Here is a 72,089-nt window from a genome sequence, read left to right as displayed (position 1 = left end):
TGTACTAAAAACATTACCAGCCATCTATATGTAAGTTTCCTGTTTATGTGTCTTATGCGATCAGTAATTCAGTCACTTAAAAAGCATGTGGAAACTTTGGGACTAAATACCAGCCATACTTCTTGTATTTGGTGCATGTGCATGCTCTAGGGAGAACCAAATGTGTGCACAATACCCCTTTGTCTGTTCTGAAAAAAACCTCCCCAATGCTCTGGTATGAATTATATTGTTTAAATGTGTCCTCACTCGATTTCAGGAGAGTTATTCCCAAGCCAGTTTTGAACTGAACACATGTCACATCTGTTTTGTGTTTGTGAATTCTGAATGCTTGGCACTTTAATTGGGATAGTTTTCTTTGGGATGAAATCATTTCAAATATTCGCTGAATCAAAACATTAGGCCCCTTTTCCAGTTTCCATCATAGATTGTTGGTAGGTTTCCCAGACCTGCTTTCTTGTGCTTCAGGGAGGGGGCCCCTCCCTCTGGTGTGTGGAAGGAAACAGATGGGGAGGCAGGCAGTGTCTATTTGCTTAGTCTTTCCCCATAACCTACTTTTTTAGAGATGTCACCTGACCTACAGGGTGATTTTATTTTATTTTTTATTTTATTTTATTTCATTTTATTTTATTTTATTTTTGTGCTTGCCGATTTTAAACCTTTCAGTTTTATCCTTTTTGATCATTTGAAACATCCTTTAACAAAAATAGTCTTTGTTTTGTTGAGATAGGATCTCCTGTAGTACAGACTGGCTTCAAACTTATTGTCCTGGTCTCATATCACTTGTCATAATAAAATAGAGCAACTCATTTGGGACAGAAAAAAATCATTATAACTTTAGCTTACAGTTGCAGGTTCAGTTCATTCTTTCAGAGGGGTTGAGGCAGCAAGAACTTGAAGCCTCTGGTCACACCCCACCCACAGCATGGAGCAATGAATGTGTGCATTCTTGGACCTTAACACACTTTCTCTACTTTTAAAGAACCCAAGACCCCAACTCAGGCTATGATAGTGCCCCAGGTAGGTTAGGTCTTCTTAGCCCAATGAACCCTTAATGAAAACATCACAGGCATGTCCCGAGGCCAGTCTAATCTGGGTGATCTATCATTAAGAGTCCCCCAGATGATTCTGTGCCCATCACAATTGTTATAGAACCAAGAGGGACCTTTGACTCTGCATGCTGCCTTCACTTGTTGTGTGTCAGCATTGTAGGAGAGCGCTGCACACACAGTACTATATAGTGCTGTGGATTATTGTACTACGGGCTTCCGTGCATGCTGTGCAAGAACTCTCTTGACTGAGTTTCAACCCCAACCATTTTTAAAAACCTGACTGAGAACAGAAAACACTTTCCCCAGCAGTGAAGGTCTATGAAGCCATTGGGAATCTATACCACCCTTCCCTGTCTGGTACAATTAAAAACGCTTGACAGCCTAGATATTGGGAGACAGGGCTAAGAGAAACTTAGAGACAGCAAGGAAACATCAAGCATGCTTCCTGGTGACAATCTGAGATTTTTGGCTAAAAAATACAAATAAAAAGAGGATAATTCCTGACTTTGCTTCCCAGTGGGGATTCTTATGACCTTCAGTTTTTGCCTATTATGAAGAAGCTAGAAAATGTTAGTAATATTACTGTCAATGATATTTCTGTGAACATTAAATTAATCACATTTTTCAGTCCCTGTGTTGTTTAGACATTTTAAACTAAGTACTTAGGAGACTGAGGCAAGATTATCTAGGCAAACATGGACCACACAGAAAGACTCTGACTCAAGAACAACAAGAAAAATAAAAGCTACTTATTAAGACGTGTATGCGCATCTGGAGAGATGCTTCAGCAGTTAGGAGCACTCATCGCTCTTCCAGAGCACCCAGATTTAGTTTTTAGAATTAATAACCTGGTACATTCTGGCCTGCAAGGGTCCCAGGCATGAACTTAGTACACACATATACGTGTAGACAGACATAAAACATAAACATAAAAAGTCTAAAGAATATTTTGAAATATATTCTATTATGCATAGGTAGAAAATAAAAATGCATATAAGAAATAGATCATATTGATGCCCTCTTACATAAGTGTCCTGTTTATCCCTATCCAAGTTGTATGTCTATTTATTTATTCCTCCGTATTCTCTCATGTGTGTTCTTAGAGTGGGACCAAAACTGTAATTGTCAGGTCTCCAGGAAACTCTCTTCCCCCAAATTCTAAAAGGCAGAAGGGAAACTGGATATCTGTGGTGCCTATTGATATACTAAAGTCCATGCTGGTCTCCAGGCCCTCAGTATCACAAGGACCTGATACACATTTTATCAGCGTCCATGCCTACCTCTGACTCACAGGCTTTCTTCCCTGCTGCTACTCATTCTCTTTATAACCCTGCTATTTCTTAATCTCCCTCCCTCCCTCCTTCCCTCCCTCCTTTCCTCCCTCTTTTCCTCTTCCTCCTCTCTCTCTCTCTCTCTCTCTCTCTCTCTCTCTCTCTCTCTCTCTCTCTCTCTCTCTCTGTTCTCCCTTGCTCTGTTTGTCTTCCTCTCTCTGCCCCACTCCATGACCCCCGCATGGCCAGGTCCAGTCTGCTGACCATGTTCAGTCTACTCCTTTCTTTCCACGTTTTATATTCTTTCAGATATCTCTGACTGTATTCTCTTTTATATCTACAATAAAAGTCACCACTTTCCAAGGGTTCCAGTCTCTCCTACCGAAGTCAACCAAGCTCCTGATTCGACTCTCCTAATGTGTGGATCATTTATTTCTTCTGGCTTCTGACACCCACCATACTCAACTCCAAGTCTAGAGTCTTCCCTCCACCTGCCATTCTTCTCCATTGTGAATCGGGACATCTCTTAGTCTCTCTGGCCTCTCAGTACCCATAACACGGAAAGGCTCTGTCTCTCTATTGGTGTTCAGATAAGCGTCATCTTGGAGTTGCCTGCTTTGTCGTTGTCAGCTGCTGTAACCTACTACTGCCTCGTGGCTCAACTCCCTCCTGGAGCCTACTGTTGCTACAAAAGTCAAACCAGCAACCAGATAACTGTTCTCACTCTACAGGGCACCCATACATAGAAAGAGATGCCTCTCTCTTGTGGTCTGGAACATTTGTCTCTGGCAAATGGTCCACTTGAAGATGCTCTAGATTGAAATTCTTGTCACCAGGGCACTGACCCTTTTTGTCCTTGCTCTCTCACTCACATGTTCTCCCAATCAAAATACTCACCTGTGTTTTCTGATCTCTTCCTCCCTGGATTCAGAGATTCCATTATGTCCTGTGGCAAATGGTTTGGTCTCAGTACAGCACAATCACTGGCCAAAGATTGCACAGTAAAAGTTCAGATTCTTGAAGATTATAACAACTTCTATCTCCACATAGGCAAATGATCTCAAAAGTCTTTTATTTCTAAGCCTTTTTATTTTACTTTACATTCTTGAAAATCTATCTCTATGCTTTCTTTCCTCTGTGCTCTCAAAAGATCTTCTAAAACCATTGTTTAGACTCTTTATATCAGGATTTATAAATTTACTGGGTATGGTTAAAAAAAATCTATAAAATCGATAAGAAAAAGTTAGCTTAAAGCTGGAGCCAAAGGTTTTTAGTTTTAAAAAATCTATATATTGGTAATCTTAATTTGGTATAACATATTTGTATGTAACTTGAATTCAACTCTTGTTTAAGAAATAGATTTGCTGGGGTTGGGGATTTAGCTCAGTGGTAGAGCGCTTGCCTAGGAAGCGCAAGGCCCTGGGTTCGATCCCCAGCTCCGAAAAAAAAAAAGAAGAAGAAGAAATAGATTTGCTGTCGCATATTGTATATGTAACTCTTGTTTAGAGAAATAGATGTCAAAAAGAAAAAGGTGAAAAAAAGAGAGTGTGGGCCTGATAGGCTCCTTGGAATAAAAAGTAACCATGTGGTTTGCTGGCATCTTGACTAATCAGGATGGAAACCATCATGTGACTGGCAGCCATATTTACAAAGGGTAAAGAGAGTAATTACCATGTAACTTCACCATCATCTTGATTAGATGACCATGTGGAATAAACCAAGGAAGGTCATAAAATGTTTTATTCCTCCTGGGCCATCTGATTTTCATCATATCTCCATTTAGAGCAAGAAGTCAACAGCATTTTGCCAAGATATTTTGGATTAAGATGGATTTTTGTATGATGACTTTTGTCCTGATATTAACATTTTTACATAAGGAACAATGTATGTTTGATGAATAAAGTTTACAAATTCCTAAGGTCTAGCAGAAATTGACTTGAAAAGATGTGTGTTTAGCTTTTTGTCTTTGCTACCCTTGTTAAACTTTAACTATTTGGATAAACTGAGCCATACAAGAAACTATAATATTGGGGTTGGGGATTTAGCTCAGTGGTAGAGCACTTGCCTAGGGAGTGCAAGGCCCTGGGTTCGGTCCCCAGCTCCGGGAAAAAAAAAAAGAAAGAAACTATAATATTCTGTAATGATATGAAAGAATTAGGAAAATAAGGGTCCCAGTCTATCTGTGGACTGTACTTATGGTTTAAAGTTTTATTTTTGAGACTATAGGATCTTCGATTAAATTGTAAACTGAAATTTTAAGACTCAAACTTAACAGGGATAAACCTGTAAAGCCCTAATCTTAAAAAGGCTACTAATGTGTTATAAACTGTTAAAAAATAATTGAGATATGCAAGTTAATGATCAGCACCTTGTAAATGATTAAATTCTTTAACGTGCTCAGAAATATGCATGTAGTCATGCTAAGTACAAATGTAATTAATTTACACGGACAAGCTTTGTTTAGCGCTCCGCAGATGCTGTCACATCTTGAAGCTTGAAGCAATATCTAAAAACAAGTAAAAATTTGTTTTAAGTCAGGTATATTTAATAGATTAGATGTTAGCCTTCAAGCCCCTCAGAAAGTTGTGCTGAATATGGGATTTAAGGTGGTTAATAAAAAAATCTTTCCAGGATAGACAGAAATGCCAGCATCCCTAAGAGTTCTTCCAAAGAAGATTCACAAGCAGACTTTACAAGGAGTACCCTGACCCCCAGCCAGGACACTGCCCAAACTATGGACAAGCAGGATACTGGCTACTCCTCTTTGCCTGGCCAAGGCAGGTCATCATCCACAGGTCAGTGTCTCCAATCTTCTGGGCCTGGGAGTCTATCTTAGTTAGGATTTTATTGCTATGAAAAGACGCCATGCCTGAAGCAACTCTTATAAAGGAAGACATTTACTGGAGCAGTCTTACCGTTTCAGAGGTTTAGTCCATTTTCATCATGGCAGGAGGCATGACAGTGTCCAGACAGACATGGTGCTGGAGAAGGAGGTGAGAGTTCTACATATCAATCGACAGGCAGCAAAAGGGGACCATGTGTCACCCTGGGCATAACTAGAACATATGATACCCACCGCAACAGTGACACACTTTCTCCAACAAGGCCACACCTTCTAATAATACCACTGCCTATGGGTCAAGCCTCTGAACACATGGGGCCATACCTGTTTAAACCACCCCAGAGACAAAGACTGCTGTTTCTCTGAATCCTCTGTTCCCAGTGAAACAGCTGAGATTGCTATGAAGGAGCCTAATATAACCATCAATGTAGTGGGTAAGTCTCTGCCATTTTCATTGAAACAGAGGCCATTTAGAGTGTACTCTCTGCTCAGATTTATCCTTCTTGTTCCTCGGATAGTATTGCTAACACAATGGTATTCGTTTTAGTAGTAGAAAGCAAACAACTGCTTCCCACAAGGCTACATTTGCCATTTTGTATGGGTAGTCAGGCCTTGGGTTTTCTAGAGCTGCTAGGTCTCCTTCTGAGAAAGCTGACAGGCTTTACACTGAAGCCTGATAAACTCACAAAACGGGGTTCAATATGAAAAGCAAACCCAAGCTCTGCTGTTGCTATTGCTACTTTTTATTACTGCTTTATTTCAAAGAACTTGCTTTACAATTACTTCTCTCAGTAATCAGCCACCTATGTCTCATCATAAACAATTTTATAGAAGTTTATTCAAATTGGGAGGGTGTAAGAAGATGTAAGGTATGGAAAACATGAGAAATGTTTCAGATTTCTTTCCCTTCTGCTATTATTATATTACACTTGTTAACTGCCTTTACTACAATGTGAATGTCATTGCAGATTGTGGATAGTGGTCGTGCCAACATCTGAACGTTTTAATGTCTTTTCATAAACTTCATGCAGCCTTCGGGGAGTTGTGACCTGTCAAGGTCAAATGGGCTCCAGACACGTACTGCTGTCATCCATAGCTTAAGCTTTGCTTGTCTGAGGCTCTTTCCTTGCTCTACCTCCCCAACTACCAGGATTGGAAGCTTCAAGTGTTCACCCAAGATAAAGGTTTTTCCCTAAGCTCCTTAACTTTGCCTTATGTCCACAGTCTATACCTATCCCAGCAGATTTTGAGTCAGTTGACAGACACTATCTAGAAATCAACTGTGACAACTGAACCAAAACATCCATGCCAACCCCAGGTGGTCTTGTGGAATCAGGGAGCCCTGGACTTGATAATATCTGATGTAAACCAATTTAACCAGTGTGATTGCTCCCTGTCTCTTTATGCTTGGTCAGAAAACCAGGTGTTCCCTAACGTTACATAGATCCTCTCCCCTCTCAGCCTTTGACTAGCATTGCACTCATTCTGAGCTCTGACAATGATGCTCTAATTTCAGCTGAGAAGCAGTTCCAGAAGTGATTACATCACCCTTATCATCCACAAAAGGCTGGACTGTCAAGTCAAAGAAAAATCCATTTCCCAAATTCCAAAAGGCCGAAGGGACAACTGGCTGTCTGTGGTACCTATTAACATACCAGTGCATGCTGTCCTCCGGGCTCTTTCAGTATCCTAAGTATCTGTTACTCATTTCATACATCATGCTAGAGTGTCCTGGTGTCCTCCCCTAAATGTCCTCCCTACAACTCACAGGCACCCCCAACCCTTGCCCCAGCTACTCAATCTTCTTATAACCCTGCTATTTGGCTGTTTCTTCTTTTGTTTCTTCCTTACTCCTCCCTCTCTGTCTCTGTCTCTCTCTCTCACTCTCTGTCTCTCTCTCTTTCTCTGTCTCTGTCTGTCTGTCTCTGTCTCTCTCTCTCTCACTCTCTGTCTCTCTGTCTCTCTTTCTCTCTCTGTCTGTCTCTGTCTGTCTGTCTGTCTGTCTCTGTCTTTCTATCCCTCTGCTCTTGCTTCTCTCATAGCCAGGTCTACTCTACTGTCCCTATTCAATCTACTATTTTCAAAACAGAGATTTTGGACTGTTTTAGATCCCTCTGGCTATTTTCTCTCTTTCTACAATAAAATCCATTCCCTTAACCATACCATGGAGTCGTCATGTTTATACATCTTAATGTAGTTTCTTCTGGACCAGACAATATATGTTATTTGTTATATAACCATGGTTTCTCTCTATATATTCTTGTGTCAAGAATATAGACCTACATCATAATTATTTAGTAGTTCATTGAATTAATAAAGTACATTTTCTTTAATTCTTATTGAGAGTGTATGTCTAGATTGTTATTGTTAAGTGGTCATCTTAAAGCTTATATTGTATGAATGATAATGTTTAAAAATCATGCATTAAAAGACATAAAATTGCCAAATCCATGAATCCAACTGTCCCTTTCTTTCCTTTCAAAGGGCACATAGCAATGGGAATCATTGACCAGTTTCATACTTCTGACTGATGAGAGGAAAGAGAAGGTTTTCCTCAGCTGTGTGTTTTCTAAATGGGTCTTTAGCATTTAGCGGAATCACACATAGTAGAAGACTGTCACCATCACAATCTAGATCTTTAAAGTCATTCAGATTCTCATCTGCCAACCTTTTTCCTTCCATAAAAAGATCTACTTGGGCCTTTTGGAGCCACAAGTATTTGGAGGCAATGTTGCTTTGACTACATTGAACCATTGGTTCAAGACTCAAAACTTAGACTAAACTAAAAATCATAAACTAACAGCAAATATCAGACTTTGCTCTCATTAACTAATAAACAGCAAGTTTTCAATTTTGTCCTCAACTATCAGGAGCAGAAGTTCTCTAAAGTTATGGCTGATTCTGGGACAGAAAAAAAAATTAAATTCTCTTGGAATATACACTGTGTAAGAAAGTGATTGAGGCACCCACATTCATGAAAGAAATATTACTACAACCCAAGAACACATTACATTGCACCACACACAATAATAGTGGGAGACTTCAACACACAAATCTCATAAATGGACAGATCATGGAAACAGAAATTAAACAGAGACACAGTGATACTAATAAAAGTTATGAACCAAATGAGTTTAACAGATATCTATAGAACATTTCATCCTAAAACAAAAAATTATACCTTCTTCTCAAGACCTCATGGTACCTTCTCCAAAACTGACTATATAATTGGTCACAAAACAGGCGACAACAGATAAAAGAACACTGAAATAATCCCATGCAACCTATCAGATCAACACAGGACTAAAGCTAGTCTTCAGTAACATCAGAAACAACAGAAAGCTCACATATACATGGAAGTTCAACTCAATGATAAGTTGGTAAAGGAAGACATAAGAAAATGAATTAAGGACTTTTTAAAATTGAATGAAAATGAAGGTACAACTTACCCAAACTTATGGAATACAATGAAAACAGTGCTAAGAGGAAAACTCATAGCTCTGAGTGCCTCCAAAATGAAACTGGAGAGAGCATACATTATCAGCTTGACAGCACACCTGAAAGCTCTAGAACAAAAAGAAGCAAATACACCTAAGAGGAGTAGATGGCAGGAAATAACCAAACTCAGAGCTGAAATCAACCAAGTAGAAACAAAAAGGACTATACAAAGAATCAACAAAACCAGGACCTGGTTCTTTGAGAAAATCAAAAAGATAGACAAACCCTTAGCCCGACTAACCAGAGGACACACAAAGAGTATCCAAATTGACAAAATCAGAAATGAAACGGGAGACATAACAAAAACTGAGGAAATTAAAAACTTATCAGATCCTGCTTTAAAAAAAGCCTATACTCAACAAAACTGTAAAATCTGGATGAAATGGGTAATTTTCTAGACAGATACAAGGCAAAAACGTTAAATTAGGATTAGATAAACCTTCTTAACAGTCCCATAATCATTAAAGAAATAGAGGCAGTCATTAATAGTTTCCCAACCAAAAGAAAGCCTAGGACCAGCTGGGTTTAGTGCAGAATTCTATCAGACATTCAAAGAACTAATACCAATACTCTTAAATATATTCCACAAAATAGAAACAGAAGGAACACTACCCAATTCATTCTATAAAGCCAGAATTACATTCATATCTAAACCACACCAAGGCCCAACAAAGAAAGAGAACTTCAGACCAATTTCCCTTAGGAATATCAATGCAAAAATACTCAATAAAATTATCACAAACCGAATCTAAGAACACATCAAAAACTATCATCCATCATTATCAAGTAGGTTTCATCCCAGGGATGCAGGAATGGTTCAATATGTGGAAATCCATCAACATAATCCACTATATAAACTAACTCAAAGGAAAAAAAAAAACATGATCATCTCATTAGATGCTGAGAAAGCATTTGACAAAATTCAACACCCATTCATGTTAAATGTCCTGGAAAAACCAGGAATTCAAGGCCCATACCTAAACATAGTGGATGCAATATATAGCAAGACAGTAGCCAACATCAAGCAAAATGGAAAGAAACTTGAAGCAATCCCACTAAAATCAGGGACTTGACAAGGTTGCCCACCCTCTCCCTACCTACTCAATAAATATAGTACTGGAAATCCTAGTCCAAGAAATTAGCAACAAAAAGAGGTCAAAATTATACAAATTGCAAAAGAAGAAGTCAAAATATCACTATTTATAGATGACATGATACTATACTTAAGTGACCCCAAAAATTCTACCAGAGAACTCCTAAACCTGATAAACAACTTCAGCAAAGTGGCTGAATTTAAAATTCATTCAAATAAATCAGTAGCCTTCCTTTACTCAAAGGATAAACAAGCTGAGAAAGAAATTAGGGAAATGACACCCTTCACAATAATCACAAATAACATGAAATACCTTGGGGTGACTCTAACCAAGCAAGTGAAAGATCTATATGACAAGAACTTCAAGTGTCTGAAAAATGAAATTGAAGAAGATCTCAGAAAATGGAAAGATCTCCCATGGATTCACAGGATTAATATAGTAAAAATGGCCATCTTGCCGAAAGCAATCTACAGATTCAGTACAATCCTCTTCAAAATTCCAACTTAATTCTTCATAGTGTTAGAAAGAGCAATTTGCAAATACATTTGGAATAACCAAAAGCCCAGGATGACAAAAACAATACTCAACAATAAAAGAACTTCTGGGGGATATCACCTTCCTTGACCTCAAGCAGTATTACAGAGCAACAGTGATACAAACTGTATGGTACTGATACAGAGACAGGTAGGTAGATCAATGGAATAGAATTGAAGACCAAGAAATGAACCACACACCTATGATCTTTGACAAAAGACAGTATTTTTGACAAATGGTGCTGGTTCAACTAGATGTCAGCATGTAGAAGAATGAAAATTGATCCTTTCTTATCTCCTTGTACAAAGCTCAAGTCCAAGTGGATCAAGGACCTACACATACAACCAGATACACTGTAACTAATAGAAAAGAAAATGGGGAAGAGCCTTGAACACATAGTCATAGGGGAAATTTTCCTTAACAAAACACCAATGACTTATGCTCTAAGAACAAGAATCTATAAATGGGGGACCTCATAACATTACAACGCTCCTGTAAGTCAAAGGACACTGCCAATAGGGCAAACAGCAACCAACAGATAGGGAAAATATTTTTTAACCAATCCTACATCTGATAGAAGGCTAATATCCAATATACAAAGAACTCAAGAAGTTAGACTCCAGAGAATCAAGTAACCCTATTAATGGGGTGCGGAGCTAAACAAAGAATTCCTAACTAAGGAATATTGAATACCCAAAAAGCACCTAAAGAAATGTTCAACATCCTTATTCATCAGGGAAGTTCAAATCCAACAAACCTGAGATTTCACCTCACACCAGAGAGAATGGCGAAGAACAAATACTCAGGTGACAGCAGATGCTGGGAAGGATGTGGAGAAAGAGGAACACTCCTCCATTGCTGGTGGGATTGCAAGTTGTTACAACCACTCTGGAAATCAATCTGGTGGTTTCGCAGAAAACTGGACATATTGCTACCTGAGGACCCAGCTACACCACTCCTGGGCATACACCCAAAAGATGCTCCAATATATAACAATGACACATGCTCCACTATGTCCATAGCAACCTTATCTATTGTAGGCAGAAGCTGGAAAAAAACCAGATGTCCTTAAACCAGATGTCCTGGATACAGAAAATGTGGTACATTTACACAATGGAGTACTACTCAGTTATTGAAAACAATGACTACATAAAGTTCTTAAACAAATGGATGGAACTAGAAAATATCATCCTGAGTAAGGTAACCCAGTCACAAAATAACATACATGGTATGCACTCAGTGATAAGTGGATATTAACCCAAAAGCTCGGAATACTCAAGATTCAATTCACAGACCATATGAAGGTCAAGGAGAAGGAAGATCAAAATGTGGATGCTTTAGTCCTTCTTAGAAGAGGGAACAAAATACTCATGGGAGGAAATACAGGGACAAAAAGTGGAGCAGAGACTGAAGAAAAGGCCATCCAGAGACTGCCCCACTTGGAGATCAATCCCATAGGCTCCCATCAAACCCAGCTACTATTGCTGATATCAAGAAATGCTGGCTGACAGGAGCCTGATATGGATGTCTCCTGAGAGGCTCTGCCAGACCCTTACTGATACAGATGAGGATACTTGCAACTAATCATTAGACTGAGCATGAGGACCTCAAATGGAGGTGTTAGAGAAAGGATTGAAGGGGCTGAAGGGGTTTGTAACCCCATAGGAAGAACAATATCAACCAACCAGATCACCCAGAGCTCCCATGGACTAAACAACCAACCAATGAGTACACAAAAAGGGACCCATGGCTTCAGCTGCATATATAGCAGAGGATGGCTTTGTCTGGCATCAATAGGAGGAGATGCCCTTGGTCCTGTGAAGGCTCATTGTCCCAGTGTGGGGGAATGCCAGAGTATTCAGGTGGCAGTGTGTGGGTGCGTGGGAGAGCATTCTCATAGAAGCAGGGGGGACAGGGAATAGGAGAGGGAGTAACTGGGAAAGGGGCTAACATTTGAAATGCAAATATATAAAATATCCAATAAAAACCAACAATGTCCCTCTAGAAAAGAAAGTGCTCAAAGCATGATCAGTTATAACAAAGCATACAGAAATTAATGAGTTCCCATCGACCAAATATGGTATAGTTTAAACATTAGCATAATGGCAGTAGTAGATAAAATGGAAACTTGAGTCCACACTAATGCAGAGTACAAAGGTTGATGAGGAACTGGGTATCTATGTAGTTTCAAAGTCATTCTCCTCAAAACAATGGAAGGATATGAATGATGTATGAATAGGATGCATATTCTTCCTAACACATATGAAGATGTGTTCTTCTGGTTGTGTCTTTAACTATGAAGAGACTTCAGATGTGTTCACACAGAATGATGCTGTGTGAGCGCAGAGTATCAGATAACCTCTGCCTTAGTCGCAGAAGTAACAGAATCCGTTTGTTCAGATTTGCACATTGGGCTTGTTGTACTCCAGAGATAATAACTGAGGGCACTCAGCTCTTCTAGATTCTGGAGTTTCGTCTTCAGTAAAGAGTGCGACAAAACCTTGTCCTTCTGGAACTCCCTCCAGGGTAGCTACTCTGATATTCCTCTAGTAGAAAGAGAAGGTGATGTTTAAAGCTAAACAATGTCATGAAGAAAATAAAGGCAGCACAAGAGGAGCCTTAGAAATCTGTTTTTCAGGGATTGGGGATTTAGGTCAGTAGTAGTGTGCTTGCCTCGCAAGCGCAAGGCCCTGGGTTCGGTCCCCAGCTCAGGAAAAAACAAAACACAGAAATCTGTTTTCCATTACCCACACTCTACAGTGTCTTTAGAATACAGGCTCAGAATTCTGCCGCTCATTACAATAAGAAATGAAATCTGCATTCCCACCCTTAGATTCTGGCAGATTTCTGTGACTCATTCTTCTGTCAGCACACAGGGGAATAAAAGTTGTGAGGCTTGAGATTGTATTGGCAAAGACGACAACCCAGCTTCCTCCTGGGTCTCTCTGCTGGGACAATTCCTCTTTGTACCCAGCCAAGGTGTCATGATGTCAGGCAATGGGGAGAGCTCATGCACAGATGTTCTAATCAGGAGCCCGATGCTGACTGAAGACCAGTTCTGATGCCCTGTTTCGGGGGAAGTTTCCAGTAGAACTCCAAACTCCAGCGCTTAAGGGACCCAGAATCAGACCCAGTCAACATCCAGAGCTGTGAGAGACAATGATAAAATGTGTGTTGTCTCCTAAAGGCACAAAGTTTTGATATGATTTACTACAACACTATTATCTCCATTAATAGAATGCTCATTAAGAATGCAGATAACTGAAAAATGAGTGGAATAGAAACAGAAATAGGTAAGATGATGGGGAATGAGACCTAGTGGCCAGCCATAGTCCATTAACCACTGTACCTTCCAGGAGAGGGCCATTAGTACATGACTGAGAAATAAATATGTGGTACGTATACAAAATGGAATACAATTCTGCCCTGAAGTAAAAGTGCAGAAAACGGATGAACTTGGAAAGCACAATACTAAGCAAGGTGATCTGAAATCAGGAAAACAAAAGCCACACATTTTCCCTCCTGTGCAGAACGTAGACTTCAGTGCACACATGGATGCATGGGAACAGATGTAAATATGGACATTCTATTGCAATGTTTAGAAAGGAGACCCAGGGAAGGCGAGTCGAGGAGATGGGCAGGAGTGGCATTCAGTCACAAGGACAACCGAAGAGGATAGACAGCTCTGTCATTCTGTCACTGTAGCTTCAACTCTGACCGTGTTTTTATTTGTGTGTGGTGGAGACAAGTTTACTGAAATGTTGTTGATAATGAAAGTCTAAAATCCCAAGTGAAGCTCCTGGTGTCAGCATGGCCATCTGACAGTGGAGATGAGAAGCCAGAGTTTGTGACTGGGCGAGCGTTTTTTATTTTGTTTTTGAGTGGCTACCTTAGTCTAGCTGTGTGATCTTTTTAATAATTAGTTCATTAAAGTAAAGTGATTTTATTTAATTATGTTTTTAAAAAATGGGGGACTGGAGAGATGGCCAATTATTATGGGCATCTGTTGTATGGCACAGGACCCCCACATTTGATTTCCAGAACCTACACATAATGGCTTACAACTTCCTGAACTCCAGTTTCAGGAGATCTGATGCCCTGACCTACATGGCCACCAAACACACATGTGGTGCACATATATGCAGATAGGCAAAACACTCAGACACAAAGTAATGAAATGAATAATCTAAAAGAACCTTGCTATATCACACAGGTTGGTTATAGATTTTAGATTATAGATTATAGATTATATAATTTCTAATTTCATCAGCCTCGCCTCCCAAGTGCTAACACTATAGGTTACTATGCCTGTGTCCTGAAAGCATGAGCTTACAAGGTTGTTAATGAGCACAGGATGTAGGAAACCTATTTATCAGTGTTTAACCACTCAACTAAAATAATTTCAGTTTCTGACTCTCTCTCTCTCTCTCTCTCTCTCTCTCTCTCTCTCTCTCTCTCTCGCTGCTCTTGCTCTCTCTCTCTCTTGCTCTCTTGCTCTCTCACTCTTGCTCTCGCAAGTCTGAATGTCTTTCCTGCTCTTAGGAGAACAGGATCTGTATATTCCAAGAATCTTAGATGATATAATAACATTGCAACTGCCAGGCATAAATCTCTCTATTGAACACTGTCTAACTGTTAGTCCCAAAACTGAATATTTGGAAAAGGACTTATTGTGTCTAAATAGATTTTTATTTCTTAAATCTGAGCTTAATTGTTTTTAAAGTCCTTTTCTTGGTTAGCTTTATAAATGCTAATAAACCATGTACAGGTTTTTTTTTTTTTCTGAATGTTACATTGACATAAAATCAAAGCCAAATCAGAAAAAAAAAAAAAGATGATTTGCCCTACATCCTAGACATTCTGTCTCAGGACTAATAAACAGAAAGACTTGTCCGTGCCTTTTCACCAGCATCCTTTCAGCAGGAACTTGAAAAGCAAGTGTTAGGGGAAAATTATCTGTTTTTCTATATATGTATAATGCATGTTCATTACTGAAGCTTAGAACAACACTTCTACCACACGAGACCTGGAGACCAAACAGATTTAAATATTTGTTGCCTTTACCCAATAAGCCATCTTGCCAGCCCAAATATGACATTTTTAAAGAGTGGATTTCAGGAATGCTAAATGCACTCCTACTGTGTAAGCATTGATTTGAGGCTGGCTACAAACACAGGAAATGGTGGGGTCGTGGGAAGTTAAGGGAGCCTCTCACCCAGAGTCTGACTGAGCCTCCCACCAGCTGAGATTCAACAATGCTCACACGGTTAACAATGTTTGCTGTGAAAGTTGCTATCATAAAATATTATCCGCCTGGGCTGGAGAGATGGCTCAGAGGTTAAGAAGACTCGTTGTTCTATCGGGTTTAATTCCCAGCACTCACACAGCAGCTCAACTGTCTGTAATTCTAGTTCCAGAGGATCTGACACCCTCACACAACCATATGTACAGGCAAAACATCAATGCATATAAAAATAAATAAAAAAAAAGACAGTCACTGTGCTAAGAAAAAAAATCCAAGAAGGTTGAAAAATATTTTTAAAGACTTATTTATTTTATGTATGTGAGTACACTGTAGCTGTCTTCAGACACACCAGAAGAGGGCATTGGATCCCATTACAGATGGTTGTAAGCCATTATGTGGTTGCTGGGATTTGAACTCAGGACCTCTGGTCTTGCAGTCAGTGCTCTTAACCGCTGAGCCATCTCTCGGGTCCCTGAAAAATATTGTTAATCATTAAAGCTGGATCTGTGTAGAGACTTACCATTTCAGTGCCCATATTAAAAGATATTATCCACTTGTATTACCCACTTATATTTCTAGCTGGGGATGGTGGCACACACTTTTAATTTCAGCATTGGGTGTGGGGGTGGGGGAGCAGGTCCATCTCTGAGTTCCAGACCAGCTTGGGTTGCATAGTTAAATACTGTCTCAAAATCATAATTTGGAAAAACATAAACAAAGATACATGACAAAATCTAAAATAGTCATAATCTCATTCAGTTGAACGGTCAAGTATGTGTTCTTCAGCCCTGGTAGTGTCTATATTGTGCATTATTCTCCCAACTGTAAGTCACGTATGACACTTATCACATCCTGGTTTTAACTTGCGTTTCCCTAAATGATGTAGAACATCCCTCCATGCAGTTGATGGCTATCAGGACCCTGGAAGATCCTTGTGTTCTTTGGTGTGACACACCAAATGGATGCTAGGCCATCATAAGACACACAGTTTACAAATATTTTCTCCTATTTTGTATGCCATCTTCTAATTTTTTTGCTGATATATTTTGATACTTGAATTTTTAAACTGTGAATTTCATTTTATGTATCTTGTTTGCTGCTTATACTTTTAGTTTCAACTGCAGAACCCACTGTCCAAACTCGTGATTTATCACTTTATTTTCAGAGGTTTATTATTTTTGCTCCTAGGTTTTGGTAGCTGGTTAATGTTTTTAAGTTAAAACTTATTCTATTTTATGTGTATGGGTGTTTTGCCTTTGTGTATGTCTGTATACCACTGTGTGTGTACCTGGTGACCCTGGAGGCCAGCAATGGGTGTCAAATCCCCTAGACGTGGAGTTGTAGATGGCTATAAGCACCACGTGGCCACTGAAAATTGAACCTGAGTCCTCTGGAAAACCAGCCAGGGCTCTTAGCTGCTGCCTCATCTTTCTAACCCTGGCTGCTAATTCATTTTAAGCCAATGTGTATATATGAGATAAGAAAGGACACTTCATATTCATCAAAAGAAAAATCCACCAAGATGAATTCCCAATCCTGAATATCTATGCTCCAAACGCAAAGGTACCTACGTTCATAAAAGAAACCTTACTAAAGCTCCAAGTACACATTACACCTCACACAATAATATTGGGAGACTTCAACACCCCACTCTCATCAATGATCATAGAAACAGAAACTAAACAGAGGCACAGTGAAACTAATAGAAATTATGAACCGAAATGATTTAAAAGATATCTACAGAACTTCATCCTAAAACCAAAAAATATACCTTCTTCTCAGCACCTCATGGCACCTTCTCCAAAACTGACAATGTAATCGGTCATAAAACAGGCCTCATCAGATAAAAGAAGATTGAAATAATCCCATGCATCCTATCAGATCACCGTGTACCAGTAGCTGGTTCTTTGAGAAATTCAACAAGATAGATAAACTCTTAGCCAAACTAACTTCTGGTTAGAAGGCACAGAAAGATTATTCAAATTAACAAAATCAGAAATGAAAAGGGAGACATAACAACAGAAACTGAGGAAATTAAAAAAAAAAACCATCAGATCCTACTAGAAAAGCCTATGCTCAACAAAACTGTAAAATCTGGATGAAAATGACAATTTTCTAGACAGATACCAGTTACCAAAGTTAAATCTGGATCAGATAAACCGTCTAAATGGTTCCATAACTCCTAAAGAAATAGAAGCAGTCATTAAAAGACTCCCAACTAAAAAGTGCCCAGGATCAGATGGGTTTAGTGCAGAATTCTATCAGACCTTAATAGAAGACCTCATACCAATACTGTCCAAACTATTCCACAAAATAGAAATAGAAGGAACACTACCCAATTCATTCTATAAGCCACAATTGCACTCATATCTAAACCACACAGAGAACCAACAAAGAAAGAGAACTTCAGACCAATTTCCTTTATGAATATTGATGCCAAAATACTCAATAAAATTCTCACAAACTGAATCCAAGAGCACATCAGAAAGATGGATTATCCATCATGATCAAGTAGGCTTCATAGGAAGGATGCAAGAATAGTTCAATATATGCAAATCCATCAGTTCAATATACAGAAATCCATCTATGCAATATATTATGTAAACAAACTCAAAGGGAAAAAAAACACATGAACATCACATTAGATGCTGAGAATTCATTTGACGAAATTCAACACTATTCATGTTAAAAGTCTTGGAAATATCAGGATTTCAAGGCCCATACCTAAATATAGTAAAAGCAATATACAGCAAACCAGTAGCCAACATCAAACTAAATGAGAGAAACTTGAAACAATCCCACTAAAATCAGGGACCAGAAGGCTGTCCACTCTCTCCCTACTTATTCAATATAGTACTCGAAGTCCTAGCCAGAGCAATCAGACAGTGAAAGGAGATCAAAGGGATACAAATTGGAGGGGAAGAAATCATAATATCACTATTTGCAGATGATATGATAGTGTACTTAAGCGACCCCAAAAGTTCCACCAGAGAACTACTTAACCTGATAAACAACTTCAGCAAAGTGTTGGGGTACAAAATTAACTCAAAGAAATCAGTAGCCTTCCTCTACTCAAAGAATAAATAGGCTGAGAAAGAAATTAAGGAAATGACACCGTCCACAATAGTCCCAAATAACATAAAGTACCTTAGTGTGACTTTAACTAGGCAAGTGAAAGATCTTTGTGACAAGAACTTCAAGTCTCTGAAGAAAGAAATTGAAGAAGATCTCAGAAACTGGAAAGATCTCCCATGCTCATGGATTCACAGGATTAATACAGTAAAGATGGCCATTTTGCCAAAAGAAATCTGCAGATTCAATGCAATCTCCATCAAAATTCCAACTTCATAGAGTTAGAAAAAGCAGTTTGCAAATTCATTTGGAATAACAAAAAACCCAGGATAGAAAAAAACTATCCTTAACAATAAATAATTTCTGGGGGAATCACCATCTGACCTCAAGCTGTATTACAGAGCAATAGTGATAAAAAACTGTATGGTATTGATACAGAGACAGGCAGGTAGATCAATGGAATAGAATTGAAGACCCAAAAATGAATCCACACACCTATGGTCACTTGATCTTTGACAAAGGAGCAAAAACCATCCAGTGGAAAGAAGATAGCATTTCAACAAATGGTGCTGGTTCAACTGGAGGTCAGCCTGTAGAAGAATGCAAATTGAACCATTCTTATCACCCTGTACAAAGCTCAAGTCATAGGACCTCCACATCAAACCAAATACACTCAAACTAATAGAAGAAAAAGTGGGGAAGAGCCTTGAACACGTGGGTACTGGGGAAATTTTCCTGAACAGAACACCAATGGTTTAATGCTCTAAGATCAAGAATAGACAAATGAGGGGCTGGGGATTTAGCTCAGTGGTAGAGCGCTTACCTAGGAAGCGGAGGCCCTGGGTTCGGTCCCCAGCTCCGAAAAAAAAGAACCAAAAAAAAAAAAAAAAAAAGAATAGACAAATGAGACTTAATACAATTGCAAAGCTTCTATAAGGCAAAGAACACTGTCATTAGGACAAAATGGCAACCAACAGATTGGGAAAAGATCTTTACTAATCCTACATCTGATAAAGGGCTAATAGACTCAAGAAGTTAGACTCCAGAGAATCAAATAATCCTATTAAAAATGGGGTACAGAGCTAAACAAAGAATTCTCAACTGAGGAATATTGAATACCCAGGAAACACCTAAAGATATGTTCAACATTCTTACTCATCAGGGAAATGAAAATCAAAACAACCCTGAGATTCCACCTCACTCCAGTCAGAATGGCTAAGATAAAAACTCAGCTGATAGCCTATGCTGGGGAGGATGTGGAAAAAGAGGAACATTCCTCCATTTTTGGTGGAATTGGAAACTGGTACAACCACTCTGGAAATCAGTCTGGAGGTTCCTCAGACAATTGGACATAGTACCACTTGAGGACACAGCTATACCACTCCTAGGCATATGCCCCCATATGCTCCAACATATAAAAATGACACATGCTCCACTATGTTCATAGCAGCCTTATTTATAATAACCAGAAGCTGGAAAGAACCCAGATGTCCTTCAACAGAGGAATGGATATAGAAAATGTAGTACATCTACAGAATACATCTCAGCTATCAAAAACATTGACTTCATGAAGTGCATAGACAAATGGATTGAACTGGAAAATATTATCCTCAGTTTGGTAACCCAATTACAAAGAACACACGTGGTATGCACTTACTGATAAGTGGATATTATCCCAAAAGCTTGGATCAAATCAGCGAACCACATGAAGCTTAAGAAGAAGGATGACCAAAGTGGAAATGCTTTAGTCCTTCTTAGAAGGGGAAACAAAAATATTCATAGTTGGAAATACAGAGACAATGTTTGTAGCAGAAATTGAAGGAAAGGCCATCCAGAGACTGCCCCACCTGGGGATCCAGCCCATATACATAAAGCTACCAAACCCAGACAATATTGCTGATGCCAAGAAGTGCATGCTGACAGGAGCCTGATATAGCTGTCTCCTGAAAGGCTTTGCCAGAGTGTGACAAATACAGAGGTGGACGGTTGCAGCAAACCATTGAACTGAGAATAGAGTCCCCATTGGAGGAATTAGAGAAAGGATTAAAGGAGCTGACGGGGTTTGCAACCCCATAAGAACAACAATACCAACCAACCAGAGCTCCCAGGGACGAAACCACCATCCAAAGAGTACACATGGACAGACCCATGTCTCCAGCTGCATATATAGCAGAGGATGGCCTTGTTGCTCATCAATGGGAGGAGAAGCCCTTGATCCTAGCAGCGTCTTTCATGTATTTTTTCTTTCAGAACTTTATACATGTTTACAATGTATTTTGACCATATCCACTCTCTCTCTCAGCTCCTACTCCTCCTAGACTCCTCCCCTCACATCTCTGTCCCAACTTTGTGCTACCCCCTTTTTATTTATTATTCTCTACTGAGTTCTGTTTATACTCTGTATCCACTGGAGATAGATGTTAATTTATCAGGAGTCATATCGCTGAAGAAAACTATCTCCCAGCATCGGCTACCAGTGATTCCTTAGTTAAGGGCGGGGCTTGGTGGAGCTCTCCCCTTTCCAGTTGGAAAGTTGACTGACTTGATCTTGCATTGATATCCTGTCAGCAACTACAGCTGATGTGAGCTCATCGTCCATCAGCCCGGTCATAACCAGAAGACACTATTTGCAGCAGTCCTCCCATCTTCTGGATCTTACAATCATTCTGTCCTCCCATCTGGGATGTTCCGTGGGTCTCGAGGGTAGGGTATGTGGTACAGAAGTCCCTGTTTAGGACTGAGAGCTCTACTTTCTTCTCATTTTGACCAGTTATGTCTGTGTTATTCTCTGTCTACTACACAAAAGATGTAGCTGATGGCGGAGAGTTTCACTAATCCATGGCTATTAGGATAAGTGTTTAGAAGATAGCTTGATACTACATTTATTTAGTAGAACTACTACTGTGGGTTCTTCCCCGGAGCCTATGAATTCCTAACCATGGATTCTTGGTCAGATTTATAGTAACAGACATGCATTTCCTCTTGTGGGATAGGTCTTAAATACCTATCCACGTGATTAGTAACTACCATGACATTCATGCCATTATTGAACCAAATGGGTAGATCTTTCTGAGCCAATGTTTATTGCAGCTAGCAGTGTTCATATCTGGGTAAGATCACTGTCTAGGAACCTGCATGGCAACTTCTAGGACTATGGGAGTTAGCAAACAGAGAAAGAGCTTCCAGATCAATACCAGTTTAATTTTTGTCTGTCCTGTATGCTATGTCCCGAGCAATAGGTCTTACTATCAAGTTCTGATGAGCAACCAAGACCTGTATTGGAGGGCTTTGAAACTTTCTAGTTGGATTCTTTGAACTTTTCTCTATAGGATCACTTCATGGGCCAACTATTTCACTTACCTCTTCCCAGTTTGATTGCCCTCTGTTTTCTTGCCTAATTGCATTGCCAGGACTTCCAATACAACTGTAAACGATGATACCAGAAGCAGATAATTCTACATTTCCCTAACTAGGAGGAAGGTGTTCTGTCCCATGCTAAGTTACTCTGGAGGCACAGGGACAGATTCCCCCAAGCTTCTCCCTTACAGGTGGTTTCTGTTACCACTCATTAACTTCCCAGAATGCTCTCTTCCCCCTTTATTGTGAAGTTTATTTATTTACCTTTGAATCCTTCAAACAAAAATGATGGGATTTTTTTTTGTACTAGTGGAGTTTTGGGATGACATGGAGATAAATGCATCTCTTGTTTAATCTTGGTCTGTATGAAGTTGGTATTGTTTCTACTTTTGGACAAGTAAACTAGGCTCAAGAAATATGGTGAATGTCATCACAGAAACAGGAGATAATTGAGGCCAGGTTTAGTGGTCCGCAGGCTGCTAAAAGTGTTCTGAAACAAGTCTTTTATTCTATCACATTTTGTTTGTCTTTTTTTTTTTTTAATGCATATAGGGGGCACGTGTCATAGTGCATATGTGGAGGTCAGGGGACAATCTGTCGGAATCAGTTCTCTCCTTCCACCAGGAGGGTCCTGGGAACCGAACCCAGGTCAACAGGATAGGCAATAGGTACCTTTAGGCACTGAGTCCTCTGCCCAGCCCTGAAACAAGCCTGATCTTAGGGTTCCCTCAGTTCTATGGTAAAAGTCAGCAAGCTCATCGTCCTAGTAATTATACTTCAGGAGCGCACGACTTCACGTTTTTAATGAACTGCAATCCTCCAAAAGTCAAGCTTTGAAAACCTCATTCCCAGTGTGCTAGGGGCTAAAGGGAGGGCGTGGCTTAGACCATAAGAACTCTACCCTGTACACTGTAACTACATTGTACAAAGAACCTTTTGGAAAACAAAACATTCCAATGGTCTGCTTACTGCTTTCTACTCGAAATACATCCTTCATGGCCCCTGCTGCAACGTTAAGACTTGACCCCTTTAAATGTTCCCACTTTTCCAGCTGTCACAATGTAAAGTTTCATCAGTAGAAGATCAGATTGAAGAATGGAGAGCTTTTCTCTTGGGGGCTTTGTTGTGTATTCTCAAGAGATCTCTGCAGCATCCGGGGCCCCTCCAGCCAGAGCTCAGCATCACCAACTGTCAAGGGCCAGGGCCCTGAGGTGTGCAGTGGTCAGCAGCATGGTGGTTAAAGGCTTCTTCCTCTTCAGGCTCTGAGCAGCTCAGCCAGCCTCTGTTAGTTTCTCCTAGGGGATGTCTTTTCTGAGTAACTTTCCTCGGAACTCCAGAGGACAGCACATTTCCAGCAAGTTCCTTCGTAGTGATCTAACGAGTCCTCTGCATTCTGCAGAGGTGCAGTGCGCCCTCCAGAGTCTAGATCTCCATCCTGGTGGAGGAGGTGGGCTGTCCCATGGTAATGTCTCAGCTGGGGATGCGAACTTCTTCCTAAATAGATGGTTCCTTCAGGGTTTTGTTTGGTTTTGTTTGAGCTCTCTCTCTCTCTCTCTCTCTCTCTCTCTCTCTCTCTCTCTCTCTCTCTCTCTTTCTCTCTCTCTCTGCTGTACTTCATTCTCATCCAAAAGACCATCTGCAGCCAAGTGAAATGAACTGGGTCACGTGGCCTTTCTCTTCTCTCGAAACTTCTCCCTGTTCCTCTCTTCCTAGCCAGCATTCTGTTACATCTGCAGTTGGCCTCAGCACTCTGAAGCCTGAGTACAATTCTCTGTGATTTTAGCCTCGTGGGAAATAGGCTTGGTTTACCCATAGTCATGGCTTCCACTCAGAAAGCTGCTTCCTTGGACAGACAGAATCCTCGCTCATCTGTGCTGTGTCCCTTTGAGGAGTTGAACCTTTCCATATATCTTGCAAAAAGTGCAAGACGTTTTAAGACTTCATTCCCCATGTTAATTTGTAGGAGCTCTGCCAGTACAAGAAGAAGCAAATTCTCTCTCTCTCTCTCTCTCTCTCTCTCTCTCTCTCTCTCTCTCTCTCTCTCTCTCCCTCCCTCCCTCCTTCCCTGCCTCCCTCTCTTCCCCTCCCTGAACCCCCAATTCCTTTCAATCCATAATTACCTCAGTCCTCTTACAAACTTTCTTCTTTTGCCTGGACCCTGAATGCAGGTATGTTTTGCTTTCTGATCTTTATATTTTCTCAATAGCAACACTCAGTATAGTACATCAATCACAACTTTTAAAAAGATAAATTTTTATTGAGTAAATGTTTAGATATGAGGTAAAGTATGCAATACCTAACATCCAATAAACAACGGACATAGTGGTGCATGCCTGAAATCACAAAATTCAGGAGGTTGAGGCAGGGTAGGGTAACATGGCAAGACCTTCCTTGTTAGTGGGGACTGGGGTAGGGCTGAGGGTAGGAGGAAAAGATTTAAAGGCATACTATTAATTTAGGCCATAACGATTTTACAGCATAGGAAAGGCAAGAGCATTTCATCTTTAAATCCAACTCTGAGAAACCAGATTGGCTCTCTGGATTGATGAGGATTTAAAATCCAGAAAAGAGTCTGGTTTGCCAAGCCGGGTATAAGGCAGGGAGTCTGGGAACACATTGGTAGTTATCAGCCAAAGGTCGTGACTTGGAAACTTCATCCCCAGTGCAACAATGGTAGGAGGTGGGAGCTAAAATAGGAGGAGAGAAAGACAGATGTAAGAACTTTGTCCCCTTAAGTGGGTTTAGAGATTGATTTTGATTATAGATACCATTGTGGGTTTGAGTGGGTGTGTGCACATGTGAGCCCGGGGCATCCAGGGTCCAGGAGAGCATGGAATCCCAGAGCTGGAGTTACAGGTGGTTATAAGCCACCTGAAATCCAGCATATGTTAATCATATTATATTATATCATATTATATTATATTTATTATGTTATATTTGTCTGGTTGTTTATTTTGAGATGCGGTCTCTACATATCTCTGTGCCTGGAACTGGTTCTGTAAAGCTGACTGGCTTTGAACTCGCAGAGACTCCCCCTGTGTCTGCCTCCCAGGTGCTGGGACTAAGACGTGTGTCACCGTGCCCAGCTCCAGCCTTTTAAATAAGAAAAAAGACTAAAACGGCAGTGAGGTGTAGGTTCCTGGCCTTTGCCCATGGTGGGTTGCTAGAGTAGTAAGTATGGCATGACTTTCTCACACAGCCTGTAGCATTAAGTGTAAGTCAAAAAAAAAAAAAAAAAATCAAGCTGGGGCCGGAGGCTGAGGCAGTTTGGGCTTCTCATTTTTTGAAATCAGTGGTTTGTTTTGCTGGTTCCTGGTGGCTTCATCTCTGAAGGGAAGAGGTCTTTGTCAAGTAGAAGCAGGGATTGTTTCTTTGTTTCTTTGTTTGTTTGTTTAATGTTTTGTTTTGTTTTGGGTCAGGGTCTCACTGTGTCCTTGGCTGACCTGGCTGACCTGGTACTTGACTTTCCTGCCTCGGTCTCCTGAGCCCTGACTACTGTGTGAGGCACCCCACGCAGCTTGGTTTTGGTGACATTCGCGGCCTCTCTGCGCCTGCCTGCATAGCGAACAGCCAGGGTTTGAGCTCGGGGTTTTGAGTGCCAAGTGACCTGTAAAATAATTGATTTCTGAAGAGAGAAAAAGATGATGCGTTAGATAATACACAACTGAGGCTAGAAGCCTCTCAATAAACTCAATAAACATGTTTTTCACAACTTTCAAAGTATAGACTTAGGTTTCAGTCCTAGTTTTGTTCGTCTCATTCCTAAACACCAACCACTGGACACGAGGCAGAACTAGCCAAGGCATTCTACTAATTCATAACTTCGTTTTTTGTTCTCGTTTTTTTTTTTTTTTAAATAAAATGTAACATCATATACCCATTTTCAATATTTAGAATAAAATACTCTTAAATCATTACGAACAAATAGAATATCACCCGGGAGTGCACTCTCACTTATTCAGTTAAGACTTTTTGGAGCTGGGGAGCAGACACCAGTTCTTGTGCTTGCCTGGCGGGTAAGCACCTCTCACTCATAACTCTATTCAAAGACTCCGTAACAGCATTCGTGGGACAGAGTTCTGATTCCACTGAGTCTCAATTTCACCGGAAGTCCCGGGAAGAGCTCCCCATTCTCCATTATGTAGATTAGCATGTTCTACGTCCTGCCAAAATAAAAGTATCTTCACTCTAATATTCAGTTCTATTCTACTTCCAGCTAGAAAATTCACAAATAACTGTTTGCTACCGGATACAGAGCCTTATGGATATAAACTTGGAAATTTCACGTAATAATTGTTTGATTTACCGAAAACTCTCAATCAGTAACCCCAAATTAAACTGTACATTCAAAAGAACCTTAGGCTGGGGATTCAGTTGAGTGATAGGGCATTTGACTGGCAAGCTGTGAGTTGCTAAGGTGCCTCTGTTTAGACAGAACTGACTACTGGGAAACAGACAAAAAAAAAAAATGTAACTTTTTTTTAATGGGGAGACACTGCCATCTGGTGGTAGCATAGCAGAACAGCAATGGAGCACCCTGGAAAGCTGTGGACTTCTTTAGTGAATTTCCTACTCCAACTTTTACATTACCACAACCACGAACAGTAATAATAGTCATATTTTCCTTGACTCACTTGACCATCATTTTCGTGAGATTATAACTATCCAGTTACTAGGAGATTAATATTTCCATACAGTTGCTAAAATTGAGTCATTTCCTCCAGGAAACGAAGCCTTGGAAGATGGCTTCTAATAATGCACTGTTATCTGTTGATTTGAAATCAGAAGGCATCAAATTGCAACAAAAGCTCGCTCGAAACCAGCCCATCTGGTATCGACAAAAACACCCGAAAGCAAACAACATCTTCCTCTCACTATTCCATGCTGTGGTTTGCCCTGGAGTTATCTGTATTCTGATGCTAATTCCACTGCCCCAAGGACAGCTGCCTAGTCACTACTCAGGTATCAGGTGACTTCACCAGAACCTTTTCCCCATTGAATTTGTAAAATACAGATGAGGGGCAGGTACAAGATAGAAGGAGGCCTGTCATTGGAAGAGAAGGAAGGATGGGTGGGAGAGAAGTTGGAAGGAAGAGGAGGAGACTGGAAGGAAAAGGAAGGGAGACAGGAGGGAGAGAGAAGCCGTGGCAGAACAATGGAGGCTGACGTAAAGATCTCGCTCTGTGTATTTACAGGTTGTTATCAACGTTTCTTAAGGGATGGATGGTACCTGGCTTTGTATGTTTAAGTGGGCAATTATATCCACAACCTTGTTACTGTGTTTGCAGCATTGCCTAGACATTTAGTTGAATCTCAGAGAGAACCCAACAGGAAACGTTATCTTGTTCTCATTTTAAATAACAACCAAGACGACGTTTTCTAGTTCCATTCACTTGCCTGCAAATTTCACAATGTCTTTGTTTTTAATAGCTGAGTAGTATTCCATTCTGTGAACGCACCACATTTTCTTTATCCATCCTTTGATTGAGGGGACACATAAGTTGTTTCTAGTTTCTGGTTATTCCGAACAAAGCTGCTATGAGTGTAGTTGAGCAAAGGTCCTTGCGGTAGGGTGGAGTGTCTTTCCAGCTTAGGGACACAGAAGATAATTTGCATGAGATGACAGTGAAGGGATCCAGGGCTAATGAGATGATGGCTCAGTGGGTAACCAGGATCAGAGCTTAGATCCTCGACAGCCATGTATGAGACAGATACGGTCGTTTACCGGTAGTTCCAATGCTTGGGAAGAAGAGACAAGGGATACTTAGGAAACCTAGCTACAACCAAGTGTGTGAGCTCTGGGTTAGAGTAAGAGCGAGCCTTCTTATCTAAGGTGGAGAGAGATCAAGGGAGATAAGAAACTCAGTCAACTTCTGGCCTCTGCACCTGCACGAATGTGGATGTACACCTGTACAGGTGTGTACCCACACATGCAAATGAATACTTGAATAGATTAGCCGCTGGCAGACTTCTGGTACCTTCCTAGAAGGCTGGGTTATCTTGTAAAGCATCAATGCTGGTTTATGGCAATATGACCTGGAGAAAGGAGAAACTCTAGGGGCAAAGCGGCAATGTCTGCATAAATGATTGGATTTCTAAGATGAAGTCTTTGTCTTTACGTCTCATTTTTAAGGAAGCAAGGACGTAGCTGATTGTAACTGTCTTTCCACACGACTCTTCCAGATGACCCTTGCCCTCCACAGTGGGGCTCTTACTCATATAAAAGGAAGAAAACTTGTCCACTACTATTTTAGCACTCCTGGACTATAGGAGTGGGTAGGTTCTAAAGAACAGGGGTATAGAGCGTTATTATCTTGGAGTTATCTGTTTGTAGTTATCAGAAACTTTTACCCACAATGCTCAGTGTTCATATCCCCTTCAAGAAAGCCATTGGTCTGATGTACTGAGTTTCATGAATCTCTTCCCCAGAATGGAATTTAAATAACTGAACATTGTTCTTATAGAAAAGCATATGTCACATGATTCACATCTTCCTTTTGTTGCTGATTTTGAGACACGGTCTCTCTATGTAGTTCTGGCTGTCCTGGAGGTTGCTATGTGGATCAGGCTGGCCTGAGACCCACAGAAATCTTTGTCTGCCTCCTATGTGCTAGGATTAAAGGTATGGGATACAACTTCTTTATTTTCAGTTTCTGACATAAACTTGACAATATTCCACGACCTTATGTGTTAAGGGCTCATTCACAGCATTCATTTACAAGTGTCATTTAAATTGTTTTAACATTACATGATAAAATCTTCTGAATCATATGTATATAAAATTTCCCATGTTCCTCCAATGAAGTGCTGAATCCTATTAGTAATCTTAACGGTGTAAAATCAAACACAAGAGATTATTTTTTATCTATCTGTGGTGGTGTGTGTAAGTTATGGCCCCATAGACACATGTGCTTGAATGCCTGGCACATGGGGAATGAGTGGTGCTATTAGATCTGGCCTTGATGGAGTAGGTGTAGCCTTATTGAAGGAAGTGTGTCACTGTGGGGCAGGCTTTGGGGTCTTCTAAACTCAAGCTCTGCCCAGTGTGAAACACAGTCTCATTCTTCTGCCTGTGGACCAAGATGTAGAGCTCTCAGCTCCTCCAGCACCATGTCTGCCTTCCCACAATGGTGATAATGGACTGAGCCTCTGACACTGTAAGCCAGCCCCAATCAAATGTTTTCCTTTATAAGAGTTGCTTTGGTCATGGTGTCTCTTCACAGCAATGATACCTTAACCAGGGTCTAGGGTATTGCCGTGATAGAACTGACCATGCTTTGTTTGGGGGAATGTCGATTTTGGGACTTTGTGTTAGGAAAGCAGGAGAATGCTTTAAGAACTGCTTAATGGGCCATACTAATAAGAGCATGGTGCTGAGCATGCTTTGAACTGTGGGAGCCTGGCTCAAGATTGAGGTTTCAGAGAATTTTAGTACGTTGCCTAGAGATTGTACTTGTGATATTTCGGTGAAGAGTGTGGGTGCCTTTTGTCCTTTGTCCAAAGAGTCGGCCTGAGGCTGAGATGGAAAGATTTAGATTACATTCCCTGCATTGGCAAAGAAATATCAGAAAAGCCTGATGTCAATTTTGCCTCGTGGTTCACTCTTATGAGGAGAGCTTTCAACAAGCATAGCAAGCTTAGAAAGGAAAAAATACAAAATGCATGGTTTAAGGATTAAAGGGGCACCAGGAAGTGGAACGGAGCTAAATCCTGTGTTCATGGAGATAAGCAGATTAAGAATATTAAGTGGAATTAAGGGAGTGGTGGTATTGGAGCAAGATCCCTGCTGTGTGGCTTTTGCTTCCTTGCCTAAGCTCCCGGAAGGGGTCACACTATCAGTATGGCCAGCTCTCCCATCTTCTCTCCTGCACCTCTCACTTGCCTCTACAGACCTGGAAGTCCTGCTTATTCCTTCCACCCAGCAATTAGCTCGTGGCCTTTAACTGATAGATCAAGAACCAATTGGGGAACAGGACCTTAGCATGAGCACCACCTCTACAAATCCTACCCAGCTAAGTTTCCGTCTTGTGAAAAGGAATGAAAGGTCCAAGCATGTGGTACACACCTTTAATCCCGGCACTCAGGAGACAGAGGTATGTGATCTCTAAGTTCAAGGCCAGCCTGATCTATAGAGCAAATTCCATGTCAGCCAACCATAGTGACAAACAGAAAGCTGATGAACATGTAATTGAATACGGGGGACATATCCCAGCCCAAGCAAGCAGCAGAACCTGGCAGATTTGACCATTTGGTTCTGGCATTAGAATCAAGGATTGAAGAAAGGGATTATGGGCTTTTTCTCTACAATTAAGGAAAGTTGCTGAGTCTGAGTACGTCAGGGGTGTCTCTGCATGGAGGCCCAGAGAGGCCATTGAAGGTAAAGCCTGGAATGCCTTGAAGACACCAAGAAGTTAGAGATGTCTGAGCCATGGGGTCCTTGTTGAGAAGAGCTAACAGGGGATGAAACCAGCCCAGGAGAAAGTGTCTTGCAGTTAATTAAGCTGAAAGGAGTTGGAGATCAGAAGAGCACTTTGAGATCAGACATGGAGATGGAGGGTTTGGAGTTTGTCTAGCTGTTTTTTCAATCTTTCTTTGGTCCAGTATTTCTGCACCGTGTTCCCTTCCCTGTTCTGTAATGGTAATGTACTTCCTGTGCTATCATATGTTTGGAGTATGTGATTTGGTTTTGATTTTACTGGAAATTACAGTTAAGAGATTGCATGAATCTCAGAACTTAAGACTTTTAAGCATCTCTGAGACTGATAAACCATGTGGACTTTTGAAGTGAGACTAAGCTCTGCTTAGTGTGGGAACAATCTCCTGCTGATTAAGACCATGTCTGTCTGCAAGCCATGCTTCCCATGATAATGGACTGAATCTATGGAATGGGAAGCTGCCTCAATGCAATGTTTTCCTTTATAAGAGTTACCTTGGTCATGGTGTCTTTTCATAACAAGACATGGGTTTCATCAAACTAAATTTTTAAAGCTAACACTTGTGTACCTGGTAATCAAAGAAAGGCGTGTCAGGTCTTCCGATGGCTCTGAGCAGCTATGTGGGTGCTTGGAACCAAACCTGGATCCTCTGTAAGAGCAGCAAATACTCCTAACCACTGAATTTTCTCTCTACCGCCTTGTCCCAAACAAACAAAAACTCTTCATCCTTTAAATAAAGCTGTTTGAGGTGGAACAAATCAGTTATGGTTCCCAAACCTTATTTTATCTGCTGTTGCTGGTCTAGAGAACTTCTGTTAAGTATGTAACTTATGTGGCCTTTGGTGTCAAGCTTTGGCATAAAGGGTATGGATTCCTGGCAAATATAGGGCAAAAGGGGCAAAATCAAACATGAAGCCTTCGAACCTCAGGACAGTGTTAAGAACGTTCTCCATGGTACTGCCTTCTACTGCAAATCTATTCTCCTACTCTCAAACTCTGCAACCTGGTTCTAGCAAGTAGGATTTCACCATCGTCGACAAATTCGTAAAAGCGTTTTTCTCTTCTACACAATGGGAGTAGAAATGCTCCATTTGTGAGTTTTCTACCTTAACAACGTAAGTTTAGGTGAAAGCACTTAAAATTCTATTCAGCTGCAGTGATTATCAAAATCTTCAAAGTGAATACACACTCAATGAACAGCTGCTGAATGCCAAAGCATGGTGTGCTACTTCTGGAGTAGAAACCCTGGTTGTGATCTAATTACAGAATAAGAACAAGATTTTGCTAGCTGGTTCATTTTACACTGACATGTTTCTATAGCAGTATTTCATGTACAAGTGAATGTGTGTGTGTGTGTGTGTGGCGGGTATATGGGGGAGAGACATATACAGTTGCACTGCCCAATCACAGGCTTCTCTTACAGGCTTCTCTTTAACTTACTCACTTTATACCCCACTCACTCACTGCTCCCTTCTGGTCCCCTCTTCCCTTCTACTCTTTGAGCCTGTGGGTCCCCGCTGTGTACCCCGACTCTGGCACATCCTTTTGCACTGAGGCCAGACAAAGCAGCCCAGCTGGGCTATATCCACAGACAGGCAACTGTTTTTGGGTTAACCCACTCTACAACATGAAGACTGAGCTGCACATCTGCTACATACATGTGGGGTGTCTAGGTCCAGCCCATGTATGCTCTTTAGTCGGTGGCTCAGTCTCTGAGAGCCACAAGGGTCCAGGCTAGTTGACTCTGTCAGTTCTCCTGTGGAGTTCCTACCCCCTTTGGAGCCTGAAACCCTTCTTCCTATTCCATAAGCGTCCCCAAGCTCCATCCACTGTTTGCCTGTGGGTGTCTGCATCTGAGTCAGCTGCTGGGAAGTCTGCACATCTAACAGAGTATCATGAATAGTGTCAGGGTTAGTGCTTGCCCAAGAGATGGGTCTCAAGTTGGGCCAGTTATCGGCTGAACAGGCTTCTCTTTCAGTTTCCAATTCCTGCGTATCTCAACTGCAGTTTAGGAATTTTGGAAATAATTGATGAAATCCCAGTCTTCCTGACACTGGCTAAACTATACAAGGTGACATGGTGTCATTTTTATTGAAATAGGAAATACCTGTTAGAGCCAGTAAGCACGTACAGACTCAGTGAGAGGGTCTCTGCCACTGAAATCACCATGGGTATGCTCCAGTCTCACAGTCGGGCTTGGAAACAAGCCTTCATAATAAACAGACAGAAGACCATCCAAGTACAATTTTTTAATAAAGATAATTACAAAAGATGGAAAAATCAGCTCAGAAAGGCCAATTGTTTCTTTAATAGATCCGGTTTTTTTTTTTGACATAATAACACATCAATTTAAATACAATCACATAAAGCATGGTGGAAAAAAATTTGCTTCATAATTAGAAAAACTCACAATAAAACTTGCCAAGGAAAACCAAAAACAAGCCATTTTGAAAATAAATACAGTCCATGCCAAAACAGTATAAAATGAAGCCAAACTTCCTCAAACAGCGAAGGTTTCTTATCCCAGAATCGTCTCACTTTTCGAGGTTCCTAAGGTTGGGGAGTCAAATTCAAGGGTTGTTGAGTTGTTCTGATTTGGCTCTGTTAAGGAGGATCATGAAATATTAAAAATAACAGTCTTGGTTAAAGAGCACAGCTACTCATCCATTCTTATAGATTCATACCAAGTAACTCAGTGTTTTCTCTGAGCAGGAAACATCTTAATTTTTCCTACTGTTTTACAACTGAGCATTCCAAGTTAACCATAAAAATTAGCACACATGCTTCCTTCTAACACAGAATCTCACTCTTAAGCCCAGAATGAAGACTTAACATTCTACATAGCTTAGTGTGGATTTGAATTCACAGCAATCTTCTGGCCTCAGCCTCCTCAGTGTACTGAGATTACAGACTGCAGCCTCTAGTCATTCATGCATTCTGACGAATAAAATCCTCAAACAGGCTTTCTCTCAACCCAATGTTTCTTCCGAGCACAGGATTTGAGCATCCTGAAAAGCACCACCTATCATTACGGGGGAAGTAGTCTTGGACACACTACCCACACTCAGTTCTCAGGCTGAGCCAGCATTTCTGAAGTATGCATGCCCTTCCCCCAAGCCCCAAGACAGAAGCATCACTCACCCTTTGGTGTCTGTTTTCTCACCACTATTGTCCTTGGATTTGTCTTCTTCCTTAACATCTAAAGACAAGAAAAAGATTAATACTATTTTAAAATGTAAGACATATATATGTATATATCTACGCTATACAATCTCACTCTTCATGAACTGTGTCCGGTTCTGAGGTGAGTGGTGCAGGACTCACTAGCTATGTGATTGTGTGTGCTCACCCTTTCTAGCTTTGGTTCAGAAGTATCACAGCATCACAGGTACTATGAAGAACTTCAGAACACAGAGGAACGACACAGGTCAGGAGAGCTGTGGGCAGGGAAGAACACTGGAATTCGGGTCCTAAAGAAGGAACAAACTCTGAGGGAAGAGCTATCTTCCAGAGAAATGTAAAAGGACTGAGGCATGGACAGTGGCAAGAAGACAGAACAAGCTGAAGAGAACTGCATCTACGCTGTAAGAAGGATGTGATCCTAAAGTCAAGAGGTTAAATTATGTTGTTTTTATTTTTACTTATTTATTTACTGTGTGCGCGCACGTGCATGTGTTTGGGCATGACATCCACAGGGATGTAAGAAGGCAGCGTGGAGGAGTTGGTCGTCTTCCTCTAACAGGCAGAGGCCGGCGTGCCAGGCTTGGCAGCACCTTCGGCTGCAGAGACACCTTGCTGGCCCACAGTAGATAAGTCCCATTATCACTAAATTGAACTTCCTAAGCTAAATATAGTAATAGAAGTAGCTGCCGCAGATATCCCGTGTTTTCTCTGTGTAAATTAGTTGTGAAGCAATGGCCTAATGTCAGGTGCAGCGACAGCAGCAGCTTGGGTAATGCAGACCCCGCAGGGCACTTGCTAGTGCCTTCCACACAAACCTACGTGCACACAAACCTACGTGCCGACAACCGAGGCTTTACATTTTAGTGTCTTGGCTAACTAAACTTTTACTCATAGTGCCAAAGGGGGGATGGTGGTGGTTCTTATTTTAGGTTTTGACCCATAGATCTTTCTTTTTAATCTGAAAGAGCACTAATTTTGTCTAAAATAGTAAGAGTCAATTTTACCCCATCACTTTCCTGTTTGGGAAAAAAAGAAAGAAAATGTAGAAGATTCTTTAAAATGAAAAGAAACCGAGCTGGGTGTGGTGGCACATTTCTCAAGTCCCAGCACCCAGGTTTGAGAAGATGGACAATGGCCTGAGTCCACGGTCAAGTAAGTGGCCAGAGCAGCCCGGTCTACAGTGAGGCCTAGTGAAGACAGGCAAGCCCATGAGTAGTTCAGCACAGCAACAAAACATGGAAGATCTCTAATGAGGGGCTGAAATGTCATGCTAAATACAACGCTCTGAAACATAGTAAGATGTCAGAAGCTCTCCTCCACGGCCCAGCTCCTTAGCCCCTTCCTTCCTATCTTTCCTCAGCGGCATTCTCTTCAGTTCCTGAAGAATATTCATGTTTAAAGCAACTTTTCAAAGGACTATGGAGCTTAACTTTTGTTTCACGAACCGACTTGAACCAGTTATAAATTATTTTAGAATTGGCCGGGTCTACTGGCATGCCTCCAATCCACGTGTATTAAGAGGCGAGGCAGAGGACACCGGGCCCGAGCCCACCTAGGCTATGGTAGACGTCCTGAGGCCGTCATCTGCAGCCACTGTCCTTCCCTAGCCATTCTATGGCATGCAGCACCTACTATTTCTGTCTGTTATTAAGACGAGAGATCTCTACACCTCAAAGAAAATGTGAGCATTCTCAGAGCTTTAAGTCAGTTCTGAAGCATTAACCAATAAGGATAAGAGGTAAACATCACTTCCAGGAGGAAAAGCTAGTTACCCGCTGAACGCACCCGCTGAACGCACCCATCTGACCCTGTGGGTCTCTAAAGATACAGTGCACCCGTAAGCAGTGAAAAGGAGCGTCACCAGCACAGACGGACCTGTCCTCTTGTCCTCCGCCTCCTTCTTGTCTTCCTCAATCCTGGCTTTTTTGGCTCCCTTCTTATGATCAGCGACATTCCTACGACCTCCTTCACCTTCATCCTCAGAATCTGAGAACTCTTCATCACAAGCTATCCGCTTGTCTGATGCTCGAACTGGGACACAAACATTTTTATTAATTTGGTAATAGCCAGAGGTTCTACAATCATTACATAAGGTAGATAGATATTGATAGATATCAAGTGCCTACTTTCTGGATGCAGCCATGTTTGTGTAGTCACACAAAATGAAGGGTGATATTAATTCAGGCTTTGAGACATCAGGAAGCTAAATCTCACGTTATTAAATGGAGAAAAGGAGAATCACAACATGTGCTGTGAAGGAGTTTCTTACTAGAAATTCTCTTGTCAGGGTCTTCTCCATCCTCATCACCACTGTCTTCATGAACAGCATCTTCTGGAATAGCTTGCATTTGAACACCAGGCGCATGTGGTAACATTCGCAGATTTTCAAATAAACGCTGTCTAAACGACACAATTTATTAGACAAAATCCACTGTATGCAAAGTTCCTGTTAGACAGGAGGAACTAAACAAAAACAAGTTCCCATTTAGCTAACCGCGGAATGGGACACTAGTGGAGCATCGATCACTGCACACACGGCTGACCCCACAGCACACAGCTATGCTTCACTTCACCCCATCTGACGGATGAGGCAACAAGAGCACTTGTCCATGTCCTACAACTGTCTACGGGCGAGAAGACACAGCCCATTCCGCTCACCATTTCTACATTCTGTAGACAGAAAGCACTTGATCTAATAAAAATGTTTCTATTGGGCTGGAGAGATGGCTCAGTGGCTAAGAGCACTGACTGCTCTTCCTGAGGTCCTGAGTTCAATTCCCAGCAACCACATGGTGGCTCACAACCATCTGTAAAGAGATCTGATGCCCTCTTCTGGTGTGTCTGAAGACAGATACAGTGTACTTATATATAATAAATAAATAATCTTAAAAAAAAAGTTTCTATTTACAAAGGTTACATATTTGTGTTATTATTTTAGATTAAAACCACAAATATCCTTAAGGTTTCAAATCATATTAAAACAAAGAGAATATCTCATGTATCTAAAAGTTTCCTTTATTTGACCTTCTATAGCCTCCTGAAACTTCATTAAGGCGAAATGATTTCTTACTTTATCTTTTCCATATATTCTGGAGTGTTCTGGTTTGTCATGTTTGAGGGACTAATATGCAGTTTGAAGTCTGGTCCAAAATACTCGAAGTAATCATTATATGGCAACTCTATTAAAAACAATGAAAAGCAAGTTACACATTGAAAGCTTAGTTTCCAAATAAACTCAGAATCATAATCCAGGTAAAAGAACTATTCCCAAAGGAAGCTTGAGAGTGAGCATGGAATGTTCTCACAGATTCGCACTCTAACCATTCAGCCGTCAGAGGAGATCATACATTCCAGGGGTGTGGCTGCAGACCCTCCCATTCATCCATTTCCACACACTGCATGTTCTTCTAGATACTGCAACCTGAACACCTACCATTGGGAATTTCACAATCAAGGGCAACTGCAGTCTCATACGTCCAACATCGAGCAACATTCCGGATTGTGTAGCCACCTCCGCCAAGCATCAGCAACGGCAAGTTAAAAGTTTTCACTACTTCTACACATTTAGCGTGACCTACGACGAAGAAGATTTGGGTAACATTGAAATATATTCTTTAGCAATTTAAAATAGGACCTTAAAAAGGATAATTACAAACAATTTTACTCAACCAAAAAAAAGGGTCTGTAGACAGCCAGGCAGAGTGGCCCATCCCAACAGTCCCAGCTCTTGGGAAGCTAAGGTAAGGTAAGTGGCGCAGAATCTGGAGGCCAGGCTAGACCATACAGCATGACTACAGGGCAGGCCACCTCACCCCAAGGTGGGGGATGGGGGAGACAATGACAGGGGTGATGACAGGGACTGTATCCAACAAATAACTCGTGTTAAGTATTAAAACACACACACATGTATTTTACTAGCAACACAGGATGCTCATGAGAGGTCACATAAGGGTAAGGGAGAGAAGACACTACACAGATGCTAAATTTTGTTTCTCCTATATGACATGTGTAGCTTAACTACGGAAGGCAATACCAAAAAGTTTGACCACTGACTATCTTTAGGTGCTGGTATTATGGATAATTTTCTTAATTTACTTAATTACAAACCTCACATAGGAACAAGTTTTGAGTTACCAGTAACTTCTGGTGGTATTATCATTCAGGCACACAATGCCATCATTACAGTCCCTCAGGGGCTGGAGAGATGGCTCAGTGGTTAGAGCACTGACTGCTCTCCCAGAGGTTCTGAGTTCAATTCCCAGCAACCACATGGTGGCTCACAACCATCTGTAGTGAGATCTGATGCCCTCTTCTGGTGTGTCTGAAGACAGCTACAGTGTATTCACATACATGAAATAAATAAATAATTCTTAAAAAAAAAAAAGGGGCTGGGGATTTAGCTCAGTGGTAGAGCGCTTACCTAGGAAGCGCAAGGCCCTGGGTTCGGTCCCCAGCTCCGAAAAAAAGAACCAAAAAAAAAAAAAAAAAAACAAAAAACAAAAAACAAAGTCCCTCAATGCTGACAGCAGAAATTCATCCATTCCCCACCCCCCCCCCCCCACATTCTCTTCATGGATTTTAGCCTTAATTAAAATAAAAAAGTCCCTTTGCAGCAGGCTTTCACTTGGTATTGAGATGCTGGCTGCCACAAGCATAGAAGCCATTGAATCTTTGGGTCCAGTTAATTTCAGTGTGAGGTTCTGTTGCTTGTTTTGTTTTTCTAACATTTTTATAACAAAGCTTAAAATATTTGGAAAAAATTAAAATTGCACAAGAGAAAAAAAAAACCCATTACCTAATGAGAGTTTACAGTGTCTAATTATCTGTTTTCTTCATGTTATCAACCAGACATCATCTACTAAAACAGTGTTACTGGACATTTCTAAGGACAGAAGTTAACTTACAGACTACAAGGAAAGAGAGCAGACAAGACCAGCGTTCAACCACCCAACAGCAGGCAAAAAGGGGGGGATTTATGAAATGAAGGCTAGAGGGCCTGTAAGAGGAAGCATGGAAATAATTAAGAAATAATAACAGCATAAGAAGAAATAACTGAGAAGTGAGGTGGACAGCAGCTGACCGCCTCACTTCCTTCACGAGGCCTGAGAGAATGCGGCTGAAGTCAGTCACAGAGGTACATTAGAAACTGTCAGTTATCACCTGACAGTACACACCGGGCACAGCTCACTGGCAGAGCACGGTCTTCGGCTCTGAGGGGAGGAACTGGCAGCTGATGACTTCCGGAGTCTTAGCTGCTCTGAAACGCTAGACGGCTGAACACTTTATGGTCACTGTGAAAGCACTCGTAAGTGAATGCTGACTCACAGCCAAGTGGGCAACTAATTTTGTGGCCCAATTCGATGGGAAGGAGAGCAGCACAGCGCTGCAGAGCCGTCATGAGCAGTTCTTAAGATCTGCATTTAGCTATTTTAAAAGTTCTGCAAGGGCATTCAAAGCGAGACGTCAACTTACTACCTCAAAGTCCGCACAGAATAAGACAGTCTATAGTAAGACATGCTAAGTCATTTCTAACCCAAAAGTTAACTTTACTAAAATGATGTATTTTACTTATCTTTTTCTTTATGAAACAGGTTTTATTATAAAGCCGAGGCTGGCCTGGTGCTTGCTATGCAGACCTGGCCATCCATCTGCCTCTTCTGTCCCAATGCTGGGTTTAAAAGCTGCCATGCCCAACTCTGCTTCACTGCTACACCCTAACACCCCCACATTTAAGACTTATTTAGCACATGGACTTCAGCCCTTTTTAAGGACTTAACAGTTACGACTGAGAAAGACACAGAGTGCACACTGACTGGAAGACATAATAAAACAGAAGCAGAGAAGACACTGAGTCCAAACAGGAGGAGATCAGCACCCGAGAGAGCGGAGAAGAGTATATTAGAAACTCACACAGTTTAGTAATAAGCAAAGAAAAAACTAAGCAAACAAATAATTCAGAAAAAAAGAAGTGAGTGTTGGCAGCAGAGAGGACAGCTAAGCTGAATGAAGCACCGCTGAGCCCTGAGCACGGCCTGCGCATGGGAAGGGAGTAACCACGTCAGAATGGAGTGCAACAAGCTAAGTCTTCACTCTCTGGACTGTACAAGTACAGAGTCTGCCTTCAAGTTGGCAAGCAAAACAACAATGAGAAATTAAAAATATTTTTATACATATATGATGTGCAGCACACGCATGCAAATCCTTGTGCAAATCACAAGAGGGTGCTGGATGGCCTGGAACTGGAGTTACAGATGTTGGGAGCCACCAAGTGGGATGGGCTCAAACCCAGGTCTTCTGCAAAAGGAGCAGAAGGCGTTCTTCCCCAGCTCTCCAGCCCTCAACAATGACAGCTTCTATGGGAGGTTCTCAGGGAGGAGGAGAACCACGGCGGGGGCACGAGCTGCTCACCTTTGACAGTTAGGTTGAAGCAGCCCAGCCTGTCACCAGAGAGGGAGTCAGCGCCACACTGCAGCACCACCGCGCTCGGCTGGTACATCTCCATCACTTTTGAGATTATCTACACAGAGTAAGAATAAGACACATGAGGACTCAGCCAGCTTACAGCTCACTCTACTGAGAGCGGTACTTACAGGCTTAAAGATCTGTCCATATGACTCGTCATCTATACCGTCCCTCATGGGAAAGTTGACAGCGTAGTACTTTCCTTTTCCAGCACCAATATCCTAAAACACAACACCAGATCTTAAGAGAATATTTTACAACAAAAAGCCCGATACATTTTAAAATGATTAAAAGACCAAGTAACACACAATTTTGAAAAAAATAAATAAAAAATACGCAATTGCTTGTTCCAGTAATCGTAGAAGTATGTTTTAAGAAACTTAACAGAGACACACCGCTAACACAAATAACACACGAGTACTACGTACAGTTGGACTGGTGAGATGCCTGGGCAGATAAAGCCCAGCAGGTTAGACCCCCAGGATCCACCCACATGGCAGGACTGCACTGACTCCTGTATGTTGTCCTTTAACATGGCACAGGTACGCCCTGGCCCAGGACCCACATGCATGGCAGGAAGACCCCTGCATATTTAACATGGCATACTTACGCAGCTCCTCCCTTCACAAGATAAACTAAAAAGTTCTTACAAACCTCAGTTTGATTAGACAGGAAACAATTTTACAAGATGTAAAAGCAGAGCCCACTTATCCCATCATTGTCAAATGGAGGGGAGTCCTCTCACCCAGGCCCACAGGTAGTGATCCTCAGAGCTTCTACTCCATTGCACCACTCCGGGACAACATGAAGTCCTGTGACCACAACCTCAGGTAGACCCCAAAGTCAGTCTTCCACCCGCCTACCAAGACACCCTGGACCGATCGTAGATAAAGTCCCTTGACCTCTCCCTGCCCACAGGACAGTGTGATACCCTGCAGCCCAGACCTATACAGAGAGCACTGCCCACTCCCACTGTAACGGCAGCCCTGCTACCCAAGGACGATCTGTATAACCTAGGGAGGCCACCAAACTGTCTGATCGGCACCTATGCCCAGCTGAGTAGATCAAAAATGAACAAGCAGCATTCAGCTGGTCCACAGCCTGACAAATCCTAACAGTGAACAATGAACCAAGAACTGCTCAACTAAGGTGACGCCACGTCTCCACAAAAGCAAGCAAACAAACAAACAAAAACCAACAAAACAAAACAAAAAACCAGTACCAGATGCCTAGGTCCCACCACAAACACAAACAAAATGAACAGGATGACATGGCTCCTCCAGAAACTAGCAACCTTCTATGCTCATCTTATATTTATTCTGACAGAATTTGGTCTTACCCTCAAGTCTCCTGTTCCAGGAAAGTATTCTCCGTATTTATGGAATGAGACGGTCATCACGCGATCTGTTGTATAAAAAGCTTCCTCAACACCATCACCATGGTGGATGTCTATGTCAATATATAAGACTCTCTGATGATATCTGAAAGGAAAGCACAAGCAAGCCGGAGTTTGGAAACGGGTTCTTCATCGTACAATGCTCAGCCTTCCTACCCAACACCAGTCTAAGAGCATCCAGACCCGAGAATATCACGTCTCCTTTGGCTAACCAAGATCTTTTCTTTACACTTTAAAAACAGTCATCTATATATTCACAACTAAAGATTACGCCAATTGCTACGTTAGAGAATTTCAGAATCGCTGAGGTGGGTTGGTGGTGCACCTCTAAGCCCCGCCATTGGGAGGGAGGCAGGGGGATCTGAGGTCAGCCTTCTACAGAGCAAACTCTAGGAGACCCAGGGGCTACACAGAGAAACCCTGTCTCAAAAACAAAACAAAACAAAAGAAAACAAAACATTAAACATGACAAAACCAAAAAGGGAGGAAGGGAAGGCCTGGAGATGGGTCAGTAGTTAGGAGTATTGGCTGTCCTTCAGAGGCCCCAGGTTCAGTTCCCAGCACCCACATAGCAGGCTCACAACTATCTGTAACTCCAGTTCTAAGGTATCCAACACCTTACACAGATATACATGTAAGCAAAATACCAATGCACATAAAATGAAAACTATTAAAAAAATCTCAGCATTATAAAACAATACATGGGTAACTGTGACCTACGCAGTGGAGTTTTTATTCTTTGAAGTGAGCAGGTCATTTCCTATTCCTGTGGTGGTTGTGATAGTTGTGCTCTCACCCAGGCTCATCTCAAACCTACCTGCCTCCGGAACACAGGTGTGTGCCACCCCGCTCCCCAGGTGTGTTGTCACCCCCACTCCAAGGTGTATGCTACCCCCACTGCCCAAGTGTGTGCCACCCCTACTCCCCAATTTCCGATGATTCAAGAATAAAATCAAACTAAGACTATTTTATAATATGACAGGTCTGTGACAGTCAAATTTCCATATCCATAAACACCTTTTACAGCTGGATGAGCACATTTACCTATTTGCACATCATCTATAGTATCCTTTGCCCTATACTTAAGACCTTATGACTGTGACAGATCACAAGTGGCCTCATCATTCCCTAATGATCTGTACGCCACCAATCACAGCAACAACCCAAATGAACTTCTGGAATCACGCCACCATAGGATGACATGACATTAGTTCCATACCTATGTCAAAGTGCCAACAGAAAAAAAAACTATGCATTAAAAACCAAAGCCACTGGTGTTAGAAAGCTGGCCTTAAGTTAAGAGCACTGATACTCTCCTAGAGAATCCAGGTTAAATTCCCAGCACCCACATGGTGACTCACAACCGTCCCATCACACCAGCGCCTGGGGATCTCGTGGTCTCCTCTGGCCTCCATGGGCACAGCACAAATGTGGTGCATTGACACACATGCTGGGAAAACAGCAACACATATAAAATTTGAATTTACTGTTTAAGGTGTCACTGCAGCTGACTTAAAATGTTTTATTTATTATCAAAAGATGCCGTGGCTGTGCTCATACAGTGTAAGCTGGCATTATCAACCCAGGCATTTATGCTCTCAAGGCACAGAAAAGCAACACCAAGAAAACTAAAAAACTGCAAAAAGTGGGCTTTATCATAGCAGAATCTCTTCATAAAGTTAAAAATCAAATATGATCAAAGTGGCCAATGTGTTTGGATGAGCAAAGAAAGCTATTTAACAAACCCAATTTAATTATGTTCAATTTTACCAGGTAAAGAAACATACAGAATTAAGCTTGCTCAGGACTAAGCTTAAAAAAAAAAAAAAAAAAAAAAAGGCAACAAATTGCTCAGAGTTACGCCAGTGGAATAAGTGAATAATGGTGACTTCAGGGATCTGTTGGTTGTTGGTTTGGGTGTTTGTTTATGGTCACTAAGGTCACTGCTGGAATGTACAAGTGGAGCAAGAGCGTCATTGTCAAAGCCTACAGAACACAAAACGCAGCCAAAGCTATAAACTACAACTCACTCCTATGACAGCGCCCAGGGGCAGTAATCTCACTCTGAGTGTCCACACTCCTAAGGGTAACTTCCAACACCCCTTCAGCAACTGGGCATCACTGTGTCCATGTATTCACGTGTATCTGTGTCTGTATAGCGGACGGAGCCATACTGGATGAGGGATCTGGGGTCAGCCAGGGTACTAAATGGCTAGACAAACTTCTATAACACAGGTTTCAAAGTTTTGTCTTCAAGTTACTTTAGCGTTCACATTTCTGGAGTCCTAGCAGCCATCTTTATTAGCTCACACTACTGCAAGCCTAAATCCACGGAGGCCATTTAGGGGAACTCTCAGGCGCTCTCTCATACTTCTGCGGTGGCTCCCAACGGGCCCTGTGAGACTCCACTAATGCATTAACATTTATTTCCTATTCTCTAAAGGTCTGATGACAGTTTTGGGAAACTGAGTTTGCATTAGCGTACTTCAGTAGCTCGAGGACAGCAAGCACAATGTCATTAACGTAGCAGAATCCTGAGGCCTCTGACTTCTTGGCGTGGTGCAGTCCTCCCGCCCAGTTGACAGCCATGTCAGTCTGTTGACGGTTCAGCTTCACGGCCCCAGCTAAGAAAGAGATACACGTTACGGTATCTACAGCGTATTTAAAGTTTACCTGTAAGCGAAGCCTCATTAAATATGCCATCTGAAGCAGAAAAGGTTTGACATTCAAAAGCAAAGGATTATAATTTAGGAGCTTAAACTTTCCTCAGATAACTATTTTCCTACAGTTTACCCAACTAAATTGCAGTACACATAGAAAATCGTGGTTAAAAATGGCAGAAGAAAAAAAGAAGGAAAAAAGTCTCTGGAGGAAAAAAAAACACAACTTAAAAACTGTTTGAGTATTGACTGTTAAACATTTGACATTTTAAAGATGATTATACTTGCTACTTTGAACCTGAAATGCCTAAGAACCCCACGGAACAAGTCACCCGTGTGCCATCAGAGAGTGATGGACTAAGGGCTGAGGCCGGACTTTAGTTCACTGGAGGTCTGATCTTGCTTAGAAGAGATTCTGGAATGCTCTTTTCTCTACTCAACAGCCATGGGGTACCCCCAGCCCCATGCACATACCATAATGTGCTATCACGGTCCCAAAGGACAGGGCCATTTAAGCCCCCAAACCAAAATAAACCACTCTTTTAAAAGTTGTCTCAGGTTTTGCTACATTAACAGAAGAGTGAATCGCAGTATCATAACCATCCATGCCTCTAATCTCAATCAGTGAGGCTAAGGAAGAGGACTTCCACAGTACCAAGGCCAGCCTGGACTCCACAGTAAGCTGCAAGCCAGCCTGGGCTCCTGGGTGACACTGTTTCAAACACAGAACAAAGCGAAACAACAAACTCATCCCCACTAAGGTGCAGTGACAGCACATGTCCGTAAGCAAGCACTGGGGAGGTGGCCAGAGGATGGGGAGTCTGAGGCCACCTGGGTGACAGCCTAGTGACAGCAGAATCAAGCAAGCAAAGCTCACTACCATTACGACCTGCTGCTTTAGACAGAAACTACAGACACCGTAACCCTTCAGATCCTCGTCAAGTCACTGACTCGGGATACTCACCAACTGAGCCACCGGTGGAGAGCTGACAAAACTCAAAGAGTCCATCGAACACTGGACAGTCTTCTCCGACATTAACTGTGGAAGGTGAAGTCCATTAAGGCCAACCTATTATCAAGCCATTGAAGGCTTTTTCTTATAAACTATTAAAAATAGTCATTTCAGGCAATTATAGGCAGTAATATAATATTCCATGACAGTAATATAAAATTTGTAATTTTAAAACATTACCTATGAATTTTAAAATTCACAGGGAGTAATACCAAAAAACTAATTTTACAAAATAATGTTTACTTTATTCAAGATAATTAAATTGTTATCTATGTAATACCATTACCTAATCTTACGTGAATATTTGTGAATTAACTGTACCCAACCACCACCACCACTAACAAAAGTCCATATTAAAGTAAAAATCGACATGAATCTGGTTTTCTTCTTACGCGACAGTGAATTAGTTAAACACTGAAGATGAAGAGGCTGCAACTCCTTTCTAACTCACTCACAGCCCCTCCCAGACTCTGAAGTGCATTTTAGTATCAAAACATTAACAGTTACTTTGTTTTTTTCTGTGGCTGAAACTAACTTTAGAAGAGGCTATGAATTAATCAGTTTCATGGAACAAAGATACAAAGGAAGGGCGCATAAGACGGATGACCCGTCACTCGTCATGGCGCGGTTGACTTCCTGTGGTAAGAGGCATGGACACAGTGGAAGGAAGGTGTGTACGACCCAGTTACTCCTCACACCCCAAATCACCCTTCAGGAAGAGGGCAGGTGTTTTACAGATCTACATATTACAGGTACTGCAGAAAAATCAGTTTTAGTTTGTTTGCTCAAATATGATTTCACGTAAGCCAGCACTACAATGGTTTAAAGAAATCCTGTCATTTACCCAAGGGCAACCCATAACTCACTATGTAAATTCCAAATTAAGAAAATAAAAAGATAAGACTAGTATCCACCCTAGGACGGCCTTGAAGCAACCAAATAGGTTAACTATGGCAGAGAAATACAAAGTTCAAAGGACTTGAGAAATCCTTATCAGCACTGAAATGAATCCACCTCTCACTGAAGAAATGGACTCCAGTATTAAGCTTCAAAAGACAGCATTCCACATGTTTCAGGATATTCGGCAATATTTCTTCAATACAATTTACTACCGGTCTCTAATAACAATATACTTTCACCTATAAATGAAAACATGTAGAAGAAATAAAAAGAAATACTAACATGCCAACAAAAAGCAACATCTTTACGTTACAGAACAGTGTGCCTGGACAACTGTTACTATGAGAGGGAAGCATGTGGATCTCTGAGTCTGAGCCCAGTCTGCGTTAGCAAGCGCTGGGACAGTCAGTTACAAAGTCAGACTTCATCTCAAGCCACTTAAGAAAAAAGAAAAGAAAGGAGGAAGGGGAGGAAAGAGGAAGAGGAAGGAAATAAGATGAAGAGGAGGGAGGAGGGAGGAAGGAGGAGGAGGAAAGATATTCTTTTGTAAAACTCTGTGATCTCCTGACCAATCCCAAAGTTATCATGGGTGTAAAAGAACTTAAATGTTTGTTTTCTAAAGTAACATTAATATTGGTCCAATGACCTGAGTAAATTGTATATTAATATTTTAAACTACTAGGAAAAAAATAGCTATTCAGGCAACTCTGAAGAGAAATCTTAAAAAGACTCATTCACTAGTAAAAAGAATTACTTATAACGTACATCTCTGCATCTGCTTACTATACTCTGACATGTTATCTGGCCTTATTGATCGTAGAAACTTGATATACTCATCACTGTGGTATTTTGTCATTTCTTCAGCAGTGGCCTTATGAGGCCTCTGGAAAAAAAAAAAAAAACACCAGGATGTTGGAAGTATCAGTTGTTAAATCAGAATTATCAAATGATAAGTATAAGTTTCCACAATCTGTCTCTCCAAATCAAACATATCCACCTGAGTACGAAGTTAATCCCAATTCCTACATGTGTCTCCCAGGAATCAGGAAGCCCTTCTCCAAGCTAATGCTACTCCGGCTGAATAGAAATAAGCCACATATTCAGACTCCCATCACACCCACCCACCAATTTCTCTACCCACCAATTTCCATCAAAGGTTTCTAAGGACATCATCCTAAGATCTACTGTGCCTTCATTTGTTCTAAATTTTGTTCTGAAGAGCTCGATTTCATTTACAACAGACTTCTTAAACAAGGCTTCCGACTCCTCTAAAATATCTCTACCTTACAGAATTGCTTCCCATTGCACTGTCTAGCAAGCACTCTTTTTTCTTTTTTTTTTTTGGGGGGGGGGTTCTTTTTTTCAGAGCTGGGGACCGAACCCAGTAGCAAGCACTCTTTAACTGTTTCAAGCCCTCTTCTCCTACATTACCCTGCTTGCATTTTTATATACACCCCTGCCAGGCATTATGCAGACTCTTGGGGTGGCTATGTATCTTTAGCTACTTTTTAATTAACTGACTGTCATTAACAGTATTTCATGTGTATGTTAACCAAATAAATATTTATGATTAATTTTCTACCAAACTCTTGCCATAGTCCAGGTCAAATTTTTTCCTTCTTTTTAAAATTACATTGCATTTACTTATTATTGGAGGCGTGTCCTTATGTCCATGTGGAATTAGGGGACAACTTCTGGGACATGAACAGAGACCATGAAGTTGGAGGCAAGGACCTGTACCTCTCAACTCCAGGGCAACTGTTTCTAGCAGCACAAGCAGTTTAACAGTATTGCTAAGACTGGGGGTCGTTTGACATGATTAGAGGGAAGAGACCATTACTCCAATTCCTTAACCTTTCTCTGAGGAACAAAAACAAAAGACCCGAGTCCCTTTAGATCTTTTCATCCACTGCGTGCATCTCCCACAGCAGCACAAGAGCTTTCACATGCCAGTTTAAAAGACAGTGCCAACGAGTACTTACATATATTTCCATTTTTCGGTATAAACCATAATTTAGAAGCAAGTTATGAGTCATCCGGATCCTATGGGGCTTCATGGGATGACCCTGGCCGTAATAATAATTCCCGATATCACCTGAAAGAGAAAAGATGCCCATTCAACAACACCACTGACCTGTGCCTAACATTAAAAAATTACTAAAGAGTCATTTAAAACTTACATAACCTTTTGTAACATTCAAATGACATTAGAATATACTAATATACATCCAACATACTATGCAGATCTTATACATGCCTAGGATTCATGGTCTTTGTGGAGAGGGAGTTTTTCTGACTTTTAGTTTTCCAATTTCCCTGTATTCTTGCTGTTCATTTTATAAATTTAGATACATAAGATGTATGGAGTAAGATCTAATTTGTCAGCTTCTTATCGGCATCCTGTAGAATACAGTTGGGCTGGTATTAAGGAAGGGCTTAAATGCTCGGTGTCAACAAGAGGAAAACGCGGGGCATTTTTCAGGGTACCAAGGACACCCTTGTCCTCATCTGTCAGAACTACACAGTTGTGGCCTGTGCATTACATCATCTTAGATGCTGGGATGGTCTGAATATGCTTGGCTCCCAGGACCTGGCACTATTAGGAGGTGTGGCCCTGTGGAGGTAGGGTTTGAGCCCTTCCTCCTGGCTGCCTGTGAAAGTCTCCTGCTGCTGCCTTTGAGTATGTAGAACTCTCAGCTCCTCCAGCACAGTCGGCCTGGATGCATGCTTCCCACCATGATGACAATGGGTTGAACCTCTGAAACTGTAAGAGTTGCCTTGTTCATGGTGTCTGTTCATGGCATAAAACCCAAACTAAGACAGATGCCAATGTCTTAAAACAACACACAAGATAATGCCAAAGTTTGATTTTCACCCACAAAATACTTATAAAACGCTGACAATGAGAACGCGTGTCAACAGGCTTAGAAAAACTACGTACTGCTCTTTCTAAGGAGAAGGACACTACTTTTACATGCTTGCACGCTTGCCTATAGGTACACAAGCAGACCGCATGGTCGCCTGGTGCCTGTGGTGATCAGAATGTGTCAGATCCCCTGGAAATGGAATCACAGACAGCTGGGTGCTAGGAACAGTATTCTTAACTGTGGAGCAATTTCTCCAGCCCTATAAAGAATACTTTTACAATGGCCTTATCAGGCAAGAAAGGAGAAAATACTATTAATATTTCAGTTTAAAATAAAATATTCAAAGTTTGTTAGGCAGCGGACCTGACTTTAAGAGCCTGCAAACCTTAGTGTTTCACATGGTTATACAATCAGACAGGCTCCAAAGCCCTTATCTGCCCTTACAAGGACAAACCTTAAGTTGAGTATGACGGTACACACCTTTACTCTAGCATTGGGAAAACAGAAGCAGGGGGGTCTCTGAGTTCAAAGCAAGCCTTATCTACCTGCACACAGGAATCTAGGCTGGCCAGAGGACACAGTAGGACCCTCTCTCAAAAGCAAACACCCCGTTTACAAACTCTCTTCTCACAATTCCTTTTCACTTGTACAGTGGCAATCAAAAATGCAGAAAGTTTCATACTATCTACTTGACAATTATCCAGGAAACATTTGTTCTTCTTTGTCCCTTGAGACAAAATTCTAGTTATATAGCCCAGGCAGGAATTGAATTCATGATCTACTGAGAGACCACTGGCTTTTGCCACCAGACTCGGCTGAACATTCAGGTTTATAAAACCTGTCTTCTAACTCTGAATTTGTTGGTATAGTACCTCTGATTTATTTGGTTTCATTTTCAACACAAATGATTTTACAAATTCAGGAACATTCAGAATGCTAACTAGCTTTTCAAAGGTAAAAACTTCAGAACCAGAAAACAATACAACACGTTGGACTATGTAGAAATTTTATTGTTTATTATTTAACTTTAGATTTAACTATATTTTGATCCTATTTTTCCCCTCCCCAGAGTCCTTCCAGATGCAGCCAGCTTAAGATATGATGACTGAAAAGAGAAGTGACAGCAAGAAGATTTAGCTAATACTCAGTATGGGCTTTTATTTCTCAACTCTAGGACTGCCATAATTTCCTAACTGTGGAGAAGCATATTAAATAACGTAGCCAAAATTATACAACTAGCAGATAGGCGCTACATTCATTCAGATTCAGGAGGAACAGACCACAGGCAGTAAATATCCTTTTGTCACTGGCAGAGCAATGGCAGGGTCACAAGAAAGTAACAGCAGGACAAAGGCTAATGAGCAAAGAATACAGTTTCAATGCTTTTCGTCAGAGCATTGTCATTGTTAATTAAAGAATACGAACAAAATGAATGGCTTACCTAATTTATGAACTTGTAGCTATGAGGGCCTTAATTTTATATTACTATATACAGCTTTCAAAAACCTTGTCATAATTTTGAGGCCTTCTAAGAATATTCACTCAGCTTAAAAATAAAGGACACATTCACTAGGGCAGCCGAGCCACACACGCTGACTTCAGACTCCGTGAAAATGCTTGGGGTGTAGATCAGTGGTGGAACATTTCTCTAGCACGTACAGGCCTTTGGGTTTCATTCCTCCACACCAAAGCAAAGGGGAGAAGGGGAGGAAATGCAGAGGGGAAGGAAGGGGAAGGAAGAGGAAGGAGAGGACATATAAGGAGAATGGAAGTGGAGCTTCCAACTAGGGAGGGGGAAGGAGACAAGTACAGGACAAGGAAGGAGGCTAAACTAACAGGAAGGATGTCAAGGATCCAACGCAACCATGCCATTGGCCTACTTATAATACACGTAAGTCAGTGTATAAATACATACGCACTCCCTCCAGGAGACATTATCCATGAAAAGTACCAAGCATGAGAAGCCGTCTTTGGAGTTGCTGGTCAGGATTATCCAAGGTACTCCCAAAACCTTATAGGCTGTTGCCCTTGGTTGCCCATGTACTTCAGATGCAGGACCCAGAGAGGTCCGTGTGCTGGACAGAACTGAAAGCCTAATTCTCTTGGAGAACTAGCCTTCTTCTTTTTAAAGGAGTCATGCCAGATTCCAGAAGACGAGCTTACTTGGGTATATGTAGACTCCAGGTCTTGGGGGCCTTGCAAACATTTAATTTTGCTAAGAAAAAACAATTACTAATACGTTTGTTTTTAGGGACAGAAGAACAAAGCTCTACAAAAGGAAAAACCCTTGGTATTCTAGGTGCTACTCTTTCCTCAGACATTAAAACAGAAACCCACGTGGGAAAAGGAAAAGTGTTTGCGTCTTTAAGTGGCAGAACCGTCCCCACCCTCCCTGCCTGTGACGTAAGACTTCGAGGGAGTGTACAGGCTGGAGAGTAGGTTAAGAGTACTTATGGATCGTCCAGAAAACCCAAATTTGCCTTCCAGCATCGACATGGTAGCTCATAACCACTCCTAACTCAGTTCCAGGAGACCCAACATTTTCTTCTAAACTTCAAGGGCGCAAGGCACACACAAGATTTGTACATACACCATGCAGGCAAAGCACTCATGCATATAACATTTTTTAAAGATTAAATAATGTGTATGAATTTTTATGTGTATGAGCTCTACCTACAATATTCATCATGATTCACTAGTCATTTCTTCATCAATAATTCAAAGCCCACCTTTAGAAACTACCCTCATGTAACTGTTATTCTAGTGGGAAAAGAAAAAGACATAGAAGTGGCAGGCAGAAAAACAAAACTGGTCACAGAGAAGCAATGACCAGCCTCACTGATAGGGTGAAATGTAAGGCTCAGGGTATTCTGTGGGAATTATCATCTAAGTGTGTGACCCCCGCTGAGCCTTGCAGATGCATGGGGAAGCCTTTTGTTCCTAACAAAGGAATGCCCAGGCCTTTCCATTCACCTGGGTCAGTACCACACCTGGGCGGGACACCTGGGCGGGACACCTGGGCGGGACACCTGGGCGGGACACCTGGGCGGGACACCTGGGCGGGACACCTGGGCGGGAACACTGTTAGGTTGGTTCCTGTTTTTTGTTCCCGTTTTTTTTCTTTTTCTTTTTTTCTTTTTCTTCCTGAGGGCGTACACCTGTTTTTCCACTGTGCTTCCTGGACTTCACCAGGTGAACTTGGGGTATATATTCTGTGACCCTCAGTAAAAGCTTTGGCATTCTGGTAACAAGAACGACCCGAGTATGTGTGTTTTCTTAAACCTCGCAGGCCTAAGCCCAGTTCTCAGTACCGAGGGCAATTATCTATTCTGAGTAGTAAAGCACTTAATAAAAACTCAAAGAACTATACTAAGAAAAGCGACCCAGCAGCCAGGCACTGATGGTGAGTGCCTTTAGTCTCAGCCCTCAGGAGACAGAGGCAGGTGGATCTCTGTGAGTTCAAGGCCAGCCTGGTCTACAGGGTAAGTTCCAGCACAGCCAAGACTACACAGTGAAACCCTGTCTCAAAAAACAAAACAAAACAAAACAAAACAAAAAAACCAAAAAAACAAAAAAACAAAAAACAAAAAACCAGGGTTGGGGATTTAGCTCAGTGGTAGAGCGCTTGCCTAGGAAGCGCAAGGCCCTGGGTTCGGTCCCCAGCTCCGAAAAAATGAACCAAAAAAAAAAAAAAAAAAAAAAAACCAAAAAACAAAACAAAACAAAACAACAAAAAAAAAAAACAAGATAACTACAAAGCTATCAAGCCAAAGACTCTTACTCTACCATTTTAAATAAAAGTAAATTAAATCTGAAAACAGATGGCCATTCTGTAGAACTCTTGCATTGTTAAGTAAGTTAGGAGTACAGTGGGAAGCACGATCTTGCTAACTGTTTTTGTGTTGCCAAGTGCTTTCCTCTGGACTAGGCCTCCAAACATTTTGATTATGATTAGCTCTATCTAAGAAAATCTGAGTAACAAAGCATAAAACAATTTGTGTTTAATTATATAATTATGCATACATTTAATTCTGTTATAAATTATACATTAGATGGCATTGCATGATTGGTCCCAAGCTTCACTCCAAACAAGGCATAGTTCACATTTCTAGATGAAGTATTAAAACCATGAGCATTGCAATTAGAACCAAATGTGGCTCCATCTGCTAAATTACACTTAAATAGAGAAAAAAAACAAACAAAAAAACCCCCCAAAAGCAAAAAACCTCGGTTTAAGGTCAGAAAGTATACTAGTGTGTACATAATTAGCTTCAGATCATTTGATGAAGCATTGATCTTTAATAAGAGATTAGCCAAAATTCAGAAATGTGTTTCTGGGAATTAGGATGAGCAGTCAATCAATAGTCGTAGTCTACTAAGAACTCTGATTTCTCTTCTGAGGATTAGGGATAGCTCACATGCCCCTATCCAAAAGTTCACAGAGCAGTGGCACAGAGATCTAACAGGTCCAGTACTGCAGACAGTAATGAAGACAGACATGTAGAGAATTATTTCTGTAGTCTAGCATGCTATCACATGTCACATGTTAATTAGCTTAAGACACCAATTTAAGTGTTCTTTTCCATTTTTTGTTAACTTTCTTTAATGCAAATATTTGGAATGAAAATACGTCCATCCTAAAAACAAGCAAGAACCAGACAGATTTTCACAGATAACCCAGCAGATTTCCACCATTAGTTGTACAGTTGGTTACTTACATCTAGGTAAAGCTGTTGCATGGGCGTAAGTTAAAAATCACATGACTGAAAAATACCTCCATCCACCCGTCTATCCCATCCCTCAGTAAAGGCTCATCCCCACACAGGAACCCGGGAAGAAGGCGCTGCTCAAGACACACTAGAGTACTGTCTGGTTCTCCATCAGACCCGGTCAAGGTTACATGGGATTTAAGAGTTCATAGCTGAGGAAAGAAGCTGACAGCAGAAGAGACTGAGCTGTTCCCCAACAGTTCATTATTTCCCTGACTCTACCCTCTAGCAGAGCAAACCTTTACTTTGGAAAGGCTGTAATTGTAATTTTTCAAGTTAATTCATACAGTGCATCCTTTCCAATGGATCAGAGAATGCAGGTCAGGGGTCTGCCATGAATCCCACTTCATAATGGTTAAGTCATGTCTAAGTTGTCATGCTTTCCCATCTCTGCTCTCCACGATAGTGTAACTTTTCAATGTAGTCCTCTCAAACTGCCAATTAAGCCAGTGGCACTCGCCTTTAATCCCAGGATTTGGGAGGCGGGGGCAGGTTGATCTCGGAGTTAGAGTCAGCCTAGTCTACATAGGACAGTTTCAGGACAGCCAGGTCAACTTATCGAGAGCCTATCTCAGAAAACAAAACAGCCATTTAAAAGCTGTTTCTATTTTGACCTAGCTTTCTGTCAGGTTTTTGATTTTCCAGCCAATGACAGGTGACTATTTCATTTAAAGCCTGTATTAAAAAAGATTCGACCAAACCAAGAAAACAAACGGTTATTTGCAGCTAAAGTCGGTTTCATTCGGCCTGCTTTTCTACACTGTAATCTACCTCTCCAAGACTTCAATGCACCAACTACAGAAAACGCTCCCAATTTCGTATTGCTTTGTAGAGATGAAGCGTTTCGAGTCCGTGAGGCTAGCTAGTTCTGTCCAATTTCCTTATTACTTCTCTCAATAGTTATCAATTAATGTTCTGGGTGAAATCTGTAAGGTAGGGCACTACTCCATCTAGTGTAATTGGACCCAGAGACTATGACTGCTTATATTCCAAATTAGGGAACACGTACAGTCACCTTGTACCGTCCACTGCACTCTGAGCTCAGCCCTACCTGTATGGAATATGTAGTCTACTTCTCAAAGTTTGCTGCAGCAGGGTCCCCACCACACTTGGACAGACTTCCTAACCAAGATGCCCATGCTCCTTCCTAAGCCCCAGAGCAGAGTATAACTGCGGATCGAACAAAGACCAACAAAGAAGTGGGTGGTAATAACCTCCCATAGAGACATGCCAAGACCCATCAAACAAGAGCAACTCCACGCTCCCTCTCTCCCATCACTTCCCCACAGGCCTACCTACTTCCAATTCAAAACCCTTTAATTGTCACGGAGGAAGTGCAGCCCTTCCATCCGAACCCTGAGAAAGTGGAGCTTGAAGAAACCCGACGAACAAAGGCGAGGGATGGAGTCCACGCAAAACACCAGCGAGACAGCGCCGCTCTGCGAACTTGGCCCCCGGCCAGCAGTAACTCCTCCGCAGCTCCACCCGGGCGCCGGGGTCCCGGGTGAGGCTGGAAGCGCAGCGCCGACAGATCGGGGGCGAGAAGGGGGGACCGGGCGAGCGGGGGAGGGGACAGGGACGCAGGGCGGAGCTCCAGGACGCCGGCTTTGTGCAGTCAGGCCCGGGGAGCCGACAGGGGTTCCTCCGAGACCGGTCCCAGGCAGTGCACCCCAAACATACGCGTGCCCGAGCGGAGGACCGGAGAGGAGCGAAGGCGGGCGTCCCCGAGTAGGCGGGCGAGCGCTGGGTAGGCCGTGTCGGTGTCCCCGCGGGCTGCCACCCTCGATACCCCGCCGCGTCCGACCCGCAGCCCCGCTGCAGGCTCCCCGGCCACTTACCGTCATAATAGTAGCACACTTTCTTCTTGCCGCCTCCTTGACTGTACGCCATGGGCTCCGGCCGCCGCCTCCCGGCTGCGGCTCCTCCTCCGGCTGCTCTCGCCCGCCGCGGCCCGGCGGCCAGACAAGAGGGCTGAGGGAGACGGCGGGCGCGGCGGCCCTCGCAGCAAGGACAGCCCGGAGCGGGACGGCGAGCGGGTGCCGGGAGGGCCCGAGATCGCAGAGCGGGGTTGGCAGCGGCGCCGACGCGCGACACTCGGCAGGGGTAGGCCTCCGGGCGGCGGGGCTGCGAGTTGGGAGGAACCACTGCGGCCGCGCGGAGGGGGAAACACAGCTACGGGCCGGAGGAGAGACCGGGCCGGAGTGGATGCCACCGGTCGAGGCTGCAGCAGTGCTCCGTATGTCTTATCACACACACAGTCCGGAGGTGCGCACAAGCCGACCTTGGCCCTGTGCTCAGAGTCCCGAACGCTCTGCCACCACGTTCCCCCTCTCGGTCTGGCACGCACTGGTTGCACCGGGGCCGAGCCTGCGCACTCCGCGCCTGCTCAAACGGATCCCGGGCAGTCTAGACCCCTCCGCCAGGGCTCACGCCTCTCCCCTCCCCCACCGCCGCGACGCGCCTGCCCGAGCCCGCCACGTGCCGCGGGGACTCCGAGGGGAACCCGCTGGAGAGCTCCCCAGGGCTGCCCCCGGGCTGCCTGGTGGTCGGATATTCCCACGCGTTCTAATTCTCCTGTTCTCTCCTCCCTTCTGATAACTACTCTTGAGTTACAGAGAGGTTAATGGCTGAAGGTATCTCCTGGGTTTAATAAGCATTTCTTGAACTCAAGCATAAGCGCGGTTCCCAGCACCCAAACCTGTTTATAATAAACGCCATTTAAAGGTGTCAAAGGTGCCGGGATGCACGCGCCGTGCGCATCTCCTTATGGGTGCGGGTAAATGAAGGAGCCCTCAAGTGTGAGTCATCTGAGGACCGAACGGGTGTCAAACTTTTCCAGACTCCACGTGCTTTGTCTACTGTATCAGACTGTCAGACAATCCAAAAGGATGGATTTAAACATTGGAGTCCCTGTGTTTTAATAGCTTGACGTTTATTGAGCACCAGTCTAAACCAACCTTCTTAAACGTTACGCAAAGAAAGGATGGGAGCTGGCTGTCAAATCCAACACTCACATATCTTAACCGTTATTATTTACAATTCCGGCTACATGCGCACACCGCTTCCTTCCGTAAGAGGAGGGGTTGAAGTAAGAACCATACTGAGTCATTAACAAAAATAATTATTTTCTACCTTGTGACCCCCAGGACTCTCCATACTTAAAACACCAATCTTCTAGACATTACTCCAAGAGACTTAAAAATCACTCCAAGGTACCCCTCACCACATCCACTTCTCTCCCAAGCCTGTACTTTTAACAAGACCCTGGGAGATTAACACGGTAGGTTCAGGGACTACAGTGTTCTCCCATGTCTGTTTCCCGTGCTTTTTAATACCAAGTGTCCTTTTAGTTCAGCATTTAACATGTTAACTGTTGGCCGTAACTCCTCAACTGGTCTCTCAGTAGGACACTTTCACAAGAGGATAAGTCGATTTTTTTTTCCCTGAACATAATCTAGTCTAGTGCCTGTGACTTCCAGCAAGCCATTTGAATTTTTTTTTTTGTTTAAGTGCTTTTCACCAATAAAATGAGAGGCTTTCTTATATGACTATTAAAACCTTCTTGGGGCTGGGGATTTAGCTCAGCGGTAGAGTGCTTACCTAGGAAGCGCAAGGCCCTGGGTTCGGTCCCCAGCTCCGGAAAGAAAAAAAAAAAAACCTTCTTAAGAAAATCCACATGGAATAGTATTTAAACCATATGAGCAGATGCTATTGTGAGCTGTAATATCCATTTTGATAAAAGTGGTTATGGTCACTACTATTCCTTACATCACCAGAACCCGACTTAAAAATGTCAGGGAAGAGGCTGGACGGTTTGTTGCGGGACAACTTGTGATATGATATAACCATTATAAATGACCAGAACAAAGGATTTTATTCTTAGAAACCAGCATTAATGGAGGCTGATTGTGCTTTCTGTCACCTTTATGTCCTTAAGCATCTTTAATGAACTTGACCTAGAAGAGAATTAGTTATTATGTGCCTATGGACACAACGTTTACCATATACAAACCCCTTTCTATCAAGCCTTTCGAAAGACCAAGTTTCAGACAATATACAAAAGAAGGAAACAAACTAAGAGCATAGATTTAATAGAATATGTAGTTAAGGATTGTCCTTCGCCTTCAAGTTTTTTTCACTGCTCCCTGTTCTGCCTATGGAAACTTCATTGTATTTCTAACCTTGAAGATGTTTAGTACTCTAAAATTACATAATAAGAAGATATATTAAATGGATCAGGCTTAGAAACCCGTTGTCTAGAAACCAAGCCCTCCAGCTTGTGTTAAAAATTAGATCCTGTTGAGAAGTACAACAGTTAAAAAAAAAATTAATTGGTAAAAAGGGTTATAACGTTGTTTCTAGCCTTGGGAAGTTTAAACCTATTTATTAAATGTTGTGAAGCGATTCTGTAAGAAAATACAGAAAGTCAAGACAAGCAGTGACACTTAGGGTGTCCTCCAGTGATGTATGAGGTGTTGTGGCAGCCTGCAAGACTCCAGCTGAGTTCTGATCGCTTTGTAAGCATGCTCCTCTCTTTGCAAAGTCCTGCATGCACTTAACTCATAAATTGGAACAGTGATATCATACACTGGAAAAGCCCATTTCAACCCTGAATGTATGTACCTATTTCAAACAAGGTGACACAGAGAAACTCGGTCTCAAAAAAACCCAAAAACAAAACCAGAGCAAAACAAAAAACAAAAAGAAAGAAGGACACAGGAGAGAGAGGAAAAGAAAAAGGGAAATGTCTTCATAAGATTGAGCTGTAAGCAAGCCTCTGCGGCATTTCATCATTCATGACTGAGGAGGGAAGGCCCAGCCCATTGTGGGTGAGACCACCCCTTGGACTGGTGGTCCTGTGTTCTGTAAGAAAGCAGGTTAATGGGGTTGGAGAGATGGCTCAGTGGTTAAGAGCACTGGCTGCTCTTCCAGAGGTCCTGAGTTCAATTCCCAGCAACCACATGGCGGCTCACAACCATCTGTAGTGAGATCCAGTGACCTCTTTAGCAGGTCAATAAGCAGCACCCCTCCATCTGCACCAGCTCCTGCCTCCTGCCTCATGGAGCTTCATCACCACAGTAGAAATCCAAACTAAGACAAGAGTTATCTGGGAAATGTGGGAAATGCAAGGTTGGGTACAAAGAGCTTCTGTTGTTTGAAATGTTTTAAGAGATAAGGTGAAATCAAGGATAGAACTCATTTCCTCCGTGAAGATCCCCGATATCCATTTTCACGTGCCTTATTCTCTAGACCACACCCTTCCTTACAACCTCCAGGCAGGGGCTCCATAAGGAATCATTGCCCCTCCCACATCGCTAACCTGAAAACCAAGGAACTTTCATTCATGCCCCTGGCACGGACAATAACACTGTTTACCTCGGGAGTCCCTGCCCCTAAACTGCTTGGCAAAATTTTATCACCTGTCCTCACCATATTTTCCCCTGGCTGTTTCTCAGAGATGCTAGCAGTCTGTGCCTAGTGTCTTTTTTCTTTTTTCTTCTTCTTCTTTTTTTTTTTTTTTTTTGGTTTTTTTTTTTTTTTTTTTTTTTTTCGGAGCTGGGGACCGAACCCAGAGCCTTGCGCTTCCTAGGCAAGCGCTCTACCACTGAGCTAAATCCCCAACCCCTCTAGTGTCTTTTTTCATCTTCTCCAGTTAACTTCTTGTTCATGAGGAAGTAGGAAGCATTTGAGCATGATATATGGTTTAAAAATGTCCCCATTATTATACTTTTCTCTAGGTGGTGGTGGTGGTGGTAGCAATATCAACCTACATTTTCAGACTTATGTTTGTAGAAATAGGGATTCCCTACAATTTTAACGTTTTCTTCCTTAAAGATAGCCCACTCGCTTCTTTGTTTGTGTGGAAACAAAGCTGTTTCTCTGCCCTCAAGATCACAGTAATTTGTATCTTGGCCGTGGTCATAAGTGACTTTTAACTATTTAAGGAACTTGAAATTGATTATATCAGACCACACATGACCATAGAGTTCTTCCTGAAACAGCCCCCCCCCAACCTGGTTACATGGAGGAGTTAGTTAGAATATATAGTAACAGAATTGTCCTGAATGTAATTTAACTGATTGATAATTATTACCTGAATTTTGAAAGTCATTCATATCTGCCTCAAGTCACCAGCCAGATTGTTGCCTAAGAAAAAAATGGTCTAGATGACAATATATCTAGATGAGCCTGGTTTAATGACTAGATCACAACAGAAATCTCAGATAGGAATCTTAAGGAGACAAGGAACATGAAGAAATCAAGGAAGTATTCATCTAGAAGCCTCATCCATATTGTCTGGCTTCCATAGTTCTAGAAGGTGCTATGCACTCCACCAGAGGAGGAAAATGATTGTCAGTCTTCCTAAGTTATGTACCCATTAATAAGCTCCAAAAATGATCACTGTGTCAGATGTGTGCAAGGGTACAATAGTAACATTGATATCATGGAAGAAACAAACTACACTCTGGTTGAATTTAAGACCTACTCCCCAAGGTGGAACTCATACTAGGAACTGCTATAGAAATCAAGAAGGTATGTGTAAACAGGTTACAGGCCCTATGGGAGAGCTTACTACTATTATTCTGCTAAATGGACATAGTATTGAAGGGACTTCTAATGGTGTATGGTTATACCTTTAGTATAACACTTTCCTCAGCCCTCATTCAAGAAGATCATTTTCACAATAGATGGTAATAATTAACACAGGAACCCAGAATGGTCAAAGTGGAGAGAATGAGAGATTGTAGAAGGTTCAACTCTAAATGGGGCATTCCAGCCCTGTTCCCAGACCTAAGAGATCACTGAGCAAGAACAAACAGGAGGAAGGGTAGTAAGAAGCAGAGGAGGTTTATGACTACAGGGAATCAGTGCTTTCTGGACACAACAGGACAGGCGTGCATTCGAACTCACAGAGATTGTGGTAGCAACCAGTGTAGACCTAGGCAAGTTCAAGCCATACAAAACCCCAGCATGGAAAAGGCAGGGGTCATAAGGTCCCACCCCTAGCTAAGAGGGAGAGTCCGTTTTCTTTAAGGGTATGACCTCTGGGAATTGCTAGAAGATACATCCCTATTAGTCTTGAGTCTTGCATAGTTTTGCTTTGTGCACCAGATTGCAAGTCTTATCTTTTTCCTGAGACTGATCGGTGTTTGCAGGTCGACATGTATAAAGTGGGTCAAGGGCACACTGTGTGTATCATGTAACCTTTCACCGTGAAAGAGACTGGTTTCTTTGCTCCTTTTCCCAGAAGTTTTGGCCTTTGGCACCGAACTTCTCTTTTGCAGTAGAGTTCATTATGCCTGGAGGTATCATCTGGGTTTATTACGTCTTCCCCATGAGAGTAGGAGCAAGGAAACTGACACAAAGAGGCTGGTGCTCATGCTGCTTGCTCTGCTGTGAGCAGAAAATACAGACTCACCTGCCCCGAATCTCCTGACTTCTGCCAGCATCCGTGAATCTCTAGCAGGTTAGCTCATTGGCTCTCAAGGAGGCTAAAAGAATCACAGATGTTTTACGGCTCATGACAATATAAAACCAAAGGATTGCTACCCTGGTGGGGTTCTTTTGTTATTTCCCGATCCCTGAGATAGAGTGGGGAATCCTTGAGTCTTCCTTCCACACACTGAAATTGCCAACAGAGTAGAAAATTCTAGATTATTTTAACCACACTTTTTTTTTTTTTTAAAGTAGGCTCATGCTTACCCAACACATCCTTTTGGCCAATAAGCCATCTCCAAGGTTTATTCCTTTTCTTTTTTTTACTCCTTTCATTGTATATTTAGGTGGATATATTCATCGTGGAGGTCTGCACCCCCTGTAGCATAGCTGAAGCCATTGTGTTCCATGCCTGCCTGATATTTCTTATTGTTGCTATGGTTTACCTGCCAGTCATTGACACAGGGAAATAACTTGACTCAGAGGAGGAGCATCTTGACCACATACCGTGTTGTACTCTGTATGTCCAAGGCTTGTTTTTAGAAATTTGACAACTGGAAGCTTCACTTAGGACCAATCAGAAGAAAGGGCAGTTAGGACTTTCTGTCTAGCTAGCCAAAATAGTTTGAGTCAGAGCCAACCACCAGGCAGCACTTCTTCTGCGCATGAGCTTATTGTGTGTGGTTTTTTTTTTTTTCTCTATAAGCTGGCCCTGAGAAATGTTTAGAGCCATAACCTCAGCCTCTAAATTCTGAGCTATGGCTCTGATCAATCAGTCTTACAGTGTGTGTTTAATAAACCATCCTTGTCTGAGATAAGTATTTGTGTGGTTTGTGGGGCAACTCCTGGACACTGACCTCAGGATCAATCTGTCTGAGAGACTTGTTTTATTACTTTCAGATTTCACTCAAATTTTCAGGACACAAAGAAAACCCAGGTGGTTCTTCATATGACTATAACATAAATGGTCTCTATCTGCATTTCCAGTAGAGTCTCTGTTCCTTTCTGAAACCACATATGTTCAGACTTGACTATATGCATTTCTGTTGCTTTCAGATTCCTACTAGAATGGCTGTTGAGCTCCACGTACAGCATTCTAGGGCTTTTGTAGCCCAGAGCTCCAAACTCTTCAACATTCCACTTGCAAAATAGTTCAGAAGAGCTAAGAACCCCCACGGTCAGAATTCTTAGAGCAACAATGCTACTGCTTGCTACCAATTCCTCTATGAGTTATTTCTCTGAGGACTGTGGTGAACTACCTGGCAGAAGCGGTCTAAAGAAGAATTTCCTTTGGCTAACAGTTTGAGGGAATACAGTTCATCATGCTGAGAGGAAAAAAAATGGCAGCTAGAGAGTGAGCAGCTGACCATGTTGTACCTGTAGCCAGAAAGTAGAGAAGGATTATTGACAGTGCTTATGTGGATTTCTCCTTTCTCTCTTCTTGTATTTAGTCCATGTTCTTGGCACATGAGATGATATCGTCCACAACGAAAGTGGATCTTTTCTCCTCAGTGAATTCTTTCCAGAAATTCCTTATAGATACACTCAGAGTGTATCTCCCCAAATCTAGTCAAGTTGACAGGACGCAACTAAGGAAGAATCCCAATGGGATTTTTTTATGTGAGAAGTCTGATTATGACTTTATGATGAGTCAGTTTACTGGACCCTGTAAACTGTCAGTGTAAGCAATATGATCACTGCCAGTGCCAGACTGTGAAATCAGATGACACCATCATTGCCAAAATAGTTTCTTAGCTCCTTTCCTTTGCTGTGTTATTCACTTTAGTATTAGCCATGGCAGAAGCAGCCGCTGAAAAGTGGTTGGGTTGTATTATCCAGCTGCTATGAATCATATGGAGAGTGTGTGTGACCTTTTGGTACAAGATGAGATTTTTGGGTCACAGTCAAGACACACCAGTGGCAAACTGCCCAGACATGAGAGGGTCAAGATGCTGGAAAGCTTAAAAAAAAAAGAAGAAGCTAGTTAGCTTGATTCAGATTTCTGAAAAGCTTATCATAAAAGCTTTACAGTATAAAAATATCCTGTTATAAAATTTTCAATCATAAGACCAATCATTTCTGGATTATACTTTTTTAAAAAAGAATCACTGATTGACACCAGATCCAATGTAGGTTATTTTAATGATTATGTGTCACCTCGGCTGGATCATTGTGTCAGCTTGTGTGTGTCATCAAAATTAACTCTGGGTGTTACTGTGAGATGGTCATTTCCAGATAACAGCTTGTTTGGGCCATGATCTAATTAGACAATGCCCACACTATAAATAAGTCAAATGTATACAATGTCAGTGCTATTCAGGAGCACAAATGAACCACTGACAAATGTGACAACATTTTACAAATCTCAGAATTGTTTATAGTAACATAAAAGGCTGCATATAGGATGATGATTTTAGATATTTTTGTCCCCGCCGACTTTGTTGTATTCTCTATCTTTCCTGGTATTCTCTATCTTTCCACTTCATCCTCCATTTCAATGTTGAAAGCAAAACAAAGCCAGGTATGATGGCACATGCCTTTAATCTCAGCACCGGGAAGTTGGGGGAAAGAAGATTTCAGATCTCTGTCACATCCAGGCTCACCTAGTCTACACGACAAGTCAGCCAGCACTGTGTAGTGAGACCTTGTCTTCAAACATAAATGTTACTATAAGACATAATCCTTCTGACACTCAGGAAAACATAAAACTACACCCACATAAATCAGTCCATTGGTGTCAACATCTATAGTTAAGAATGGGGTATTACTTTCAAAGGGTTTTAGGAAAACATTCTCTATCTTGATTATGGTGATGATGTGTAAATATATGTGTGTTGAAGTCCGATGTGCCATAGCTCTCTGTATTAAAGCTTTCTTTCCATTACCAGGACACCATAAAAAATAATGAAGGCAGTAACTGGAGAGGTAATCTAGTTTATACATGCTGCTGTTATACTGTATTTCCAAGTACTTTAAGACAACAGACAGCAAACAAGGCTTTCACTATCCCCGGTGGGAAATGACTCACTCCTTTTATAATAAGAATTTATCAGAATTTAGATATTCTTTAATTTTTAATTTTAAATATTGGTCATTATATATGTATTGTTTGTTAATATAATGCATTATACCATATTAATATAATATGATAAATAATAGATAATAGAATAGTTATATGAGTAATATGTAATAGAATTACTATATAATGTATTCTATATAATATACTAAATGTTTAATATTTAAATAGAATGTCATTTTTCTATTTTATTTTATTCTATTAAGATTCTTCAAGGTTGCTGCTGGATTTCCAGCACATTCTAGATCCTCCACTGCAGGTGAATGGCTTTACTGTGACAGACCAAATCTTGTGAATCAGATTCCATCTAACTGAACCTGACCTAAGGTTAAACTCAAGTTTGCTAACGAAGTGGTGCTTAGTACCAGTTTGCAGGTTACCCCTAACAAGACCTTTGTCTAACACCAATTTCCAGGTTACCTCCCAACAAGACCTGTGTCTAACACCGACTTCCAGAACATTTCACAATAAATCTGCACCTCCAGGTTACAAGCCTGCCCCTGCCCCTTCACTTTCTAGCGACCACCAATCAGGAGGAAAGCAGAAGTTAAGCCTATGGTTTGGCTCCCAGCACCAGTCAATTATGTAACAGGCCACAGTGGCTGCTCAATCAGGTGTGTGCCAGGATAGATACCCGCTTCTTGCCTCTATAAATGCTTCCCTAAAACTAGGCTCAAGGTTCTGCCTGCCCATCCTGCTGTGTCAGGGCTGGCAGGGGACCTAAGCTCAAACTTATAATACAGAGGCCCTAATGCGATTGCGTCAGAATCAGCTCTTTGGTAGTCTTCGGTGCCTGATTGCCTATGGTCTCTAGTGAACCACCAGCCTGCCCAGCTTTCAATTGCACGCATGACATACTGGTGCCAAAGTGTCGAAAGCTTGATAGACTTCCAGGCTCCCCACTGATCACATTATCAATTCCCAGCATGCATCAGCTGACACAGCGGGCTTTTCCAAGACCAGCTTATAACCTCAGAGGTCCTTGGGCAATCCCTCTGTTAACGGAAGTCATTTGGGCCAGGACACCGCAATGCCTCATGTGCATTTCCTCCTCTTGTGGATGGACTTCACAGCCCCTGTGGGAGGATTCCAAATGCCATAGGATTAAAAAGGAATAGGCCAGCCTTTAGCCTCTGTGATGGGCCAGTTTCAACTGTCGGGTAGTCAGGGCTGAGGCTGATGCCCGTAAATCTCTTGGGAACTTCCTGCTGATCCCCCTAATTCAATGTAGTTGTTTCTTTGGTTTCATTTTTTTTAACGTGTGTGTGTATGAGTGTGTGTGTGTGTGTGTGTGTGTGTGTGTGTGTGTGTGTGTGTGTGTGTGTGAGAGAGAGAGAGAGAGAGAGAGAGAGAGAGAGAGAGAGAGAGAGAGAACTTTTAGAGTCCAGAAGACGGCATCAGATCTCCCAGAATTTGAGTTATAGGTGGTTGAAATCTGCCCAATGTAGCTGCTGGGTACTAAACTCAGACTCTAAAGAGGAGCAAGTGCCCTCAACCCTCTTAACAGTTGAGCCATTGGGGTTGGGGATTGGGGATTTAGCTCAGCGGTAGAGCGCTTGCCTAGCAACCGCAAGGCCCTGGGTTCGGTCCCCAGCTCCGAAAAAAAGAAAAGAAAAGAAAAAAAAAACAGAACAAAACAAAAAAACAAAAACAAACAAACAAAAAAAACAGTTGAGCCATTGCTTCAGCCTCTCCCCCACCCCTCTTTGACAGAGTCTCACTGTGTAACCCTGGTTGTCCTTGAACTCCAGACTGGCCTCAAACTCACAGAGCTCTGCCTGCCTCTGCCTGGTATTAAAAGGAGGAAACCATGGCCCCTGGCTTAAATAACTTCTTTTTTTTAATTTATTTATTCTTCTCACATACATTACATCCTGACAGAAGTTTCCCTTTCTCTACTGCCCCCAATCCTTCTATGCCACCTCCTCTGTTCCCGAGATCCAGTCCTCCTGTGTTTCCCTTCAGAAAAGTGCAGGCAAACATAGCATAACCAGTAACTAGGTTCAGACTCATATAAAGGCTTGGGTAATGCAACCCAGTAGGAGGAAAAGGATCACAAAAGCAGACAAAGACGCCCCTGTGGTCCTTTGAATAGAAATGGCCTCCAGAGATTCCTGTGTAAGAATGCTTAGACCATAGGAAGTGACTCTTGTTGGAGGAAGTATGTCACGAGGGGTGGGACTTTGAGTTCACTTATTACTAACTGCCAAAATCTCTGATTTTTTTTTTCCCAGCATCATACCTGCCTGTACTCAGCATGCACCATGACATTAGTGGACTAAACCTCTGTATAAGCCAGACTCAATTAAATGCTGTCCTTTATAAGAGTTGTCATGGTCATGGTGTCTCTTCACAGCATTAGAAACTCTAAGACCCCACCACCACCACTGCCAACTCCCACTTTTAGGACTCCCATAAGAACGCCAAGCTACACAACCATAGCATGTAGGCAGGGGACCTAGCCCCAACCAATTCAGGGTCAATGATGGTTGCTTTAATCTCTGTGAGCTTCTGTGATCCTTAGTTGATTCCGGTGGGTCTTCTTCTAGTGTCTTTACTCCTTTGGCTCCTATAATCTTTCCTCCCCTTCCCCCTCTTCTGCAGGATTCCTGAGCTCTACTTAATGTTTGCCTATGGGGCTCTGACTTTTTTGTTGCTGTTGTTGCCAGTTGTGTTTGGTCCTACTCTAGACCTCTGGGCCATCTAGCTTCTTGGTTCCTGGTCATCTAGGCAGTGTCAGGGATGGGCTCCCTCTTAATGGCAAGGGCCTCAAGTTGGATCAGTTACTGGTTGGCCACTCCCAGCAGTCTTTTGCCACCATTACCCCAATGCATCTTGCAGGCAGGACAAATTGTAGGTGGAAGATGTGTATCTCAGTTGGTGTATCAGGAAGCCTTGCCTGGTTGGCGGAGGAGACTCCTTAGAACATACAAGGATGACCCTAGTGAAGACTCCTAGTAATGGGGAATAGGAAGCCTGAATTAACTTATTTCTGTGTAAACAAACAAACAGCCCTTGGAGGAGAACTGCTATGCTATTATCTTTCTTAAGTTACTAACTTCATAACACTAAGCAGCCACAAAAAAGGGTAAGGAAAAAACCAGTTTCTTAAATTATGGCCTTATAGCTTGTCTGGTACCTTCCATAAATTTATAAACTCTGAAACCCTTCCCGTTTAGCTTCTTCTGTGATTGTAAAGAATTTCTTTTGCTCTACGGGATGGTGCTGGTCTCTACCAGGCTCCCGGTTCCACAGCTGCAATTGGTCAGTGTTAATAAAAAACCCAATTGTGGGCATGTTTTTGTGCATGGTATAAAGTTTATCCTTGTGTTACTAAATGCTCATTTCTGTTGCAATCTGGACATGGCATTGTAATGCTTATTTTCAAATATCTCCTGTTTCAAGATTGTGCAAACAATGCTAACCACTTATACTCTGCCTTGTCAATAAAAAGCTAATCAGCCAACGGCTGGGCAGAAGAGAGAATAGGGTGGGACTTCTGCCAGCTAGAGGGAGAGAGGGGTTGAAAGATCCTGAGACTCGAGCTAGGATCTTTCAGGGTGACATACTCAGAGAAAACACCTGAAGTCCGAAAAGCAAGACCAATAGCCAGATTAGCCTAGTGGATTAGAATAGATCAATGACTATCTGGGTCTTGTGCTGTAAAGATTGATTAAACAGTCTTAGTCTCATCCATTCAATAGCCAGGGAGCGGGGGTTAGAGAAAAACCACATGCTTTGAAAATTACTATTATATCCAATTACTTCATAAAGCAAAAACTAAGACAAACAAGAAATTAAATAAAAATAAAAACAAATAGCAAAAACGCCAACAAACTTTTCAACTAAATTATGCTCTTGGTCCTTCACTGTTTCCCACTATAACACTTGAAATGTTCACTTAGCTGGGTCAAGAATCAAGGCAGGTCCACTTGTTTACATTTTTTTAAACACCTTTCTTTTTTTTTAACTATTTACTTATTTATTTTACATATATAAGTGTTTCTTCAGAGGGCATCAGACCCCATTACAGATGGTTGTGAGCCACCATGTGGTTGCTGGGATTTGAACTCAGGACCTGTGGAAGAGCAGTCAGTGCTCTTAACCACTGAGCCATTTCTCTAGCCCTTGTTTACTTTCTGATCCACATTTATTACTCTGCTACAATGTAGAACAGGATACTATAAAATGCTATATTCTATAAAACCTACCTTGTAAATTGAACTTTAAGACGTTAATGTTACATTTTTTAAATTAAAGAGCGACTTCGATATTTTCTGCTATCAAAGTGCTTGACATTTGTGCTCTTACGCCTTACTTGACACCTAACAAAACACTTATAAAATTCCCTTTCATCTCTTCTTTCTTCCTTTCTTTTATTATCTTGTTCAGAACTGTCTGTACTTTCATGGCTTTTGTTAATATCAGAAATGTAATATTAGAATACTTTCCTACGGGGTTGGGGATTTAGCTCAGTGGTAGAGCGCTTGCCTAGCAAGCACAAGGCCCTAGGTTCGGTCCCCAGCTCCGAAAAAAAAAAAAAAAAAAGAAGAAGAATGCTTTCCTACTATGGTAAATTTTCTAAATCTTCACCTCCAAACTATAAATAAGGTGCTAGGGAAGGAATGGTGAACAGAACATAAAGTGAAATTCTTGTATTGTCTAGTTAATCTTTTATTTTGAGAATTCCATACATGTATGAAATATGATCATATTTACCCCTTCAACTCTCTATAAATCTCTAAGACAAACCCTTCCAATTCCTTGTTGTAATCATTTTGTAAACCACTAAGATCCATGCCTTAGGGTTTCATTGCTGTGAAATGATACCATGACCAAGGGAACTCTTATAAAACATTTTTTTTATATTGAGGCTGGCTACAATTTCAGAGCTTTAGTTCATTATCATCATGGTGCAAAGCCTGACAGCTTCCAGGCAGACACAGTACTCTAGAAGGAGCTGAGTGCTCTACATCTTGATCCAAAGGTAGCCAGAGAAGGAGACTGTCTCCCCACACGCAGCCAAGAGTGACTCTTCCTCCACACTGGGTGGAACTTGGGCATAGGACCTCAAAGATCACCTCCTCAGTGACACACTTCCTCCAACAAGGCTACATCTCCTGAAAGGGTCACTTCCCGTAGGCCAACCACATTCAAACCACCACATTCCACTTCCTGCCACCCACAGGCTTTGTTCAAATGAGTGTATAGGTGACATACCTAGATATAACATAATGTAAAAATACATTAGTCCAATTTCAAAAGTCCTCATAGTCCACCACAATCTCAACGATGTTTAAATGTTCGATGTTCAATCTTCTGAGATTCATGCAATCTCTTAATTGTTATCCCCTATAAAATTAAAATATGAAAACACATTGTGTACTTCAAGCATCAAAGAATGTATGTTACTATTCCAAAGCATCGTAGTGAGAAAATACTGGACCAAATCAAGCTGGGCAAACTCCAACCTCTCTATCTCCATGTCTGATGACAAGATGCTCTTCAGATCTCCATTCCTTTCCTCTTTGTTGACAGCAACAAACTTCTTTCTCTTGGGCTGGTTCCACTCCCTGTTAGCAACATTCCTCAGCAGGTGTCAGGTATCTCTTACATCTTGAGTACTCCAAGGCAACTTCAACCTCACGGCTTCTTATTCTAATGTCTGGGATCCACACATGATCTTCTGGGCTCCTCCAAAGGGCATGGGTCACTTCTCCAGCTCTGCCCTCTGTAGCGCTCTAGGCTGAGACTGACTCAAGTCCACTGATGTTAGTGTTCTTGGCGGTCACCCCATGCTACTGGCATCTCCAATACACTGGGGTCTTCTGCTGCAACTGGGCTTCACCAATAGCCTCTCATAGGCTCTCTTCATGGAGCCAAGACTTAACTTCTTTGCATGACCCCTTCAATCTTGGGCTGTCAACAGCATCTGAAGCTGCGCCTTTATCAGTGGCCTTTCCAGTCCTCTCATGGTGCCAGGCCTCAGCTGCTCGCCATAACCCCTTTGTGCCTTCAAATCCTGTATCACCTGGGTGATTCTCATACATTACTGGGTCTAGCTGCTCACACGAGAGACAACCTTGGCTGTAGGGGGAGGAGCTGATAACTAAATCACGTTCCCTCATTGGTTCTTGATTGGGTCAATAAAGATGGCAGAAGCTAATTGCTGGATGAAGGATAAGACAGGATTTCCAGACTGGATAGGAAGAGAGGGGGATGGAGGAGGGTAGGCGAGTCAGACCAGGCTATCGAGTGGATAGGAAACTGAAGAGTTGTAGGTCTCTCAGGGCAACGACAGTTTGTAGCCTCCACAGGCAGCTGTGGAGGCTAAAGAGGATGGGACAGGATATTCTTCGCCTAGCCTTTGAGTTACCTGGTCAGTTTTAAAATATAAAAGCCTCTAGTGTTTTCCTTCCATGGGGCTAGAGGGAGCTGGGTGACATGGCTATTGCTAGCTTTGGGCAAGGAACAAAAAGCCCAGGGTGGCTCGGTGAAGCTAGCAATGGGAGCTGGGTGAGACAGAGCAAGGAGGAATAGGCAGCACTCTTGGAAAATAGGCAGTGACTGTTCTTGAAGCAGAGCTGGGATCTTGGAAAAGCATTAGCTAGCCAAGGGGGTTGACTAACTGGCCGATGGCTGCTGATTTCAGAGCCTAGCTGGAGCAAGTGTTCATTTTTTAAAAAAATTACAGGCATGTGACTGTTTCACTCCTTCTTTAAAAGGGGAACAAGAATACCCTTAGGAGGGAATAGGGAGGCAAAGTTTAAAACAGAGGCAGAAGGAACACCCATTCAGAGCCTGCCTCACATGTGGCCCATACATATACAGCCACCAAACTAGATAAGATGGATGAAGCAAAGAAGTGCAGGCCGACAGGAACCAGATGTAGATCTCTCCTGAGAGACACAGCCAGAATACAGCAAATACATAGGTGAATGCCAGCAGCAAACCACTGAACTGAGAACGGGACCCCTGTTGAAGGAATCTTAAAAAGGACTGAAAGAGCTTGAAAGGGCTCGAGACCCCATATGAACAACAATGCCAAGCAACCAGAGCTTCCAGGGACTAAGCCACTACCCAAAGACTATACATGGACTGACCCTGGACTCTGACCTCATAGGTAGCAATGAATAGCCTAGTAAGAGCACCAGTGGAAGGGGAAGCCCTTGGTCCTGCTAAGACTGAACCCCCAGTGAACGGGATTGTTGGGGGGAGGGCAGTAATGGGGGGAGGATGGGGAGGGCAACACCCATAGAGAAGGGGAGGGGGAGAGGTTAGAGGGATGTTGGCCCGGGAACCAGAAAAGGGAATAACGATTGAAATGAAAATAAGAAATACCCAAGTTAATAAAGATGGAGAAAAAAAATTACAGGCAACACATTGCCACCTTTGGACACACAGCTTCTCTGCGCTCTCAGAAAATACTTTTAAGAAGATTTCACCTCAATGCTGCTGGCTTTTTCTTAATCAGTGTTAATTTCTTAACTCCAGCTAACCAGCATCAATTGACCCAGTAACCCCTTCTATTCTTGACTATGAAACTAGAGCCATGTGGCTGAAGCTGCTGAGCTCTACTTGCTGAAACTGGAACACCCCACCTCCCCACCCCCCCGACCCCCCACCCCCCCCACCACACCCCACCACACCCGCTTCCCCTAGGTCTGTTACATCCTTTACTGCTTAGACTTGGCTGTCCTAGAACTTGCTCTTTAAATGACCTTGAGCTCAGAGATCTACATGCCTCTGTCTCCTGAATGTTGGGATTAAAGTCATCACCTCTCAACCTAAGCTTTTCTCTACTTGGAATTTACTCTATACCAGGCTGGCCTCGAAATCAGAGATCTGCTTGTCTCTGCCTACTGGGATTGAAGGCATGTGTCACCATGCCTAGACCTAAGCTTTTCACGGCCACTATGCCTCAACGTCC

The 72,089-nt window shown here is 42.1% G+C and overlaps 1 protein-coding gene across 1 annotated transcript; it reads right to left on the bottom strand.

Moving 5' to 3' along the window:
• Positions 1 to 32,457: 32,457 nt before the first annotated feature.
• Hdac2 (histone deacetylase 2) lies at positions 32,458 to 55,742 on the bottom strand. Its single transcript, NM_053447.2, is given in 14 exon segments — positions 32,458 to 32,998; positions 33,539 to 33,596; positions 35,456 to 35,611; positions 35,850 to 35,980; positions 36,651 to 36,759; positions 37,014 to 37,154; positions 39,989 to 40,097; positions 40,171 to 40,263; positions 41,382 to 41,523; positions 43,924 to 44,062; positions 45,063 to 45,137; positions 46,776 to 46,893; positions 47,993 to 48,105; positions 55,485 to 55,742. Coding segments are annotated over 14 exon segments (1,467 nt in total). The 5' UTR covers positions 55,537 to 55,742; the 3' UTR covers positions 32,458 to 32,967.
• Positions 55,743 to 72,089: the final 16,347 nt, after the last annotated feature.

Source organism: Rattus norvegicus, chromosome 20 (genome assembly GCF_021556685.1).
Source record: "Rattus norvegicus strain SHRSP/BbbUtx chromosome 20, alternate assembly SHRSP_T2T, whole genome shotgun sequence".
NCBI classification, from domain to species: Eukaryota; Metazoa; Chordata; class Mammalia; order Rodentia; family Muridae; genus Rattus; species Rattus norvegicus.
Note: the sequence above shows the minus strand (reverse complement) of the source record. Positions and strands in the feature narration are given on the sequence as shown.